General features: G+C 39.0%; 1 protein-coding gene across 1 annotated transcript; it reads right to left on the reverse strand.

Annotated features, from left to right (window-relative positions):
• Positions 1-12,602: 12,602 nt before the first annotated feature.
• LOC111920278 (extensin-like) lies at positions 12,603-31,766 on the reverse strand. Its single transcript, XM_023915863.1, has 3 exons — positions 31,231-31,766; positions 12,987-13,043; positions 12,603-12,945 (listed from the first exon to the last, which is right to left on the reverse strand). The coding sequence occupies exons 1-3, from the start codon at positions 31,764-31,766 to the stop codon at positions 12,603-12,605; spliced, it is 936 nt and encodes a 311-aa protein (XP_023771631.1).
• Between the last annotated feature and the right edge of the window lie 40,323 nt (positions 31,767-72,089).

A 72,089-nucleotide genomic window follows, 5' to 3' on the forward strand; every position in this document is an offset into this window, starting at 1 on the left:
TCTGATTTGCAGGGACTAAGAAGAAGTGAGAATGTGGAGCAAGGAAGAATAAACTTGATCATGGGAAATAGGAAAGCTTCACCTGTCACCAAGATTGGAGTTTATACTTTATCACTAAGTAGTGGGTTTAGTTTAGATTTGAATAAATGTTATTATTCGCCAGAAATGGCAAGAAATATTATTTCCTTTCATGCATTGTATAAACAAGGTTTTACCTTTTCATTTGATAATGAAGTTGGTTCGATTAATTCTTTCTTTAATAATATTCTTTATTTTAAAGCATTACCTTGTGATGTTGTGTATGAAATTGTATCTGTGATTGATAACTTAGGAAATAATGTTTTGTGTATTGATTCTCTTATTAATAATAACTTGGATAAACCATCATTATGGCATTGTCGTCTTGGACATATAAGCAATAAACGCATAGGCCAACTCCAAAAGGATGGAGTCTTGGAGTCATTTGACCTAAAGTCAGATGACAGTTGCGATTCATGCTTACTTGGAAAAATGAAAAAGTCACCCTTCACAGGTTCTTGTGAGTGGGGTGAAGGTTTGTTGGATCCTGTACACACGGATGTGTGTGGACCCTTCAAACATGCCACAAGGGATGCTAATCGTTATTATTTGACTTTTACTGATGATTATAGTAGATATGGGTATGTCTACTTAATCAAGCATAAGTCAGAGACTTTCGAAAGGTTTAAGGAATTTAAACATGAAGTCGATAATCAATTGGGCAGGAACATTAAGATGCTTCAATCCGATCGAGGCGGTTAGTATCTTAGTTCAGAGTTCCTCGACTATCTTAGGGAATGTGGGATTGTCTCACAATTGACACCTCCCAGGACACCGCAGTTGAATGGTGTAGCTGAGAGGCGTAATCAAACCTTGTTGGATATGGTTCGTTCCATGATGAGTCGAGCTTCGCTACCAATCTCATTCGTGGGGTATGCCTTAGAGACTGCCGCCCATATCCTTAATCTAGTCCCTACAAAGAAAGTTGCCAAAACTCCTCACGGGATTTGGGCTGGTAAAGTACCCAAACTAGACCACATCAAGATTTGGGGTTGCGAGGCTTTTGTGAGGCGCGAGTCTCATGATAAGCTAGAACCCCGAAGCGAGAGGTGTATTTTCATCGGCTACCCACAAAGATCCTTTGATTACCTCTTCTACAGACCTAGTGATAATGTGGTTTTTGTAGCAAGAAGAGGAGTCTTGAGAGAGAGAGAGAGGGTTTATAAGCCAAGGAGACAGTGAGAGGAAAATTGACCTTGAAGAACTTCAAGAGTCAAGTGGTGAAGGAACTTCAAACCCTAGCCCTCAACTTGAGGAGGAAACTCCTATTGAGCCAATTGACGAGTATGTACCTCTAAGGCGTTCGACGAGAGTTAGGAATGCACCTGAGCATTACTATGTTTTCCATATTACTGCAGAAGGTGAGACACATATTAGTGATGAGACACTAGTAGGTCTGGATAAACCTAAAAATTACGCGGAAGCCATGGCAGGACCTGAGTCTGCTAAATGGAAAGAGGCTATGGATAGCGAGATACAATCCATGTATGCAAATCAAGTTTGGAACTTGGTTGAGAATGTACCAGGTTGTAAGACTGTAGGGTGCAAATGGATCTTCAAGAAGAAGACCGACGTGGATGGTAATGTACACACTTATGAGGCTCGACAGGTTGCAAAGAGCTTCTCACAAACTCCTGGAGTGGATTATGATGAGACTTTTTCTCCAATAGCCAAGATTAAGTCTATTAGGGTTATGTTAGCTATAGCTGCATTTCATGACTATGAAATATGGCAAATGGATGTCAAAACCGCTTTCCTTAAGGAAAAGTTGACTGAAGATGTTTACATGAGTCAGCCAGAAGGTTTTGTTAGTAACGAGTACCCTAATAGAGTGTGTAAGCTTGAGAAATCCATTTATGGATTAAAGCAAGCACCTCGTAGATGGAATCTTTGCTTTGATGAGAAAATCAAGGAATTTGGCTTTTCTAGGAGTGAAGATGAATCTTGTGTGTATGTCAAGGCTAGTGGGAGTATAGTTAGCTTTTTGATATTATATGTGGATGACATAATACTCATAAGAAATGACATCCCAGCTCTGCAGGAAGTTAAGTCCTGGCTTGGGAAGTGTTTCTCTATGAAGGACCTAAGAGAAGCTGCCTATATTCTAGGGATAAGGATTTTGAGAGACTGGAGTAAAAGACTAATTGGACTTAGTCAAAGTACCTACTTGGACAAGGTGTTGAAGAGATTCAGCATGCAGAACTCCAAGAAAAGAGAGATACCCATCCAGAGTAACGCCAGATTGAGTAAGACACAAAGCCCTAGTACTGAGGTTGAGATAGTAGAAATGAGTCAAATACCTTATGCTTCGGCTTTAGGATCGATCATGTATGCTATGGCTTGTACTCGACCTGATGTAGCCTTTGCCTTGAGCATGGTTAGCAGGTATCAGGGGAACCCTGGCAAGGCTCATTGGACTGTAGTAAAGAATATTCTCAAGTATCCGCGGAGGACTAAGCACTGCGTCCTTACCGTCGGTGGGAGTGATGACTTGAGAGTTGTAGGGTATTGTGATGTTGGCTTCCCGACTGATAGGGATAATTTCCGCTCTCAGTTGGGCTGGGTCTTCACCCTAAATGGAGGAGCAATCACTTGGAAGAGTTCCAAGAAGGAGACAGTAGCTGATTCCACTTGTGAATCAGAGTATATATCAGCGAGCGAGGCAGCAAAGGAGGCTATATGGCTGAAGAGCTTCATTGGAGAGCTTGGAGTAGTACCAGCTATAAAGGAGCCCATGGAAATTTTCTGTGATAGTGAAAGTGTTGTTGCCTTAGCCAAGGAACCAAGGGATCACAGGAGATCCATACACATCGACACAAAATATCATTTTATCAGACATCGCATAGAAGAAGGAATCCTCGTGGAAAAGAGGGTATCATCGGATGAGAACCCATCATATCCCCTCACGAAGGGACTGAGTAGGGTTAAGCATCTCCAGCATGCTCGGAGCATAGGGCAGAAGGATGATATATGTTTTAGTAGTTAGATAAATTATGAAATTTGTAAAGTGTAATTGACATTTGATGATGAATAAAAGTTGTGTTTATTTATGAGTAAAGTGTTACTATCTTTTTTCAATCGTTTACTATAATTTCTTTTGCATGTTTTGACTTCCAGAATAGTATGTCGTGGTTTTACATATTATTCAAATTTTCCACAGTCAGTCATATGTTGGAAGTAGATATGAAGTAATACTGTCATGAAGTTGATTGTAGGTGTCAGGATATAAGACAACACTTCATGAGTGCTCATAAGTTCTGAGTATTGGAATCAACCCACGCTCACTGGAATCACTTCAGAGAATTTTATCTTGAGTGATCGTGAGACGGTAATATCATATAAGTCTTAAAACCTAGAGATATGATTTGTTGCCTATGAATTGATTATGCATTGATTGTACGAAAATGCATTGGTAACTTGATGTTATATAACGTGCTTTTGTGTATAATTCAACTAGTAGTAGAAAAAACATATGAATCGAAGTTTATCTGTTCCTTCTTGGATTAGAAGCTGATATCTAGGCCCCTCGATGATTTTGTTTTGACCTATGTACCGGGCTCGGTCAGAATTAAGTTGATGTGTTCAATTAAGTTCTTTGTCAAACAAATCGGAAATCGGGAAACAAACTGCTGGACAATAAGTAAGACATTGTTCCATGTAATTGTCCGGCTGGTATCTAGAATAGAGGATTATATGATCACTTATCTTAAATGGCGTATCAACATCTTCTCAGTTCCGATAGGCCTTGAAAGAGCTATGATTGCCGATTAGTTCCTGAAGTATTGCAGTTATAGTTATTAGGCTTATCCAAGTGGGGGACTGTTGGATAAGGTGTCTAAGTCCATAACTATTTCTGGTAAGTACTTGACCCGACCTGACATGGTCCCTTTGGGTTGCATGGCACCATGCAATTGAATAAACTAAATGAGAGAAATAACACATATGGTTTATTAATATATTATAAGTTCTAATATATTAATAATATTATTTAATTAGTTTTGATCAAGAATTAATTTAGAGTTAATTAAGTGATCAAAAGATAACTAAATAGATATATAGGTAGATTAAGTAAATCCTCCATAACTTATATAGTGCACTAAGATGCTCCATGGATTATCAAGTTGAGTTTCACCCATAGGATGCTCCATGGAGTTAACCCTGTTGGGTTTTGAGCAATCTAACACTTCCTAAGTGTGCATGCAACCCTAATAAACCTTGGATCTATGTTTGTCTAAATACATGCAAAATAATAATTTTCCAAGGTTTATAACCTATCTAACATGGCATGGGGAACATTTCAACATAAAAAGTTAGAAGAGATTACATACCTTTTTGATGAGTTTGGTTCTTGAGGAGTTTGAGGGCCAAGCACCAATAGTGTGAATGCCTCAAATGGAATCACAAAACACCACAAACTCTTGGAAAACTTTGAGAGAGTATACACACTTGTATATTTTCGGCCACACTCAAGCACACACACACACACTAGTTCACTAGTTTCCATTTCATGCACCATAAGCATGCTTATATAGTGTACATGGTTAGGGTGAAACCCTAATAACCCATGACTTTTCCTTTCCAAGGATCCATGGGTTAAAAGCTCCATGGATCATCCATGGACTTCCATCAAAGCCTAGCCCATTAACAAATGAGTGTTAGCCCACACCATATAAAATCAATAGCCCATAATCTAATTAGTCTTCCTTTTAATCTCTAAATTAATTCATAATTAATTTAAGACTAAGACTAATTAAATAACATAACCTCATATTAATATATTATAACTTATAATATATTAATAAACATATGTGTATAACTCTCATAAAATTATCCATAAATAGTTTGGATGAGATGCAACCCAAATGGACCATGCCGGTCGGGTCAAGTATATACCAAATAAGTTATGGACTTAGACACCTTATCCAACATACTCCCACTTGGATAAGTATAATAACTCTATTTGCCTATATAACTTCAGGAACCAACCAGCAATCGTAGCTCTCGAAAACTCTGTTGAACTATTAAGCGCCATTTTAAGACAAGTGATCATTTAATCCTCTGTTCTCATGATATCAGCCGGACAAACACATGGAATTATGTCTTGCTTATTGTCTGGCAGTTGTTTCTCGATTTCCGATTTGTTTGAAAAAGAACTTTACTGAACACATCAGTTTAGTTCTGACCGGGCCCGGTACATGGGTCAACACAAAATCATCGAGGGGCCCAAATATCGCTTCTATTTCTAGAAGGAACAGATAAACTTCGACTCATATGCTTGTTTTACTACTTGTTGAATTGTACACAAAGGCATGTTTTATAACATCAAGTTACTAATGCGTTTTTCGTGCAATCAATGCACAACCAACTTATAGGTAACAACTCATATCTCTAGGTTTGAAGACTTATATGATATTATCGTCTCACGATCACTCGAGATAAATTCCATGAAGTGATACAAGTGAGCGTGGGTTTATACCAATACTCATAACTTATGAGTACTCATGAATGTTGCAGCAACCATTGCCATGTCGAAACACCTTTAGCCATCTACAAACCCAATTCATGACAATCTTGATTCATACCTACTTCCGACGTATGACCGATTGTGGAGGTTTGAATAAATTAATTATTCTGGAAGTCAAAACATGCAAAACTGAAACAATAGTAAATAATTGACAATGATAGTAACATTTTACTCATAAATAAATCACAAATTTTATTCATCATCAAAACGTCGATTACATTTTACAAGTTTCAGGAAAACTATCTAATCTGTAAAACTAATATCGTCCCTCAGCCCAATGCGCCTCGCATGCTAAAAATGCTTATCCCTCGTCAGTCCCTTCGTAAGGGGATCTGCAGGATTTTCATCCGACGATATCCTCCTTGCCACGAGGAGTCCTTCTTCAATCTTGTGTCTTATGAAGTGATATTTTCTGTCAATGTGTCGGGATCTGCCATGATCTCTTGGTTCCTTGGCTAAGGCAACCGCACTATTGTTGTCACAGAAAATCTCCATAGGTTCTTTAATAGCTGGTACAACTCCAAGGTCTCCGATGAAGTTCTTTAGCCATATCGCCTCCTTTGCTGCTTCACTCACTACTATATACTCTGATTCACAAGTCGAATCAGCCACCGTCTCCTGCTTGGAACTCTTCCAAGAAATTGCCCCTCAATTTAAGGTAAAGATCCAGCCCGACTGAGAGCAGAAGTTATCCCTATCAGTCTGAAAACCAGCATCACTATACCCTAATACTCTCAAGTCATCACTCCCACCAAGGGTAAGGATCCAATCCTTAGTCCTCCGCAGATACTCGAGAATGTTCTTTACCGCGGTCCAATGAGCCTTGCCAGGGTTCCCCTAATACCTACTGACCATGCTCAAAGCAAATGCCACATCAGGGCGGGTACAAGTCATAGCATACATGATCGAGCCAACAGCGGAAGCATACGGTAGTTGGCTCATCATAGCTATCTCTCCCACTGTACTCGGACTCTGAGTCTTACTTAGTTTGGCATTGATTTGGATCGGTAAATCTCCTTTCTTGGAATTCTGCATGTTGAACCTTTTCAACACCTTATCCAAGTAGGTACTCTGACTAAGTCCAATTAGTCTTTTACTCCTTTCTCTTAATATCCTTATCCCTAGGATATAGGTAGCCTCCCCTAGGTCCTTCATAGCAAAGCACTTCCCAAGCCAGGACTTAACCTCCTGCAAGGTTGGGATGTCATTTCCTATAAGTAGTATGTCATCCACATACAGTACCAAGAAGCTAACTATACTCCCACTAGCTCTGACATACACGCAAGACTCATCTTCACTTCTCGAGAAACCAAACTCTTTGACCTTCTTATCAAAACAAAGATTCCAGCTACGAGATGCTTGTTTTAATCCATAAATGGATTTCTCAAGCTTGCATACTCTATTAGGGTACTCTGCACTGACAAAACCCTCTGGCTGATTCATGTACACATCCTCAGCCAACTTTCCATTAAGGAAAGCGGTTTTGACATCCATTTTCCATATTTCATAATCATGAAATGCAGCAATGGCTAACATAACCCTAATAGACTTAATCTTGGCTACCGGCGAAAACGTTTCATCATAATCAATACCTTGAGTTTGAGTAAAACCCTTCGCAACCAGTCGAGCCTTATAAGTATGCACTTTTCCTTCCATTTCGTTCTTCTTCTTGAAGATCCATTTGCACCCAACTGTTTTACGGCCTGGTACATTGTCAACCAAGTTCCAAACTTGATTGTCATACATGGACTGTATCTCGCTGTCCATAGCGTCCTTCCATTTAGTAGACTCCGGGCCTGCCATGGCTTCCTTAACACTGCTAGGTTCATCCAAGTGTACTATCGCTGATAAACGTATCACCTTCCGTAGTAATATGAAAGCCATAATAAAACGAAGGTGTGTTCCTAACCCGTGTGGAACGCCTCGGAGGTATAGACATGTCAGCTTGCTCAACAGGAGTTTCCTCCGCAGGTTGACTGCTAGTGTCTGAGGTTCCTTCACCAATTGCTTCTTGAATTTCTTCAAGATCAATTTGCCTCCCACTGTCTCCTTGGCTTATAAATTCTCTCTCACGAAAGACCCCTCTTCTTGCTACAAAGACCACATTCTCACTAGGTCTGTAGAAGAGGTAACCGAAGGATTTCTGTGGGTAGCCGATGAAAATACACCTTTCACTTCGGGGTTCGAGCTTATCATGAGTCTCACGCCTCACGAAAGCCTCGCAACCCCAAATCTTGATGTGGTTCAAATTGGGAACCTTCCCAGTCCACATCTCATGAGGTGTTTTGGTAACCTTCTTTGTAGGGACTAGATTAAGGATATGGGCGGCTGTCTCTAAGGCATACCCCCAAAAAGAGATTGGTAGCGAAACTCGACTCATCATAGAGAGAACCATGTCTAGCAAGGTTCGATTATGCCTCTCGGCTACACCATTCAGCTGTGGTGTCCTGGGAGGAGTCAATTGTGAGACAATCCCACACTCCTTAAGATAGTCAAGGAACTCGGTACTAAGATACTCACCGCCTTGATCGGATCGAAGCATCTTAATGTTCCTGCCCAAGTGATTTTCTACTTCCTGTTTGAATTCCTTAAACCTTTCAAAGGTTTCTGACTTATGTTTGATTAAGTAGACATACCCATATCTACTAAAATCATCAATAAAAGTCACATAATACCGATTAGCATCCCTTGTGGCGGTTTTGAAAGGCCCACATACATCAGTATGTATTAGGTCCAACAAACCCTCACCCCTTTCACAAGTTCTAGTGAAGGGTGATTTTTTCATCTTTCCAAGTAGACAAGATTCACAATTATCATCCGATTTAAGATCCAATGATTCCAAAACTCCACTCTTTTGGAGTTGGCCTATGCGTTTCTTGTTTACATGTCCAAGACGACAATGCCACAATGATGCTTTATCTAGGCTAGTAGAAGAATCAATATACAACACATTATTTCCTAAGTTGTCTACAATCGACACAGTTTCATACACACCATCACAAGGTAACGCTTTAAAATAAAACACATTTTTAAAGAAAGCATTAATACCACCACATTCATTATCAAACGAAAAGTTAAAACCTTGTTTGTACAAAGCATGAAAAGAAATAATATTTCTCGCCATTTCAGACGAGTACACACATTTATTCAAATCTAATTTTAACCCATTATTAAGCAACAAAGTATAAACTCCAATCTTGGAAACAGGTGAAGCCTTCCTATTCCCTATGATCAAGTTTATTTTCCCGTGCTCCACATCCTCACTTCTTCTTAGGCCCTGCATATCAGAACATATGTGAATACCACATCCTGTATCAAGCACCCAAGAGTTAGAATATGATGAGTAATTAGACAATATAGTGTAAATACCTGCATGGGTGGGTTTCACTTTCCCATCCTTTAGATCCTGCAAGTACTTAGGGCAGTTTCGCTTCCAGTGTGCCTTTTCATGGCAATAAAAGCATTCAGCATCCTTGGGAATGGCAAAAGGAGTGACAGAACCGCTCTTGGTCTTCGATGAGGAGCCTTCAAGAGACTTTCCCTAGGTACCCTTCAAAGGGTGCTTCCTCTTTTTCCCTTTACCTTGCCCAATAGCTAAAACAGGGGTAGATGTTGGAGTAGGAGTAGGAGAGGTAACAACTGCCTTGCCCTTAAGACCGGTTTCCACGGTCTTCAAGAGTCCTTGAAGCTTGCTGAGGGTAACTTCCTCCTTGTTCATATGATATGTCATACGAAAATGCTCATATCAAGAAGGTAAGGAGTGCAAAATGATGTCAATTGCCAACTCCTCAGGGACGTTCACATTCAGCTTCAGCAAACGGTCCACATACCTTTGCATCTTTTGCATATGAGCCGTGACGGAATCACCGTCATTCATGCGGGTAGTTATTATGGAGGAGATTATTTCATACCGCTCCTGACGAGCACTCTGATGGTACCTTTCCATCAGGTCTTGGTGCATCTCAAAAGGGTAGAAGTCTTCATATGATTTTTGGAGCTCGGCTGTCATCATGGCCATCATGATACATGCCACCTTAGTAGCATCTCTCTCATGTGTCCTGAATTCAACGATCTCCTCAGGAGTAGCAGTAGACTCATCAAGCTCTTTTAACTCCTTATCGAGGACATATTCCTTATCCTCATAACGAGTAACCATCCTGATGTTCCTAATCCAATCCATGAAGTTGGAACCATGAAAGATGACCCTCCCACAAAGATTCATGAGAGAGAAAGAACCAGTTGGGTTAGAGCCTGAAGCATTAGTGTTGGAAGACATCTGAAGGAAGAAAGCAAGTTTAGATTAGATATATAGAATCCTTAATAAGACACCCAAATGTAATATTAAGGCTAGGACCCAATCACAATATATTATACTTAGAAGAGGGATGTTGTAATCTAAGTAATAATATATTCGAAAGGTAGGTGAATGACGATTCACCAATTTCCACCATGAAAAACAAAATGAATTATTAGGTTTTAATTAGATTTGAAATTCCTAGATTCTTTTGAGATTCATTGAACTTTTCAATGGCATGTTTTAATCTCGATTGTGCCCTTCAAGTTTTATGACTGGGATGCCGAGGATCACAAAACAAGGTGTGAATAACCATGCTAATTCACTTGGTACCCTTAATATTATCACCTAATCAATGTTCCGGTTAACCACACACGCTCCATTAATCTATGACAAACATTAAGTCACCCTTCGTGATCCTTACTAGTCCAAGTTAGTGTGCCGGTTAACCACACACGCTCCACCAACGACTTGGTAAGGTAGAAAGTGTGAATTCCATGGACTAGCACCATGTTCACATTTTTCCTAAAATAACTAAGATTGGGAATTAAAAAGGTTTAGTTACTTTATAATAATCATTATACTTTTAATGAGGATTTAAAGTCATTGTCCTACCCGTTCGGCTAACGACCCTCCACCAGTCAAGCAAGCGGTGGGTAAGAGTGGACACCCATTAAGTCGCCATTTTATAGGCAACAACCTTATACCCACCTTATAGACCGGCTTCGTGAATGAGGCCTACTAACGGTAGAACGACTTATTCTTATACATATATATATATATATATATATATATATATATATATATATAATAATTAACCATTAATGTTATAAATAGTATAAGGGTTGAATTTTAACTATTAAAACTCTAAGGGTTGGAATTAAAGTTTATTAAAGTGTGTGAAACTTTACAAATTCCAAAACTTGAGGACAAGTTTGGTAACTATCCAAAACTTTTCATTTCATAACATATGAATTAAAGGTTCATAAAAATGAAGACTCTTCACTTTCATGTAACTTATGTGTTTAAATGTGTGTGTTAAAGAAAGTGACCTTTGGATATCCATAACTTGAGGACAAATTATGGACTCCATTAAAACACATAAATGATCAAGAATTAATTCTAAACAATTCAGCAAATAATTCCTATCATCTTCTAAATTCATAAGAACATGAACATGATCATCAAAATTTCAAGAATTATATGAACACATAAAATCATGGAATTTTGATATATGCTATTGTAAATGGATTAGAACTACCATTACACCAACTAAAACAAGTTTTAAAACACCAAAACAGTTTAGGGTAATGTTTCTAGTCCATTTCCAGCAGCAAAAGTCAAAAATTTGCACTCTGTCGCTCCTACTCGTCGAGTGCATGAACCTACTCGGCGAGTAGGTTGAAGATACACATGGACTCGGCGAGTCCCCCCATGGACTCGGCGAGTTCATCAGTCAGACAACAAGTTTTTCGACTTTTTTCAACTATTTTGCATCAAGTATCAAACAAGCAAGCCTAGGCTCTGATACCACTGTTGGGTTTTGAGCAATCTAACACTTCCTAAGTGTGCATGCAACCCTAATAAACCTTGGATCTATGTTTGTCTAAATACATGCAAAATAATAATTTTCCAAGGTTTATAACCTATCTAAGATGGCATGGGGAACATTTCAACATAAAAAGTTAGAAGAGATTACATACCTTTTTGATGATTTTGGTTCTTGAGGAGTTTGAGGGCCAAGCACCAATAGTGTGAATGCCTCAAATGGAATCACAAAGCAACACAAACTCTTGGAAAACTTTGAGAGAGTATACACATTTGTATATTTTCGGCCACACTCAAGCACACACACACTAGTTCACTAGTTGCCATTTCATGCACCATAAGCATGCTTATATAGTGTACATGGTTAGGGTGAAACCCTAATAACCCATGACTTTTCCTTTCCAAGGATCCATGGGTTAAAAGCTCCATGGATCATCCATGGACTTCCATCAAAGCCTAGCCCATTAACAAATGAGTGTTAGCCCACACCATAGAAAATCAATAGCCCATAATCTAATTAGTCTTCCTTTTAATCTCTAAATTAATTCATAATTAATTTAAGACTAAAACTATTTAAATAACATAACCTCATATTAATATATTATAACTTATAATATATTAATAAAGATATGTGTATAACTCTCATAAAATTATCCATAAATAGTTTGGATGAGATGCAACCCAAATGGACCATGCCGGTCGGGTCAAGTATATACCAAATAAGTTATGGACTTAGACACCTTATCCAACAAACCCATGGATCAAGAAATGACGAGTCATGGTACATTAGGGTTTACCTAATGCAACACACTATATAAGCAATGTAACTCTCCCCAAAATCGGATACACTAAGAAACAAGAGGGCTTGGCCGATTTTGCATGTGTTAGAGTATTCTCTCAAGTTTATTCTTTGCATTTGGTGTTCTGTGAAGCATTTGATGCATCACACTTGAGGTGCTAGGCTCACAAGGTTTCAAGGAACACTTTCAGCAACAAGGTATGTAGTTCTATCTTTTATACAAAGAAAATTGTTCCCCATGTATGCTAGATAGGTTCATAACCTTGGAAAACAACTTTGCATGATTATTAGACAAACATAGATCCAAGGTTATTAGGGTTGTATATACACTTAGGAAGTGTTAGAATGCTCAAAACCCATCACTTAGGAGGTTCCTCTTCCTCTCCTTCATCTTCGAGGGCGTTAACCTTGTGATGATCTGGTTTAGAATAATGCTTTGATTTGTAGGATCTTGGAGCCGATGATTCGGCCTTCCTATTGGGATTCTCGTATTGACTTGAAGGGTTGCTCTTCTTTTGGACTTCTTTATCCTCTTCAATCTTTATGAACCTCAATGCTCGACACTTAACTTCGTCCAATCTCTTGAAAGGAGTCATCATGAGATCCTCATAAAAGGCTGATTCCTTCCTTAGACCCATTTTGAAGGCCGCTAGAGCAGTAGCCATGTCAATGTTGGGGATGCTCAGAGCTTCCCTGTTAAACCTGTTAACAAAATCCGTAAGTCGTTCTTTTGGATCTTGAACCACTGATAGAGATCAATAGTGATCTTCTCGATGGTTTTGCTACAAGAAAATCGGTTACTGAAAATATTGATTAAATGTGTAAATGAAGTAATAGAATAGGGACACACATTTAGCAGCCATTTAAGAGCTGATCCCGTGAGGGTTGAACTAAATCCTTTGCGTAGGCAAGCTTCCTTCAAGGGCACTGGGATGGAAATGACCTCCATCCTTTCTCGGTATTGTGATATGTGCTTTTCAGGATTCGTAGTTCCATTGTAAGGCTTCACACTAGGAGTCTAGAGGTGCTTAGGAATTTCGGTATCGATTATCGCAGGAGCAAATCTCAAGATCTTGTGACTTGTTGGAAATGCTTCTAGTATTGATTGTACTACCACGGGAATTCTTGAGATCATCTGTCTCAACTGCTAAAGTTCCCTAGCCATGTTTGGACTTATTCCTGCATCAACAATCATACAGTTAGTATTGATAATATTGCTATTTAAGAAGTTACTAGAATCAAGGTTTCTTGGAGTATTGAAAGGCTCATCGAGATCACTGATCATAGATGCTCGATTATTTGTAGTCGTCCCCCAGGGTGATGTAGCAGTAGCAGGAGCCGTGTTCCTTTGTTGATTTCCTGAGGATCCTACATTGTCGAAGTTCTGTGCGCATCGTTTCCTAGAATCTTTGAAATTCTGCCTTCATCCTCTCCACTTTTCTTAGTAGATCTCTATTGTTGTCTTGATTCCGAGTTATCCATTGCGTCATTTTCCTTATCATAGCGAAAAGTTGAGCAGTAGTGGCCAGAGCAGTCAGATCCTAGAGTCCTGAAGATCCCAAACTTCCTTGGTTAGTGACTAGAGGGGTGTTTCTCTAGGAAGTATTAGGCACATTCCTCTGACCAGGGGGTCTACTTGGAGGAGGTGGTAGGTTTTTGGTTAGAATGGAAGGAGAGGATGAAGATAGGATCGGTTTTGTAGACATGATCTTTCGAGGATTTTGAACACGACGGCCCCACCGTGGGCGCCAAATTGTTTTGGTAAAAAATTACACAAGTATAAATCAACCAAATTGAATGTGAGGCTATGATGTTCGAATTGTGAAATATAGAAAGGTAAAGAGATTGACACGATTGTTTACAAGGAAAGCCCTTGATCCTTGCTAGGATCTCCAACACAAAACCTTGCGAGGTGAAAATGATCACCTGCCTTGATGATTTTATTAATGTAAAATGACGATTACAGAGAGTATTTCAGTAAGAACAAGTGAAAAAGTTCATAGACTAAGCTAATAGTAGGTAGAGTGTGTTGTGTGCGAGATACATGTATCAATTTATAGTCTAAACTAGCTAACAATATGTCCGATATTCCCAGGATCCTCTATGACCAGCTTCGTATACGTTGTTTGACTTGGTATTCTAGGTCTTTAGAATAGTTGAGATGACTCTTTGTTGAGAATAAGCCTTCTCTTGACTATTTCTGCTTAAGTGTTAATTAAGAACAAAATATAACCGTTATAAATGTTAGTGAATAATTATAACGGCAATAGTCGGGATCTTGAGATAGTTGAGGATCCTGAATGCTTTGAGGATCCTAGCCCTATGAATATATATATATATATATATATATATGTATGTATGTATATATATATGTATGTATATATATATATATATATATATGTATATATATATATATATATATATGTATATATATATATATATATATATATATATATATATATATATATATATATATGTATGTATATATATATATATATATGTGTGTATATATATATATATATATATATATATATATATATATATATATATATAAGATCATATTATATATATTTCGTTTATTTGGAAACCATTGATACTCTTTTGAGTCGTATAAAACACTTTTCACCTCTTCTTCTTTATAATTGAACTCAAAACTCTCTGGTATTTGGCTTGTGTTTTTGTGCCTAGATACGGCAGTGTCCCTTTAGATTATACTAGAATTGATTTCGTGTAACCCAGGTATCAGGTTGAAATGTAAGTTAGGAAGGTGAACTTACATGATTCATCAGGAATCTGGTTCACCACCATCACCGTACTTACTTTTCCTAATAAACGAAATGATATTATCCTTTAATGGAGATGGAAGAACCAATCCGTGAATTAGCCATGAAGTTCACAAAATTAGACAACCATGAAGGCAACAATTTTAGGAGTTGGCAGAAGTAGATGTTGGTCATGCTGACCATGCTGAAGGTTATGTATGTGTTGTGTACTTTAAGGCTAGAAGTGGTGGAGAATGAGAAGTTGGAAGATACCATGAAGAGGAACAATTGGGAGAATGGTGACTACATCTATAGAGGTCACATTTAGAATGGTATGGATGATTCTTTATTAAGTAAAAAGTCTAAAGGAGTTATGGGACACTCTTGAATTAAAATACATGGATGGGGATGCGTTTAGCAAGAAGTTGGTTAGTAGTTTTAATAATTATAAAATGGTGGATTCAAGATCTAGTATATGGAACAACCCAACAAAATCCTTCGCATTTTGGGTCAATTCAAACAACACAAAACAACCTTTTCAAAACTACAAAAAATAATCTTTTGATTCAAGATCTATTTTTGAACTTGAATGCAGTGATTTGTATGATTTCCACTCTACTCCATCATTGGGAAATAAAAATTATATGGTCACACTCATTGATGACTGTACTTGGTTTTTCTAGTGTATTTGCTTAATGCTAAAAAAAAGCATTGGAAAATTTCAAAATATACAAAATCGAGTTGAATTACGATTGGGAATCTGGTTAAATTTCTTATATCTGACCGGGGAGTTGAATATATGGATCTCATATACTTCCAATTAGTGGGTATTAATCATAAAAACCACAACACTATACTCGCCCCAACAAAATGTAAACTCAATGCTTTCTTACTCAAGATTGAGTAAATGATTTGGGGGAGAAGCCATGTTAATGGCCAGCTATTTTTCAAATAGGGTTCCAAATAATAGGAATAAAACTGTCTTATATGAACTTTTCTTGAAGACAAAGTCAAATTTAAGCTATTTTCGTGTTTAGGGATGTCGGCCAGTTATAAAACTCACTAAGCCCAAAAGAAAATTTTAGGAGAACATAGAATAGATTGCATATTCATTTGGTAGGTTGAACATTCCAACATATATAGGTTCCATGTAATAGAACCTAATGATTTTGTACTGATTAACATCGTTATCGAGTCACGGGATGCAATAGTTGATGGTATGTATTTTTCATCAAGTCAAATGCCTAAAGATATGACTTTTGGAACTAATGAAGTGTAAAATATAGAAATTCAAGATGTTTTTTGCTATACTAGAAACACAAGAGCTTTGCAGGAGCAAAAGAAGCATAATTACAAAAGATTCTGGTTCTGACTTCCAACTATATTTAGTGGAAAGTTCAAGGGATGAACCTGGTATTCAACAATTTTATTGTTGTAGTATTGAGGATGATCTGAAGACATATCAAGAGGATATGGAGTATCGTGATGTTGTCTTTTGGAAGGAAGCAATTGATGATAAAATCTAATCAATTCTTGAGAACAACACTTAGGTGTTGTTTGATTTTCCTGCAACTTCTAAAATACTTGGTTGCAAATTCATTTTCAAAAAGAAAATGAACGTGAATGGGACTATTGACAATAACAAGTTCAAAGCCTGGTTGGCTATTCACGATTTTAGGCGGAAACCCGATGTTGACTATTTTAATATGTACACTCTGGTTGCACGTGTTTCTATTATAAGATTGTTGATTTCCTTGGTAAGTATCCACAATCTAATTATTGTAACATCCCAAAGCTTAAGACTAAAAATTTTAATTTTTATAATAATAAAACCATCATCCAAAATGTTTTTATAAAACCATAAAAAAAATTAGAGTATGTCAAAATCATCAAAATACATCTTGTTCAAATAAAATACGAAACAATATGGTGTGTGCAATGTGATCATACTGAGTTATTACCCTGCGATATGAAGCACCTGAAACATAAACTGAAAACCGTAAGCATGAAGCTTAGAGACTTCCCCAAAACACCGCATACCATACATATCTACCAGCTCAAGGTTGTGTCATGTCTATTTCACTCCTGGGTCTATTTCATCACCAAGTCTATTTTAACTCATGTGTCGGCCAAAACCATACCATGTCTATTTCACCCCCGAGTCTATTTAAACTCTTATGTCAGCACAAGGCTGTATCGGGTCTATTTCACCCTACATAAATATAGCAAATAGGAAGACATGCATATAACACATACAACAGGAGTCACAAAGACTACAAGCATATAACATAACCTAGTTTCCTATAGTATAGTGAGAAAACTTACATCATCCTGCTGACAGTCAAACAAATGACCGGGATGCTGAATCGGAAATCCCCACTAAATCACAAGAAAATGAACCCTAATTAGAAATTAGGTCCATAATCGAGCCCGAGAGTCCAAACCCTATAGCCGGGCCTTAAGGGAAAAAGTTACTTATTCCTTGCCTTATTGGGCCTATCCCATCAACGTGTAACACCTAGAATCAGAAAGACCAAGAAAAGAAAGGAAAAGCTATAAGTCAAGGAGTCAACTCGTCGAGTCCATAGGTGAACTCGTCAACTCGGAGCGAGATCCGGGTTATGGAATAAGTGACCGACTCGGCGAGTTGGAAAGTAGACTCGATGAGTGTGGTCTGGATGAGAAAAGCCCTAATCTTAGGGTTTGTACCATATTTAAAGGACCTTATGTCCTTTCCTTAGTCCCCCTTGTCGGCCAGAAGCTGCTATACACGATTCCAAACCCTAAGTTGAGTGAGCGAAGGAAGAAAGTGAGTTTGGGGCTTTTGCAAGAGGAAGATTTGGAGGATTTGATCACTAAGGAGCTGGAGGATCCAACCCTTTTGTTGTGAGTATTAGTTTGAAGCTCAGGAAGCTAGTGGAGCAGCGGTTCAGAGAATTTTCGGTCAGTGGTCAGAGGGCTTTAGCAAAAGTTCAGCAGTACATGTGAGTTTCCCTTTGTGTGAATGGGTCTACGGCCACAATGTCGGCCCATGTAGTTATGAGTAGGAAGACCCGGGGGTTTGCCATAGGAACTTTTTTCTTGTATGATATTCAGGACCAAGGTCCAATGTCGGGCGGGTGCCCAAGGAATGGTTTGCATGATAGAGTATACTTGTTGTCTGTGTAATGCATGTATGTGCCTGGTAGGGAGGTGAGTGTGGGCGAGGTCCCGTATATCACCAATAGAAGAGTATGAAAAGTGCTCCATATATCATTAGTAGCTGATCAGGGGGAAGGCCCGAGATAGGTATGGAGTGAGTGTGGGCGGGGACTCATATCTCACTTACAGTAGGAGCTTGGACAAGGTTCCATGACTCTCTAGTAACAGGATAGGGGCGAGGCCCAAGACAAGCGAGGCCTTAGGATAGGAATACAGTAGGGTATGTTTAGTAATGCGTTATATGCTATTTTGTATTATGTGGTTAGCGGGTGGGGCCTAGAGTCAAGCGGGGCCTAAAAGAAACAGATTTGTATCCGAGCGGGGCTCGAAGCCAGGCAGGGCCATTGTAGCGGGCGAGGCCCAGAATAGCGGGTGTGGCCCAGTACGTGCAGTATGTGTTTATGCAGGGTATGTGGTAGGTTGGGGGAACTCACTAAGCTTCATGATTATGGTTTCAGTTTTGGTTTCAGGTACTTCCGGTAGCGGAGGGAAGAGCTCGGGGTGATCGCATGACACACACCATTGATTAGTCAGCCTGGGATGTTTTACTCTGATAATGAAAATATGTTTTGGAAACGATACTCTAAATTTATGTATGACTTATGATATGTTTTTATGAATATGGCTTTGGTAATGATTTAATGAAAATTTTTTGGTACGGATTTTCGGGACATTGCAAGTTGGTATCAGAGCCTTGGTTTGAGGTATTCAGACATACTCTCGGGTGTGTCTGAACTCAAACTAAGGGATTGGTATAAAAGTTTCCAAAATGAAAAGACAAGTTTTGTAAAAAGAGTTTTGATTTCGAAAACAGTTTTAGAAAACCAAAAAGAATTCAGAAAGAAAAGAAATTTGATAAGAGAAAAGGGTGTGCTGCATGCAATCAGTTGAGCTCAAGTAAGTGTTGGATTAATGTCTAAGTCCATAACTATATTTGGTATGTACTTGACCCGACTCGGCATGGTCCATTTGGGTTGCACTTCACCGACACAATTTATATGGATAATCTTTTGAGAATAGTATGTTTATAATTAATATTAATATATTATAAGTTCTAATATATTAAAATGGAATCATATTATTTAATTAGTATTGATCAAGAATTAATTTATAGTTAATTAAGTGATCAAAAGGAACTAGTTAAATATGGACTCTTATATATATGGAATGGGCCAAGTTCATTTAGGTTGGGCTAAGCTTTCATGGATAGTCCATGGAGTGTTTAACCCATGGATCCTAGGAAATGAAAGGTCATGGGTATTAGGGTTTAACCCTAATCTTCCACACTATATAAAGATGTCCTTGGTTGGTGAAATTGTCACTAGTGTGGTACACTAAGAAGGGCTAGCCAATTTCACTAGAGAGAACCAAGTATCCATATTCTCTAAAGTCTTCCAAGGTGTTTTGGTGATTTGTGGTTCCATTTGAGGCTTCCACACTATTGGGGCTAAGCTCTTAAAGCTTGAAGACATCAAGCTACATCAAAAGGTATGTCATCTAACTAGTACTTTGTAGTATAAGAACTTCATTATATGCTAGTTAGGATTAAAGCCTTGGAAAGTTCTTATTTGCATGTATTATAGAGAAAACATAGATCCAAGGTTTATAGGGTTGCATGTACACCATAGGAGTGTTAGAATGCTCAAAACCGAACAGTGGTATCAGCGACTAGTTTGTTTTCTTGTTATACTTGCAAAAGAAGTTGAAAAATCGAGTTTTGATGCTGTCTGCCCAGCAGACTCGCCGAGTCTAAGTCAAAAAGCATCCAACTCGCCGAGTTTGTTCATGCACTCGACGAGTTGGAACCCCAGACAACATAAATTCGAATTTTTTGGCTGGAATTGGAGTAGGAACATTACCCTAAGATGTTTTTGGACTTATCAACTTGTTTTTTTGATGTGGTAATGTTCATGCTAATCCAATTTCAAGGATAATTATCAATAGATTCATGTTTTGTATTAGTTTAAGGTTTAGACTAATCACATGAAAAAGTTTGATTTGAACTATCTTGTTCTTATGAGTTGCTTAGATTAATAGAAAAGTTGAGTGAAATAGTTGTTTTCAATCCAAATTAATCTAAGAGTTGATTCTAAAATGTGTTTTTGTAACTTGTCCTCAAGTTATATGAAAAGTCACATTTAAGTCTCATAAAACTCATAAAAGTTGGCAAAGGTTACAAAAATGAAGAGTCTAGTTCTAATTAAATGGTTTTATGTCTCCATAACTTGTCCTCAAGTTATGGAGGACCAAGAGTCTCTTAATTAAATAATAAATAAATAAATAAAAAGTGTAACCTTAATTAATTCCATAATTTATAAAATAAAGAAAAGTTAATTCTTTTATTAGTTTAAAGTCTTCCATAACTTGTCCTCAAGTTATGGAACTTGAAGAGTTTTTGGATTAAAACTACTTTAAACACATAAGTTATGGAATTAATTAGGTGTCATATTAAGGACTTTAAATCAACTATCTTGAATATCTCCCAAGGCTTTAATCCTAACTAGCATATAATGAAGTTCTTATACTACAAAGTACTAGTTAGATGACATACCTTTTGATGTAGCTTGATGTCTTCAAACTTTAAGAGCTTAGCCCCAATAGTGTGGAAGCCTCAAATGGAACCACAAATCACCAAAACACCTTGGAAGACTTTAGAGAATATGGATACTTGGTTCTCTCTAGTGAAATTGGCTAGCCCTTCTTAGTGTACCACACTAGTGCAATTTCACCAACCAAGGACATCTTTATATAGTGTGGAGGATTAGGGTTAAACCCTAATACCCATGACCTTTCATTTCCTAGGATCCGTGGGTTAAACACTCCATGGACTATCCATGAAAGCTTAGCCCAACCTAAATGAACTTGGCCCATTCCATATATATAAGAGTCCATATTTAATTAGTTCCTTTTGATCACTTAATTAACTATAAATTAATTCTTGATCAATACTAATTAAATAATATGATTCCATATGAATATATTAGAACTTATAATATATTACTATTAATCATAAACATACTATTCTCAAAAGATTATCCATATAAATTGTGTCGGTGAAGTGCAACCCAAATGGACCATGTCGGGTTGGGTCAAGTACATACCCAATATAGTTATGGTCATAGACATTAATCCAACAGTCTCCCACTTGGATAAGTCTAAAACTATTATTGCGTATGACTTCAAACCTAACTGGCAATCGTAGCTCTTAAAGTCGCTGTCGAACTCTGATCTTGTCAACGAACTTGTCCATTACATAAGGGATCATATATTCCTCCATTCTAGATATCATATGGACTGAGACATGGATTATAATCATTCTCTCTGTCCATTTGTTGTTTCCCGATTTCCGATTTATGACGACTGACTAATTGAACAAATCAAATCAGTCCTGGCCCGGCCGAGCACTTCCATTTTTCATCATCAAATCATCGAGGGGCCCACAGATATCGCTTTTATCCCGAAGTTAAAAGGAATGGAAAAACTTCGACTCATATGGCTTGTTCTACTATTTGTTGAATCATACACAAAGGCCCGTTTTATAGCACCGAGTTACCAAATGCGTTTTCGTGCAATCAATGTACAACCAACTCATAGTAACAACTCATATCTCTAGGTTTGAAGAATATAAGATATTATCGTCTCATGATCACTCGTGATAAAATCCATGAAGTGATTCCAATGAGCGCGGGTTGAATCCAATACTCAGAACTTATGAGCACTCATCAATGTTGTAGCCCTTTGTCCAACACCTTAGACCTCTACAAGCCAACCCATGAAAGTCTTAATTCATATCTACTTCCAACATATGACCGACTGTGGATGGTTTGAATAACTTATTCATTCCGGAAGAATGACCTAGCTTATTCTGGAAGTCAAAACATGCAAATTGAAACACAAGAATAATTGAATCCAATATGGTATCAAAACCTATGAACATAAATAAAACACCTTTTATTTATCACCATATGATTACACATTATTCATTGTATACTGTTTCAGCTATCAACTTTATTCTTGAATTTAAAACAATAGTTGTCCCATGCTCCAAGCATGTACACTATGTTTTCTAAACTCTAGTCATGCCACACACCAAGTATGCATACTATGTTTGTCTATGGTCTTTACTTTGTGAACTAGATCAATTGAACATAACTTCAATGACTCTCTATTCACACTCCCAAATCCTTACTGCAATTGCAAGAATTCCAAATTCATGCCATTTACTGAAATCTGTTAGATTCTAAACTTATATGCATTGATCCTCTTGTAATGATTATGCACAAAGTCAGAAAGACTTGACAACAATCATTACAGAGTATTCCAAAGGAGATCAGCTCCTTGGAAAGATCCTTCTTGCATTAAGTTTCCTAATCTTAAACAGATTGAAAATTCTAACTTTGAAACATTTCCAGATTCCATTTTGACTATCACTTCTGAACAAGAGTTGCCTCCTTACAGACTATGTCACTATGGTCCTTCCAGAATTATCACTATACTTCCAACTGTCCTTGAGCATCCAATCTTTGGTAAACTTTAGATTGTCCTCGACAATTGTTTAATCATTTTAGTCATATCCAGTTCTAAACCTGTTCCCTTCTTAATGCCCCAGGCATTTGGAAAATTTTAGAAAGGATGAATATAGAACATGTAATCGATCCTATATCCAAAGCATATGGGACACGATTCATGATGTCTCACATAAAGATTAAACCAGTCTTTTGCTATAACATTTCCATTTCAATTTGCCAAGTTCTCATAATTCAGATTATGAAAAGGGATGCCGCAATCATAATCGAATTTTAGAACGCAAATAATGGACTCATATACAAAATTTCCTTGTGTTGAGCCATTCCAACATGAAATTCATATATATCCTTAACTAAATGATTAAAACCTCACGATCTAAGCTTATAGATTTGAGATGAAGTATAATTTCCTCTCCCTTAATTATAGCAAAACAACTCTTTCCCAATTGAAACTTTTGTTTTCTATAATTAACATTGCTAGCTTGCAATACTTATCATATATATCATGCTCCCACTAACATGATGATTATTAGCATAACACTTATGCTCCCACTAGCTTTGACATGTACTCAGAAATCAACTGACTTTCTTAGCAAAGTTCAGATTTCTGATACTAGATTGTTTTGATTAAACTTTATCAAAATCATACACCTTCCCTTAGATAGCACACTTGTGTGTCTAAACAATTATGAAGAGGGATGTCGTAATCATAATGGTTAGACATTTATCAAAATCATACACCTTCCCTTAGATAGAACACTTAAGAGTTGTTCTTGAGACTCGGCGAGTTGAGTCATGGTAGCCCCGCGATTCATGCCAGGTGGAACTCGTCGAGTCAGGGGAGTACTTGACGTGTCAAAAGGGAATCCTAGAGAGTTGGTGAAAATGCTTAGACTCGCCGAGTCGCCCTAGTGCACTCGCCGAGGCCGGTCACCGTTGACCGTTGACTGTTGACCAGTGTTGACTTGATAGGGGTAGTCAACCTTAGTGGAAAAAGTGTTAATTAAGAGACATATGATGGTATAGGAGGAGTATAGCTCGGAGGATCGAGCACGAGTGATTTCCAGGATTCGCGAGTTATCGAGATACACGAGGTGAGTCTTCTCACTATACTTTACCTTGAGTAGGTAATCAGAGTTATGTGTCAGAGTATCTGTATGTTATGTGTATGCTATGTGTTTTACTGCATGATGTCTATGTGATTTATGTTGTGCATGTTTATAGAGTTGGAACCGGAAGGTTCCCAGAGTTAGAACCTGAGGGTTCACAGAGTTTGGGTGCACGGACCCACAGAGTTATAGCCTCGAGTGGCTTATATGTGTTATATGTGGTATTTTGGGGAACTCACTAAGCTTTGTGCTTACAGTGTTAGTGTTGTTGTTTCAGGTACTAGCGATGACCGTGGGAAGGCGCCGGCTTGATTTGTACACACGCATGGGATTTTGATATACATATGATCTTGGGATTTTGTATGATGTGATTTGGGATTTTAAAACTTAATGTTTTTTATGAAAATTAAATGAGAAGTGTTTTTATAATTTGTGAAAAAATTATTTTGAAATTCAGGGTGTTACAAGTTGGTATCAGAGCCTTGGTTTGAGGGATTCGAGTACACCTTCGGGCGTATTTGAACTCAAACTGAGGATTTGAGAAGTATTTTGAAAAAGAATAAAAGATTTTTGAAAACGCAGAGCAGAGTTGTGTGTACGATCAGTCCGCGCCCGAACGGTGATTTCCCAAAATACCCTTATGTTATGTGATATTGATACTGATATGATGTATTCGCAAGCTAGAGTAGGCTAAGTATTCCTATTAGGACTAGAGTGGCCTGATTTGTGATGTCTTAGCCTTGGAAGAGGTGAGCTGCTATGAGATGCTTGAGAGTGAGTAGGTAGCAGCGAGGGGCTTATGAGAGATCTATTAGAGAGTGGTCTATGCAAGATAGAGTACTTGGAATTTGGGATCCGAAGAGGAGGACTTGGGGTGTATTCTGATACGGTGCGGACAGTAGTATTGGGCCCGTACTACTGAAAGCACCGGAGCGGTGTACAGCCCAAGTAAGAATCTTTGGAATACCAAGGATCAAGGAGGAAAGAGTTGACGAGTGTGAGTATGCTCGTATGGGTTCTAATTTATCGTATGTTTTATTTCAGAGGAAGATCATGGTGAGGACTCGCTTGATGCCTGAGAGCAGTGGTACCAGTGATGAGGAGATCCGCCGTATCATCCATGAGGAGGTGGCTGCAGCCATCAGGGCAGAGATACCGGAGATTTTTGGGTCTATAAAGACCACGCTGATTGAGACCTTTGACGAGCGTTATGCTGCTCTTTCTGAGGCTGCTGGTGCAGCGGCCACCGCAACGATTGCTGCCGCGAGGCTGCAAGGTGGTGATGCATTACTGTTCCGGGAGTTCAGCAACACAAAACCACCAGAGTTTGATGGTACCCCGGATCCGGTGGCAGCTATGAGGTGGATATCTGATATAGAGGGATGCTTCTTCACTTGCTCATCTCCTGAGCATTTGAAGGTTCGGTTCGCGCTGAACCAGCTTCGCTTGGGAGCGAAGGACTGGTGGAAGTTTGTGACGGCGCATTTTACGCCTGCTGAGCTTGCGGCAATGACCTGGGAGAGGTTCACTGCCATGTTTCGAGATGAGTACGTTCCCCAGGTGGAGAGGGAGCGTTTGGCCCAGGAGTTTCTGACCCTCAAGCAGGGTACTGTGTCTGTTACGGTGATTACCAGGATGTTCCATGAGAAGGCGATGTTCTGCCCTGAGCACGTGTCTACGGAGCAGGCACGTATGAGTCGTTATTTGAGCATTTTGAGGCGGGATATTCGGGAGTTCGCGGCGAACTCCTCGTGCCGGACATTTGCTGAGCTTCAGGAAAATGCCCGGAAGAGGGAGATTGAGCTAGAGACTCAGGCCAGGGAGAAGGCGGAGTCTCAGGGGAGGGATTGGCGACCGACACAGTCTCAGCCGGCAGCCAAGCGGGCCAAGCCCGCTGATCCCAAACCAGGGAGCCAGAAGGGCCGCACTTGTGGGAAGTGTGGCAAGGGTCATGATGGAGTCTGCGGAGCGGGATTGCTACAAGTGTGGCAAGGAGGGGCATATGGCCAAGGACTGCCCCAAGGGGTTTGCGGTGTGTTTTCACTGCAACCAGACCGGACACCGGAAGGAGGAGTGTCCGCAGTTGCGGGGATCAGCTCAGGGAGCACCTCAGGGATCCGCCCCTGCCGCCATCAGATCTACAGAGAGTCGGCCGGTGAAGGCCGAGGCATCGAGGGCACGAGGGAGAGCTTTTCAGCTGACCGCGGAGGAGGTCCGTGCAGCGCCCGATGTCGTGGCTGGTATGTATTCTTTCATGTATTTATTTTGATGTTGAGATATTATGCTTATGTTATGTTATGCATAGGTACTTTCCTTGTGAATTCTGTACCTTCCTTGGTGTTATTTGACTCGGGTGCGAGTCGGTCTTTTGTATCTCTGGCTTTCAGTCAGCATATTAGTGTTAATCGTGAGGCGTTGAGTCGGCCTCTGACAGTTTCCATAGCTGATGAGAGAGTGATATATGCCACGGAGGTTCTTCGAGGTTGCGTAGTCGAGATTTTCGGTGTTGAGTTCCCAATTCATTTGGTTCCTATTCCGATGGGTGATGTCTGTATCATTGTGGGCATGGACTGGTTGAGCAGATTCGGTGCGGTTATCGACTGCGAGCGTCAGCTGGTGACCATACAAGACCCTAGTGGGGGAGTTCTTTCGGTATACGGCAAGGGTACAAGTTCAGGATCAGCGTTTTGTTCGGCCGCTAGGGTGAGGCAGTGTCTACAGCAGGGCTGTAAGGGTTTTGTGGCGCATGTGATGGATACACGGGTGGTTTCCGAGAGGCCGAGTTCAGTTGAGGAGGTTCCGGTGGTGCGTGAGTTCCCGGATGTTTTTCCCGGGGAGTTGTCGGGTGTGCCTCCTGTGAGGCAAGTGGAGTTCGGTATCGATTTGGTTCCGGGGGCTGCACCTATCGCTAAGGTGCCTTATCGCCTTGCACCTCCAAAGATGCAAGAGTTATCCTCACAGCTCCAGGAGCTGTTGGGGAAGGGGTTTATTCGGCCGAGCAGCTCGCCGTGGGGAGCGCCTATCCTGTTCGTCAAGAAAAAGGATGGTTCACACCGGATGTGCATTGATTACCGGGAGTTGAACAACCTGACGGTCAAGAACCGTTACCCGTTGCCGAGGATCCACGATTTGTTCGATCAGTTGGAGGGAGCATCATGGTTCTCCAAGATTGATTTGAGGTCTGGATATCATCAGGTGAGGGTGCGGGATGTGGACGTCCAGAAGACAGCGTTCAGGACGCGTTATGGGCATTATGAGTTTGTGGTGATGCCTTTTGGGCTCACCAATGCCCCGGCGGTGTTCATGGATCTCATGAACCGAGTGTGTAGGCCGATGCTGGATCGGTCGGTGATTGTGTTTATCGACGACATTCTGGTATATTCGAGATCTAGAGAGCATCATGAGGAGCATCTGAGAGAGGTTCTCGGAGGTCTGAGATCGGAGAGGCTTTATGCCAAATTCTCCAAGTGTGATTTCTGGTTGCGGGAGGTCCAGTTCTTAGGACATCTCGTTAACCAGGAAGGGATATTGGTCGATCCGGCGAAGGTTGAGGCGGTGATGAGTTGGGAGGTGCTGAAGTCACCCTTCGAGATCAGGAGTTTCCTAGGGTTGGCAGGGTATTATCGGAGGTTTATCAGGGATTTCTCTAAGATCGCAGTGCCACTCACCAAATTGACCCGGAAGGGTGTTGCTTTTTCATGGGGCCCCGAGCAGCAGGCCTCCTTTGAGACACGTCACCAAAGGTTGTGCGAAGCCCCGGTATTAGCTCTCCCGGAAGGGATGGAGGACTTTGTGGTATATTGTGATGCATCGATTTTGGGACTGGGAGCGGTGCTGATGCAGAGAGGGCATGTGATAACATATGCATCGACGCAGCTAAAGCCTCATGAGGCGAGATATCCCACCCATGATCTAGAGTTGGGGGCAGTGGTGTTCTCCCTCAAGATTTGGCGTCACTACTTGTATGGGGTTCGGTGTACGATATACACGGACCATAAGGGTTTGAAGTATTTGATGGATCAGCCCAACCTAAATATGCGACAGAGAAGGTGGTTGGATGTGGTCAAAGATTATGATTGTGAGATCCTATACCACCTAGGCAAGGATAATGTGGTAGTCGATGCGTTGAGCTGCAGGGCGGAGAGCACTCCACTGCGGGATGTATGTTTGAGATTGACCGTGATAGCTCCGGTATTGGACGCCATTCGTGGGGCACATGCCGAGGCTGTGTAACCTGAGATGCAGAAGAGGGAACGGGTTGTTGGTTTGGTTTCAGAGTTCGTTACCGATGGTCGGGGGCTTATGACTTTCCAGGGGCGTATCTGGGTGCCATTTGTGGGAGGAACGCGTACCATTTTGATGGAGGAGGCTCATCGGTCAAAATTTTCGATCCATCTGGGGGCCACTAAGATGTATTTGGATTTGAGAAAGGAGTATTGGTGGCCCTGTATGAAGAGGGATGTTGCGTGGTTTGTTGAGAGGTGCTTGACCTGCCGTAGAGTTAAGGCCGAGCACTAGAGGCCGCATGGCAAGTTGCAGCCATTGGAGGTTCCCAAGTAGAAGTGGGAACAGATCACTATGGATTTCATCACCAGATTGCCGAGGACTGCCAGAGGAGTTGATGCCATTTGGGTGATTGTGGACAGGTTGACGAAGAGCGCTCACTTCCTTGCCATCAGTGAGAGTTCTTCAGCAGAGAAATTGCCGGAGGTGTATGTGAGGGACGTGGTATCTCGGCATGGGGTGCCGATCTCGATTGTTTCAGACCGTGATGTGCGCTTCACTTCCAGATTCTGGAAGAAATTTCATGAGGAGCTGGGTACTAGACTGCATTTTAGTACCGCATATCATCCCCAGACAGACGGTCAGAGTGAGCGGACGATTCAGACGCTTGAGGACATGCTCCGAGCATGTGTGTTGGATTTCGGGGGTAGCTGGGATACGTATTTACCCTTGGTAGAGTTTTCCTACAACAACAACCATCATTCGAGCATTGGTATGCCGCCCTTTGAGCTGTTGTATAGGAGGAGGTGTCGGACCCCCATTTGTTGGAGAGAGGTTGGGCAGAGGGTGATGGGCAGTACAAAGATCGTACTTCAGACGACATAGTAGATTCAGCAGGTCAGGCAGAGGTTGTTGACCGCTCAGAGCCGACATAAGAGTTATGCAAACAGACGCCGGTCCGAGCTTGAGTTTCAAGTCGGCGACTTTGTTCTCCTGAAGGTCTCTCCTTGGAAAGGAGTGATTCGATTCAGGAAGAGGGGCAAGTTGGGGCCCAGGTATATTGGTCCATTCCGTGTGATCGCGAGGGTAGGTCGGGTAGCCTATCGTTTGGATTTGCCAGCAGAGTTGGGGCAGATTCATGACACTTTTCATGTGTCGCAGCTGAGGAAGTGTATAGCCGATGAGTCGCCAGTGGTTCCATTAGAGGATATTCAGGTGGATGCGAGCCTGAATTATGCTGAGAGACCAGTGACTATCAGAGATCGGAAAATCAAGGTTCTGAGGAACAAGGAGGTACCCCTGGTGTTGGTTCAGTGCCAACACAGGAAGGGATCAGAGATGACCTGGGAGCCGGAGCGTGAGATGCGTGAGCAGCATCCGGAGCTATTTTCAGAGCGAGAATTCGAGGGCGAAGTCTAGTTCTAGTGGGGGAGAGTTGTAACAGCGCGGATTTCTAGGTATCTTTTATGCTTATGTTTTTGGTGATTTGTGAGGGGCATTGGCGAGTTGGAGCTCAAACTCGCCGAGTAGGATCGCGGTTCTGGATGCGGGTTCGCGCCTGGACTCGGCGAGTCCAAGGTATGGACTCGGCGAGTCCGCGCTGTTTAATGAAACCCTAATTTCTCGGGTTTGGGACCTATTTAAAGGGCCTTAAGGCCGTCATTCGTGCTCACCAGACCCCTGAGTGAAACCCTAGCGAGTTTGAGCGTTTGGAACAAAGCAAGGAGCCATTATTGACCTTGGAGGTGTTATATTGCAAGGGAAATGAAGCAATAGCTAAGGGGCAATCAAGAGGAGCCACTTCCTGAAGATTTGAGGTCCAGAATATCACATTTTAGGTACTACCTTCGAGCTATTCTCTGTCATGTTGATGTTTATATTGATTTAGGGCTTATTGAGCCCTTTTGTGGCTAGATCTTGTGCTCCCTTGGTCCCTAAAGCGAGTTAGGTTCTAGATCTGGACCTTTGGAGGTCCAGAGTGTCCCTTTGCCCAAGCTTTTTATGAATCCATAGGGGTTTTGGATTGGGGTCTTTATGCTTAAGGTCAAAACACCAATTATGAGTCATGGGGTGTGTTATGAGCACCAAGATATGGACTTTACGTGATGAATAAGGTCAGGAGGGCCAGATCTATGAGTTGTTGGAGCAGATCTGACCTCAGAAGCAAGTTTGGGTCGATGCATGGCATGGACTCGCCGAGTCTGAAGAACAGACTCGACGAGTAGCATGAAGATTGTCCTTAACCACTCAGTGAGTGGTCCAGCCGAGTTATGAGTTGACTCGGTGAGTCAGGGAGAGTTAGAAAGGGTTGACAGGTGGATTGAGTCGAACTGGAACTCGCCGAGTTGTTCTTGAGACTCAGCGAGTTGAGTCGTGGTAGCCCCGCGATTCATGCCAGGTGGAACTCGTCGAGTCAGGGGAGTACTTGACGTGCCAAAAGGGAATCCTAGAGAGTTGGTGAAAACGCTTAGACTCGCCGAGTCGCCCTAGTGCACTCGCCGAGTCCGGTCACCGTTGACCGTTGACCGTTGACCAGAGTTGACCAGTGTTGACTTGATAGGGGTAGTCAACCTTAGTGGTAAAAGTATTAATTAAGAGACATATGATGTTATAGGAGGAGTATAGCTCGGAGGATCGAGCACGAGTGATTTCCAGGATTCGCGAGTTATCGAGATACACGAGGTGAGTCTTCTCACTATACTTTACCTTGAGTAGGTAATCAGAGTTATGTGTCAGAGTATGTGTATGTTATGTGTATGCTATGTGTTTTACTACATGATGTCTATGTGATTTATGATGTGCATATTTATAGAGTTGGAACCGGAAGGTTCCCAGAGTTAGAACCTGAGGGTTCACAGAGTTTGGGTGCACGGACCCACAGAGTTATAGCCTCGAGTGGCTTATATGTGTTATATGTGGTATTTTGGGGAACTCACTAAGCATTGTGCTTACAGTGTTAGTGTTGTTGTTTCAGATGCTAGCGATGACCGTGGGAAGGCGCCGGCTTGATCTGTACACACGCATGGGATTTTAATATACATATGATCTTCGGATTTTGTATGATGTGATTTGGGATTTTAAAACATAATGTTTTTATGAAAATTAAATGAGAAATGTTTTTATAATTTGTGAAAAAATAATTTTGAAATTCTGGGTGTTACATACTCATCATTGTCGCCTTCAAGAGTAGCATTGGAACCGGTTGATTGGGTTGGCAAGGGAGGTATAGTGATGACAGGGGTGCCGGGTACAGTAGGTGCCCCCGTATTAGATACCTTGACCCTTGCTGTTTGTTCAGGGATTGTAGTGGTTGTGACTGGGGTAATGATTGGAGTAGATAAAGGTGTTGTGGAAATAGAAACAGAAGATACTGGTGGAGGTGGTAGAGAAGTTTCGGTTGTAGAAGTGGGAACAACCGAAACTGGAACTTTCGGTGTCGCTGTTGGAGTTGGCTGTTTCGGTGGTGTTATTTTTGGGGTTGTTTGTTTTGGTGAAGGGGGTGGAGTTGGAATTTTAACATCTTCTGGTTTAGGAGGGGATTGTTTAGGTGATGGAGGTGGAGTTGGAATGTTGACTTCTTGAGTTGGGGAAGGAGATCTATGTGGAGTATTACCTCTTGGAGACACATGTGGAGACGTGGCTTCTTCATCATCTTGGTTTTCAGATTGTGAAGGAGATGGGTCCTTAGGTTTTTGTGCCATTCGTTTGATCTTCTTTGGCTTAGAAGAACTTTCGGTCTCTTACTTTGGCTTCTTGCTTTTGGAAGGCTTAGAGGGTTTATGCTCGGTTGTCTCCTTCTTAGTAGTCACCCGTTTGCCTCGGTTACTCGGCTTGTCAAGAGCATCTAAAGTAGCTTGTTGTTCGGTAGTGAGAACTCTCAACTTTGTGGGATGAAGCTTGTTGTAGTCGGCCATCACCTTACTATGTGGGGTAACACTTCGGTACATTGTCTCCGGAATCGAACCATTGTGATGAAACTTGACTGGGTCAGAGATGATGATCTTCTTTATATGGAAGGTTGAAATTGACGCAATTAGAGCATCCTTCATCACCGGAATTTCCAAAGTGTCAATGGCTCTTTGAGTAATAATGGTCCAAAATCGTCCACAAGAGATTTCAAAATGACGAGTGGATGTGTTCAGAATTTGCACAACCTGAGACCATATGATTGACCCATAGTCCAGGTTCAACCCATTATACAAACCGTAGAGAATGGCCAGAAACCCCTTGCTAGTGCCATCGGATCCAGCACTTCGTTCTACCAACCCTTTTATCAGCAAAGTGAGAAGACCATTCCACTGAGATGGTAGTCAGGACTTCTTGACTTTGGCAATGGTTGTCAAGACATCAGTGTAGCCCATCTCATACATCATTGAGAAGAGTTGTGCGATGGTGATAAAATCAGGAGAAACCACCGAAGAATCAACTGCGAGATGATGCAACGAACAAAACCTCCCTTTGGAAATAGAGGCCTTCTTGTTGTGGATTTGAAAATATATTCGTTCCTTGTTCTTGTCATATGATGCAGAAGAGTAAACTTGAGATAACAATGACATTGGAACTGCCTCGAACTGGGTTAGGGCAACAACTAGCAGGGAATACTTCAAACACTCCACAACGTGCAGCATGTAGGAATCATACACGAAAGGAGTGAGTTCAATAATCATATTTTGATTAGGCTTGATGGTAAGAAAGGCAGATGAAGCAGTTTGATCTTGTGCAGAAGAAGACCGAGGGTTGGAAGAAGTACTTGTGAGACCGATGTGGTCTGTTGAACAAGTAGGCAGGTGGTAGTTTGTGATGACAAAAGAATGTATAGAAATTTGAAAAAAAAAATTAAAATTGGATCTTTATGGGAAGAATAGTCTTGGTATTAGACATATTCATAAAAGACCTCGCAAAAAAAAGATTTCATTCGGTACCAAGTAAGAGCTTGAGTATAGAAATTCACCGTTAATTCATTATGGGTGTTGAATTTTGGGTTTCACTCAGCACGTGGTATATGTATCTAAGATCATAAACACAGATGTTGTGCAACCATAAACCTCAGTGGTAAAAACCAAGAATCTCTAGGGTTACAATAGTGAACCGATAGTAGATGGAGAATGGTTTGAGGATGGTGAAAGAAATGAAGGTACCTTCTGCTATTTAAGAGGACAAAGCAGAGAAACTCTTAACTCATGTGAGAACAGTAAGATAGCTCTAGAACGAGTAAATAAGAATGGCCTATTTGGGAAGAAACGATAGGTTGGATCGAATCATGAAGGCCTTGCTCTAGGTCGTAGAGGCTTGAGTCAACATGCATCAGCATGCTTCTAGGGACCCTTAACTAGTTCATAAAATACACGTAGTAGCTGTACCAGCTCCATTTTCTGCTCTTCGTGTATCCTTGAGACCGAAATGAGACAAAAACTAACAAATATACCACACAAAAAAAAAATATTTTTGAGTTTTTAAATTTTTCTGAAAAAGAATAAAAATAGAAAAAGAAAATATTTTTGAATTTTTGTGGTTTTCTGAAAAAGAATAAAAACAGAAAAAGAAAATATTTTTGGATTTTGGAGGTTTTCTGAAAAAGAATAAAAACAGAAAAAGAAATTTTTTTTGGATTTTTGAGATTTTCTGAAAAAGAATAAAAACAGAAAAAGAAACGTAAACAATTTACAACCGAAACCTTATCTTAGTTGAATGAAGCGAAATAGACCGAGCAGTCGGTTCATTTCGGTTCTCAAAAAAAAATTGGTATCAGAGTAGGAGTTTGTGTGATCAATACGCATTCCTTCTGTATTCAGAATTCCTTAGGGTTTCCGCTTTTATCGTATAAATAACAAGTTGCCTTCTTTCTTTCGAAGGCAACTTTGTTTTAGATAAAACCCTAATCTCGAGTTTAAAAGTATGATTCTAAAAACTCAACAGGTCTCATGATGATTCGCAAACAAATCCCATTAACATCTCAAACAGCATTGGATCTACAACTAGGATACCCATACTCTATACTCAAGACTATGAAGTATGGGCACTTCACTTTGAAGACTACGTGATCGGTTCTGAAGATCATGGCTATCTCATCTGGGAAGCCATCACTCTTGGACCGTTTGTTCATTCGGGAACGAACACAACTATCAAGACTCAGCAGGAGTACAACAAGCTGGTGGCAGATGAACAGAAGATGCCATAGGATGAGAAAGACAAATTGCTATGTAATGTGAAAGCCATGCGAATGATAAGATTCGCCTTTCAATCTGACACCTTTCGGTTAGTTAGTTCATGCACGACTGCTAAACAAATCTGGGACAGATTGAAAGAACTCTATTCAATTGATGAAGATCTGGAACACTTAACTCAAACCTTGTTGCTGTCAGAATTTGGAGCTTTCAAACAGAAACCAGAGGAGAAACTCGTACATACGTTCGATCGGTTCAATCATCTTCTCAGCAGAATGGTCAAGCATGGAATAGAAAGAAAGTTAATTGAGCAAAAGGTGACTTTCATGAACAGACTAAGAACCGAATGGATAGCTGTGGTCTCTACCGTAAAAGCGCATGAGCAGTTCAAAACTTACTCGCTTGCAAAACTTGTGGGAATCCTTAAGTCCCATGAAAGTGAAGTAACCAAAGAAGCGAAAGTGGTCTCTGGTATGGGATCACTGGCTCTTATATCAAAAGGAAAAGGTGTTACAGAAGAAGAAGAAGAGTCGGATATATCTGAATATGACCTTACAAGCGAAGAATATGCTATGATGGTCACCAATCCAAAGAATTTTGCTAGAAGAAAATTTCCTGTCAACAAGAACCGAAACTGGCAAGGAAGTTATAGTTCCGAGAAAGCGAAGGATGAAGCAAAGATCACCTCTCGAAAGACTGAAGAGAAGAATGAGAGCAAACTTGCAAGAGTCTTGGGATACAACTGCAACTACTGCCATGGCAAGAACCACTTTGCAAAGGATTGTATGTTAAGGAAATTGGCTGAGAAGAGAGACGAGGAAGATGATGAGGCATATTACATGCGAAAGCTGGAAGAGATCAAGAACAAGAAGACAACTAACGGCGCAAAAAGTACGATGAATGCTTTAATTGTGTAGGAAAAGGCTGATGAAGACGAGTTCGGTGGTGTGGAAGTGTGGTCAACCGACTTTGAGGATGAAGAAGTAAGAAAGCCCACTTACGGAAGGGCTTATGTGGCAAACGAAGCAGGTTCGGCCGGGAAGTGCTTGATGGTCACCGTTGGATCATCAACCGAAAGTTAAGTGGTAGTCTCATGCAAACTCGCTTAGCGAATTCTAACCTATCTGACCAACTCAGCAGGGTGTCCTCAAAGAGTGAGGAGAGAAGGATGTGGATCGAGTTGAAGGAGGCGGAGTTAGTTAAAGCTAGGGACGAAAGTTTTTATTTGCAAAAAGACAATTTGAAATTTTTGAAACAGAGAAATGTTTTTTGTTTAATTGCTAAGCGTTTATACACTAATATAGCTCAATTGCATTTATGCTGTGAGATAGGAAAGAAAATCCATAAGATGATTTTGCCTTTTCTTGAATTCAAGGAAGACGAAGTAATAGCAGAATGTGAATCAGTAGTATCATCAGAAGAGACGTCCATGTCATACAAAATAGGTCTGGACAAAATAGAAACCTTCATAGATTCAAAAGAACACAAGGATGCGAAGAGTTATTCTGGTCGGCTCCCATAGATAATGCAAACGAAACTGTAGGCTTAGCTGAGCAGACCTTCTGGAAAGTTGAAGGAAGATAAGTTGCCGAACCCTTAAATAAACCCTCGAGTTCTGACAAACCAAGGACGAGTGGAACCGAGGACATTCCTATAGAACAGAGAGAAGAACCGAAAGCTCAAGTCAAAACAACCGAAACCCAAAGAGAGAAGCAAAAGGCAAGCTTCAATATGCACAAATCGCAGAAGGAACTGGCTAAGAAAAAACGCTTAAGAAATCAAAGATATGTTAAGAATTTGAATGAGCGAAAGAGTTACTGGAATTCACAAAATCCCAACTATGTTCCTCCAAAGAAGATTTCAGAGGACAAAGGAAAAGAAAAAGTAACAGACAAATTCAGCCCAAGTTCTTACTATTCCAAGTCTGAGAGCTGAAAATCCACTTTCGGTCCTCAATCCAGTTTCGGTCCTAAGTCGAGTTTCGGTCCTCCTAACGGATGCAAACCCAGTTTTGGTCCTAAATCTAGTTTCGGCTACAACAAACCTTAAAGCAAAGCAACCTTCAATGGAAATGAAAAGCTAACTGCTGCTACTAGGAGCAACAATAAGTAACCATCAACTAATCCTAGGAGTCAAAAATCATCAAACAAACTAACCAATGAATTCAAATTTAAACAAGATAAAAAAAATTAAGGTGTATACAATTAAAAGAAAAGATCAAACCACATTAGTAAAAAGAACATACTTGGTTGATATTTCTACTACAATTCCTTTTTCTGTGAAAAACTCACAAGGACCCAAGAAACTTTGGGTTCCTAAATCTACTTAAATTTGCAGGTAATGAGTGACGAGCAGTTCGACGAAGAATGGTACATAGACAGTGGCTGCTCGCATCACATGACAGGGAGGAAGGAAGAACTTAGAGAATTTCATTCGCTGAAAAACGGTGGCTGTGTGAAATATGGGAATAACTCTTTTGGAACAATCAAGGGATATAGCATGATAACAAACGGTGACTTCACGATTCGAAAAGTGGCCTACGTAGAAGGTTTGCAGCACAACCTCATTAGTGTGTCACAATTAGTTGTGGGCACAAATTTGAAAGTTTCATTCGATGATGAGGGGTCTGAGATACTCGAAAAACAAACCAAGAAGGTTCTGTTGAAATCCGAACGTAAAGGAGAGATGTATCCATTAAATCTCAATCCCATACGAGGAAAACCGACAATATGCTTGCTAACAAAGGCAAATGCAATTGATAGCTGGTTGTGGCATAGACGACTATCACACCTGAACTTTAAAGAAATTAATAAGTTGGTGCTTGGTGATCTTGTTAGTGGACTTCCTCTTCTCAAATTTGACAAGGACCATCTGTGTGCAACATGTGAAATGGGGAAACAAAGCAAAAAGAGCCACCCTACACGAATCAACACAAAGATAGCTGAAGCTCTCGAACTCTTGCATATCGACTTATGTGGACCTTCGGCTATTGAAAGCTTTGGTGGAAGTAAGTATATTCTTGTAATTGTAGATGACGTTTCACGCTTCACCTGGGTATTCTTTGTTAAACAGAAATCAGATGCTACTCCCAAGCTGAAAACATTCATTAAGCAAATAAAAGTACAACTGAAGAAAACAGTGAGGAATATCAGAAGCGACAATGGTCTGGAATTCAAGAATAATGATTTTGATAGTTTTATGGCTGATAAGGGAATAACTCATAGCTTTTCAGCACCCTATACACCAAAACAGAATGGTATTGTTGAAAGACGAAACCGTTCTTTGTGTGAAGCAGCCAGAACCATGCTAAGTTTTGCTTCACTTCCATTATACTTCTGGGCTGATGTTGTTGCTACTGCGTGCTTTACTCAAAATCAGTCCCTATTGAACAAGAGATTCTCAGTTACTCCATATGCGATCCTGAACAACAGAACGCCGAATGTCAAGTTCTTACATATTTTCGGTTCAAGGTGTTTCATTTTCAGCTAGAAAGAGAACCGAAATAAGTTTAATGTCAAAGCCGATGAAGGAATATTTCTGGGATACTCACTAACATCGAAAGCATACAGAGTATTGAACAAACGCTCAAAACGAATTGAAGAAACTTACTATGTCACCTTCGATGACAACTATATGAAGAAAGTTCAAAGAAAAGAAAGTGATCTGGGAGACATTTTTCCATAATCAGGACAAGTCTCGGCTCCTATAGCCAACTTGTTTGAAGAGTACATGTGTCTGTTTGATGAACCAGAAAAGGCAGCAACCTCAGAAGCAAAAGCCACAGATAACAAAGTTGAAAATCTTCAGAAACTCATAGATGAAGCTGCTAAAGAGATGGAAAATGAACCTCCAACTGCTAAGAGTAATCCATCATTACACGGGGAAAGTTCAACTCCAATAGAAACAAACAAAGCATCTTTCGAGGGGGAGGATTCAGTTTCGTCTCCATCTCTTAAAGGCTCAGAAAAAGAGACCGAAAGTACAACTGATTAAGGCCAAGGTGATATCTCTGAAGCTAAAGTAGAAGTGAATGCCAAATTAGATCCAATATATGACCCAAATTATCCTCCATTGGTGAAATGGACCAGAGACCATCCCAAAGAACAAATAATTGGTGAAACATTTGAAAACGTTCTCATTCGGTCTCAAATAACGGCAAAACAAACTGCATTATTCTCTAAAGTTGAATTCTGTATGTTTAATTCATTTGTTTCAAATATCGAACCAAAAACGCTAAATGCTGCACTTGATCATTCAGATTGGGTCCAGGCAATGCAAGATGAACTTCATGAGTTTGAACTAAACCGAGTTTGGAGGTTGATACCTACACCAAAGGATGCCTCTGTAGTTGGACTGAAGTGGGTTTTTAGAAATAAGTTGGATAAAGAAGGGAATGTCATTCGCAACAAGGCTCAGTTGGTTGTGAAAGGATATTGTCAAGAAGAAGGGATAGATTACGAAGAAACCTTCGCTCCAATAGCTATGTTGGAATCAGTAAGGATCTTCTTGGCATATGCAGCTCATAAAAACTTCGAAGTTTTCCAAATGGATGTCAAATGTGCCTTCTTGAATGGAGAATTAGAAGAAACATTCTACGTTGAACAACCGCCTGTGTTTGTAAACGAGAAATTCCCCGATCATTGCTATGTGCTAGATAAAGCAGTGTATGGATTAAAGCAAGCACCGAGAGCCTGGTATGAAACCTTAACTCGTTTTCTAAAAATGTCAAAATTTAAGCAAGGTTCGGTTGACCCTACCTTCTTTCGAAAGAAAGAAGGCGAACATCTAATGATTGTTCAAATTTATGTTGAGGATATCATCTTCGACTCTATGAATCCTAGCTTAACAGATGAATTTAGAAAGTTGATGGAGACTAAATTTGAAATGAGCGCAATGGGTCCAATTAATTTTTTTCTTGGTTTAAACATTAGATAGGGAACAGAAGGTATATTCATCAACTAGGAGGCTTATACAAAAACCTTACTGACAAAATTCAGTATGACGGGCGACTCCAAAGTAAAGGTTCCAATGGCATTTGGCACTAAACTAACACCATCTCTGGAAAAACATGTTGTTGACATAACACAATATCGTCAAATGATAGGTTCACTTATGTATTTAACGGCTAGTAGACCAGACATTATGTTTTCTGTATGTTATTGTGCCAGGTTTCAAGCTAATCCAAGAGAAGCTCACATGGTTGTTGTGAAGAACATTTTTTGTTACCTAAAGCGAACCTCCTCTCTCGGTCTCTGGTACCCTGCAAGATCTGGATTCTTCATTCAATCTTATTCTAATGCTGACCTAGGAGGATGTGGACTGTACAGAAAGAGCACCACAGGTGGATGCCAATTTCTTGATGGAAAACTTGTTATTTGGCAGTCCAAAAAGCAAACGTGCGTGTCATTATCTACAGTCGAAGCTGAGTATATTGCTGCAGCCTCTTGCACTTCTCAAGTAATCTGGATTCAAAGTCAACTGAGAGACTATGGGCTAAGCCTGAAGAAGATACCTCTTTATTGTGACTCAAAAAGTGCGATAAGGATTTGTCACAATCCGGTGCAACATTCAAAGACTAAGCATATTGCACTCAGATACCACTTTATTAAAGATCATGTTGAAGATGGGAACGTAGAAGTACATTTTGTTCGATCTGGTGATCAACTGGCCGACATATTCACTAAGGCATTACCAGAAGCACTCGTTAACTGAATCTTACAAGGCCTGGGTATGATGGAAGCAGAGTCGGTACCGAATCCTTAATCCTCTCACTAAAAATTAGACAAGCGAAATGGAGCGACTGCTCGGTCTATTTTGGCTACTTAAATTTGGGGAACCGAAATACACCGACCGCTTGGTCTATTTCGGCTCCTCAAAATTTTGAGAACCGAAATGAACCGACCGCTCGGTCTATTTCGCTTCATTCAAATAAGATAAGGTTTCGGTTGTAAATTGTTTACGTTTCTTTTTCTGTTTTTATTCTTTTTCAGAAAACCTCAAAAATCCAAAAATATTTTCTTTTTCTATTTTTATTCTTTTTCAGAAAACCTCAAAAATCCAAAAATATTTTCTTTCTCTGTTTTTATTCTTTTTCAGAAAACCTCAAAAATCCAAACATATTTTCTTTTTCTGTTTTTATTCTTTTTCAGAAAACTTTAAAAAACTCAAAAATATATATTTTTTTGTGTGTGTGGTATATTTGTTTGTTTTTGTCTCATTTCGGTCTCAACGATACACTAAGAACAGAAAATGGAGCTGGTACAAGTATTACGTGTATTTTATGAACTAGTTAAGGGTCCCTAGAAGCATGTTGTTGCATGTTGACTCAAGCCTCTACGGCCTAGAGCAAGGCCTTCATGATTCGATCCAACCTATCGTTTCTTCCCAAATAGGTCATTCTTATTTACTCGGTCTGGAGCTACCTTAATCTTCTCACATGGGTTAAGAGTTTCTCTGCTTTGTCCTCTTAAATAGCAGAAGGTACCTTCATTTCTTTCACCATCCTCAAACCATTCTCCATCTACTATCGGTTCACTATTGTAACCCTAGAGACTCTCGGTTTTTACCACTGAGGTTTATGGTTGCACAACATCTGTGTTTATGATCTTAGATATGTATACCACGTGCTGAGTGAAACCCAAAATTCAACACCCATAATGAATTAACGATGAATTTCTATATTCAAGCTCTTACTTGATTTCTATACATTCTTTTGTCATCACAAACTACCACCTGCCTACTTGTTCAACAGACCACATCGGTCTCACAAGTACTTCTTCCGACCCTCGGTCTTATTTTAAGTATTGATGTTCGGTTGAAGATAAGCCAACATAAGCCTATGTCATGAAAAGAAACCTTTCAATGTTTATTAACAAACACTTGACCGTACTCGGGAATCCACAAAAGCACTTTCGTAATTGTGCAAACAATGTTAAGGACATGTTGACCAACATACTTGGTGCTCATGATCCGATTCTGACTCTCACCATTCACAATCATCTCACAACCAAACTGCTTCCCGCCCTTGCTGTTGTTCATGAAATGAAAGGTGTTTCGGGGCCTTTTGTTACTCCAAAACAAGGGGGAGAGGAATCTCAGGAAGCCGTTTTCACAAAAGAACTGAAGGTTAATGTAGCTTCAGGTTCTGGCCTGAAAGAAAAGCTGAAACAGATTGTACATGACAGCAATAGTGATACAGATGAGACTATTGCCGAGGCTCTGCAAAGAAAGAAAATGGATAAAGAGTTGGATGAAAATTTGAATATCACAAAAGCGAGTGAGGAAATAGAGCAACAAAACAAAGAAACCGAAGATATCTTACAATGTCAGAAAGCACTTTTTCCTGAATGGACTCGGGATGTGTTGATCAGTCAAGCCTACCCAAAAGCCCAGTGATGTGAACAAGATGACGATTGGGCAAATTGACTCAACTCACTTAACTATGATGTTTACGAAGGGTGATGCTCATAAGTTCTTGTTCGCTTTAGTAGATAAACATCTGTTTTCTACAGACTGCTTGGAGCACATCATCAATTTGATACATCGGTGCAAGCAGAACTCGGATGCTGATAAGAAAAATGTTACTGATATGCTTCGGTGGTATATCACCTTTCGGTACCATCTGTTAGCTATCATACCGAGAGTGTTCAAGACGATGAAGAAGCCCTTGGTTCCTAAATAGAGTTGAAGTCTCGGTCCCAAAGAAGCACAGGTGGAGATTGTTGGGACTTATCGTGTTGCGTCTTAGGGCTTTTTGTATATATCCGGATTGGGCTTCTCCATCCGTGATTATCTCTTAGGGTTAGACTATATATATGCATGCATGTATGCATTATGTTTTACACGTCTTATTAATTACACTTGAGTTTTGTAACCCTAAACACCTCTACAGTCGAAGTTCTTAATTGAGCTCTTCTGAGGTGCTGAAGCATTAATCATACAACGTATTCAAGTCATATTCTTGTTCACTTAACGTTCTTTCTTGTTTGCGTACTTAGAATTAATCGATCCTGACAGAACTTTGTTCTAACAGACAGGAATACAGTAGGGTATGTTTAGTTATGTGTTATATGCTATTTTGTATTATGTGGTTAGCGGGCGGGGCCTAGAGTCAGGCGGGGCCTAAAAGAAACAGATATGTGTCCGAGCGGGGCTCGAAGCCAGGCGGGGCCTGGAGCGGCGGGGTTGTTGTAGCGGGCGAGGCCCAGAATAGCGGGCATGGCCCAGTATGTGCAGTATGTGTTTATGCAGAGTATGTGGTAGTTTGGGGGAACTCACTATGCTTCGTGCTTATGGTTTTTAGCTTTGGTTTCAGGTACTTCCGGTAGCGGAGGGAAGAGCTCGGGGTGATCGCATGGCACACACCATTGATTAGTCAGCCTGGTATGTTTTACTCTGATAATGAAAATATGTTTTGGAAATGATACTCTGAATTTATGTATGACTTATGATATGTTTTTATGAATATGGCTTTGGTAATTATTTAAAGAAAAATTTTTGGTACGGATTTTCGGGACGTTACACAACGCCCAAATGCTACTAGCCACGAAACCTAACAGATAATCTACGTCAAAAATGGGCCCAATTCCCAAAGGCCGATCATAGAAAAGTTTATGGCCCAATAAGGTCCCAAAGTCCCTAAATCTTACATATGGCCCAAAACAAGCCCAAGACCCACTCTGATGAGTACACTTAAAGTATCAACTAGTAGGCCCGACATATCACAACCGTCGCATCATCAGGACTTCAGACGCGCACGTGCAAAGTACCCTAAGGTACGCCCGACGTACACTATAGCTAGCCAAAACCTCAATGACGAAACGTCCAAATTTAGATCTTGGCTATTTAAAGTGCGTTAAGCCATTAAGTTGCCAACTTTATTCTTTTGCATGTCTTAACGGGGCACATCTTTGATTAAACCAAGTTATCTTCATGAAACCACCTTCAAACCTTGCTTGATTGAACTTAATCCATTAAGATTTGATTTTTATGCTCAAGGGACGTTACAAACACTAAGATTTAACATTATGACCTTTTGGAGTAGCTCATACTCTCAAGAACACCTTAAAGGACCATTTTATGAAGAATTAATCCCTAAAGTACAAACTAACACATGGAGTTATCAAAGTAGAAGCTTTTTACCTTCATGCGACAACCCGAAAATTTTTATTTTATAAGATCAGTCAGTCAACTCAACTGAGTGTCAAACTCATTAGTATAGAGTTCTAGCCCGGTTACAGGTCATTCTAAGGAGTTTTGAGCCTAATACACTTAAGGAATAAGTGTTAGAAAGTACCCGCTAGAACCACAACCCTAACCTCATCTAAGTGAGTTCACGGCCACAAGACCATGAGTTTGTGGCCGTAAACTCATGTGGCCATAAACACAAGAGCATATATAAGGCAAATGGTCATTTTGAGTCATTTTTGTCATTTCCTAGCCATTCTCCTTGGTTCTCTCTCAACTATCATCCAACCTTATTCCTTAGATCTTCAAAAGAGTGAGTATTCTATCCCTTGATTAGTTGATACATCTTATTAACTAGCTTCTTACATTGATTTCATCCATAAAAATCATGTTTGTTTAGATACTCAAGAAACACTAAGAACACACACTAGTCTTCTTTGCCAAATCGACTAGTTCAAGCTCCTATATCGTAAGCACTCTTCTTCTAACTTGTTGTACACTAGGTTACACATGTTTAGACCTTAGAATCATCAAGAAACAAGGGTTAGAAGAGAGTTCACGGCCAAGGATGTTCTTAGGCCGTGAACTCCCTTTTATGGTGTAAAGATGCCCCAAATTCCTTCCTTAAGCCTAGAGACTAGCCTAGCACTTTACCTTGATGTGTTTAGGACTCAAAGCAATCAAAATACCATCACCCATAAGTGATTACGGCCGCAAACACATGCCAAAATGGTCTATGGGCCAAAAATTCAATCTAGGGGTGTTTTGATGCTACAAACACTTCCTAAGGCTTAGACTTGAAATTAGGATGCTTCATTATGACTTTTAGGATGCTAAACAACCCTCATAAACATAAATGGCCATTAGTTTACGGTTGTAAACTCATTAGGGCCGTGAACACCCCCAAAAGCTTCAAAGAAAGTGGTCTTCCTCATCCTAGGGTAGAGCTAAGGTCCATAAATCATCCCTAGCCTTCAAACTTCCACTTACACATGAGTAGCCATGAGTTTACGACCGTAAAATCCCTTGGGCCATAAACGCATGGTAGTAAACTCATGTGAGTGCCATTCTACCTTCCTTTTTTGAATCACATGTGATTCCAACACTTGGTCAAGGTCTTTCCTAGTCCCGGAAGGTGTTTCCTTTCATATAGGTTTTTATAAACACTATATTCATGTCAATATGTGTCTTTATATATCGTTTAGGACTTTGTGTCCCGAGACTTCATTCGTGGAACTTCTCATCCTTACATGCATACCCGTTTGAATCACCCACATCAGGTGAGTTCATACCCCAAAATGAATCTTTAACTATTTTAACTGTTTTAAGGGGGGAATACAGGTTGAACACAATGATAATTATGTAAATGTTTGTTGTTAAACATCTTTGAAAATCTTACTTGTGTTATTTATAAGTTGCCAAAACGTTTCAAAACTCGTTTAAAGTTATGTTACTTTATAGTTATACAAAACTCCGTTATTAAAGTAAAAGCATAACTTAGTAGAGAAATGAGTCATTTCAGTAACAGTCCAAGTAGAGCACTATTAAACAATTATAGGTATAGTTTAGGAGAATGCTATTCATTACTTCTAGTACAATGAAGCACCCAAAGAATCAATACTATATCAGAACAAACAGTGAAGAGAATCAAGCAATACCAGAATAGAACATAACAAACATGTTAAGTTGCTTAGCATGAGAACACACAAAAATGATAAAATTATACTAATGAATCACTAACGAATTAGTGATAGTTATATTGGGTATACATGATCATATAACTTTAATGTGAATTACACGTCTTGTAAGAAATTGTTGGGTTCGCGTTTGGTTCCCTAAATCTCTTTACATTGAGAGCGTTTAGTAGGGGTTCTAGTGTTTTAGGTTATTAGTATATCTGCATGTCATTACAAACGACATCTGTGTACTTACTTTTCCCATTACTTTTATAAAGTGTCGGTACCACTTGAAAGTTGATCTATTTTTTAGTCAAGATAGTTATAAACTAGGGAGAATATACTTGTACATTTGACAAAGAACAGTCAGGTTTAACACAGAACAGAAGATGCCTTGGTAGAAGGCTACGATTAAAGGTTAGGATCATAATGCTAGCTTTATGATTCCTTAATGTATACACTATAAGATACATATATGCTAATAGATTTCGACAGCTAATAGGATGTGTGCTCTTCACTTCACTTCCTGTTCCCGTTGGATGTGGGCTTGGAATGAGGTCACCCAATCTATTATCTACCCGAATATATATATATATATATATATATATATATATATATATATATATATATATATATATATATATATATATATATATATATATATATATATATATGCTTAGTATACATTAAGTCATCATAAGGGTACCAGGTATGGATCAGGTCATAGGACATAGAGTCAACACACAATTTTTCTAGTATGAAACTTACTTTTCAAAGTCAGTACTTTTGGTATACAAAACTAGAGATTTCCCAGGAAAGGGCTTAATCCATTTTATTAAGCCAGTATAGTTTTAGAGACTTCAGGTGAGTAACTCTATAACACCTTAGTTTATACACCATGTTTATATATAAAACTAATATCTAATAGATAGTTAAATGTGTGTTTTTCTCCTTACTTCTTGTTCCCGTTAGATTGTGGGCTTAGGGTAGATTCACCCAGTTAACTTTCTACCCGATATTAGATTATATTAGCAGTATAAACAAAGCTATTATAAAAGTAGTCACCGTAGTCATTATTTTACTATAAGGAATATAGGTTTTCCTAAAAGAACTCTTCATTAGATATAAAGGAACCATTACAAATAACTCCATGAGTAACTAGTGAATACACTAGGGTTATATATGACAACGATCTAACAACCAATGCAATGTGTGCTATCCGCCTTACTTTCTGTTCCCCGTTGGGTTGTGAGTTTAGGGCAGATGCGCACAATCGATTGTTTATTTACTCTGAGTATATATAACTTGTACCCACTTAGTACGCATAGAAAGGCTTGTAGTGTCATTTTACGTAACTTCCATTCAAGTAGGAAATATAGGATTTTCTAGAGGAACAGGCGAACATTTCAAAACAGAACTTACAGCTTACATCACTTGTGTATATACATTTTCAACCACATTTTACAGCTTACTCACATCACTAAAATCTTATGAACTCACCAACTAAATTGCTGATCAACTCTTTCAAATAACTTGTATTCTCAGGAGACTATTAGACAGGTGCTCGTGCTGGGACTTCAGAAGACGGAGCATTATATCTTCAAGTCTTGTTTTGTTATTTGTTTATGACTTCTATGTTTTGTGAACACACACATTGTAAACACTTTCTTTCTAAATGAAATGGTTGTTCATTACTTGCTTACCATATACATATCCCGTGATACTTGACATGACGTCCTCCACCCCGAACGTTTCCGCCGTTCCGGTTTTGGGGTGTGACAGATTGGTATCAGAGCATTGTTTATAATGAACTAGGTATATCAACCGATAAAAGATATATGTCTATAAATACAATGGGGATTAAGTGCTCTGGATAATGATATATTTTAGAGTATAACTACAAGTTATGAAAATATACCTACTTGCTCATACATGTACATAATAGAACTAGGGTCACGAGGAGAACATAACTAAAAGTCTTTAAAGGTTGGGCATTGTCGTCAACCCGAACAGTTATGTAATCATAGCTAGGATCAATATAGCCTGATCAACTATATTCATTCGAGATGTGACCAACATGTGTTTGGGAATGATGTGGTGTTGGAACAGGGTTAAAACTTACCGGAACACCAGTCAAGAGAACGGCAGAACAAGTACTGTTAGAGTTAGAGTACTATGGGAGTATTCTATGATACGATAGCGCGTTAACAAGTTTAGAACATACCAAGTACATTACGTTAGAATACTATAGGAGTATTTTGGTCCAGATAAATAACTTATGTGATAACTTAAAAGACCCTTGCGGATAGGTCAATAATCTTATAGAGTATATTCATAAAGTTTTATATATAATCAAGATGTTATAGACATAGAATCTGTGACCGACGCTTCGCTATCCATTCCTCTTAAGGAAGTAGTGTTGAGGTGGGATCAATTATTCGAAGGTCTATTTGATCTTCAATTATATACAATATAAACTTGTGTACCTTGTATAATTATAGGAGGATTCCGTAAGGATCACCCCATAAAGTTACCATAAAAGCTCATAGGTTCTTTAGTCACTTTCATTCTCGCACGACAAACCCAGATAAATGTAACCACTTCCTCATAGTAGACAACAGAGGAGTTCAGGAGGAACAAGGACAAATTCATGAGAATATTTCAAGGAAAGATCAGCCGAAGTAACCAAAACGTCTTACGCATCACACTAATAAATATTAATTAGGTTAATTTATCGAGTGAGTGGAAACACTGCTCACATTTCATGTGTTAGAATTATTTTCTTACATGCAGCTGGTAACAGTTATTCAGTAAACATATATTCATTCGAGGATAGTTATTTCAAATTCATAGAGTTTATTTGGTATAGAATCATTTATGAATTGTTCCTAGAACCTTGTGGAAGTCAGGACCCGATACATCCAGAACTAGGATAACCATGTCTTTTCAGCTTTCGCCTTGTGTCCGTTGCTAAAGACTTATTCCATCTCGTCTTTGTTTTCTTTTAGCAAAGATGCCTCCTCGGAGATCACCTAGACACGCAACTCCGATAACTCCCATACCTTATCCACAAATCGATGCAGCAACTCTAAACGCTGCAGTGGCCACGGCTATGGCAACAACCATGACACAATATCATCCAACCAGTACAGGTGGAGGTGAAACGCCTGTCGATTCTACTCAAGGTGAGGTACTTGTGCGCCCGAGAGAGTTCTCCTACAAGGACTTCACCAGATGCCAACCATTGTCCTGTAAGGGGGCTGAAGGATTCATTGCCCTCATGCAATGGTTCGAGAAAACAGAGTCGATTTTCAAAATCTGTTGATGCCCAGAAGGAAGCAAAGTGAAGTTTGTTACCTGCACCTTCTCTGGCAAGGCCCTAACATGGTGGAACAGCCATGTTAATTCACTGACTCTATCAGTGGCAAACTCAATAGGTTGGGAAAACCTAAAAGAGTTAATGCGGGAGGAATACTGCCCGTTAGGTGAGATTCAAAAGCTGGAACAAGAGCTGTGGGATCTCACTATGGTCGGCTCATACATAGTGACCTACACTGACCGGTTCATCGAACTAGCAGCTCTATGCCCCGAGATGGTTACCTCAGAGAGCAAGAAGATAGAAAGATACATTTGGGGTCTAACTGCTCCGACCCAAGGAAATGTGATGTTTTCTAACCCAGCCACGTTCGATAGTGCTAAACGCTTGGCTCAGCGACGCATCAATCATGCAGTCTGCCGCAGCGTAAAAGTCCCTATTCCTGAGTCATCGAGGGAAGAGGACTATAATCACAAGTCGAAGAACAAGAGAAAGAAGAAGCGAACAACACAAGACACCCCGCAAGAGCAACAAGCGAGTACTATGTACGCCGCAACGATGCCTACTGCTTCAGCACCTACCACTAGATATGCTGGAAACCTTCCAAAGTGTGGAGAGTGCAACTTTCACCACACCAGAGTATGCCGGGAAATGCAGTGTCTGAACTGCCACAGAAGGGGACACACAATCCGTTACTGTAGGGCACCGGCTCAACCGATCTCCCAAGTCCTCGGAGCTGAAGAAAACCAAGCCTGCTATGGCTATGGTGAGTCGGGACACCGACAGAGGGACTGCCCAATAATCAGGAACTCAGGCGCGGATGGACGTATTCTGATGGTCGCCGTAGGAGAATCTACCCCGGAGTCGTCGACGAGTAGTGGTACGTTTTCAAAATAGTACTTACTTTTAAAATTAATTTATATTCATATAAGATTAAAATTTGGGGATGACACTTAAAAGTAACTATAACAACTCACATGTTGAAATAGGTCACAATATTCAAGAGAACTAAAAGATCCCTTAGAGAAGTTATTATTGTTGGGTTTTGAGCATTCTAACACTTCCTAAGTGTACATGCAACCCTAAATACCTTGGTTCTATGTTTTCTCTATTATACATGCAAATAAGAACATCCAAGGTATTATCCTAATCTAGCATACAAAAACTATGAATGTAACAAGATAGAATACATACCTCTTGATGTAGCTTGATGTCTTCAAGCTTTAAGAGCTTAGCCCCAATAGTGTGGAAGCCTCAAGTGGAATCACAAATCACCAAGACACCTTGGAATACTTTAGAGAATATGATTACTTGGTTCTCTCTAGTGAAATTGGCTAGCCCTTCTTTAGTGTATCCACACTAGTCCCTATTTCACCAACCAAAGACATCTTTATATAGTATGGAGGATTAGGGTTAAACCCTAATACCCATGACCTTTCATTTCCTAGGATCCATGGGTTAAACACTCCATGGACTATCCATGAAAGCTTAGCCCAACCTAAATGAACTTGGCCCATTCCATATATATAAGAGTCCATATTTAATTAGTTCCTTTTGATCACTTAATTAATTATAAATTAATTCTTGATCAATACTAATTAAATAATATGATTCCATATTAATATATTAGAACTTATAACATATTAATATTAATCATAAACATACTATTCTCAAAAGATTATCCATATAAATTGTGTCGGTGAAGTGCAACCCAAATGGACCATGCCGGGTCGGGTCAAGTACATACCAAATATAGTTATGGACTTAGACATTAATCCAACAGTCTCCCACTTGGATAAGTCTAAAACTATTATTGCGTATGACTTCAAACCTAACTGGCAATCGTAGCTCTTAAAGCTGCTGTCGAACTCTGATCTTGTCAACGAACTTGTCCATTAGATAAGGGATCATATATTCCTCCATTCTAGATATCGTATGGACTGAGACATGGATTATAATCATTCTCTCTGTCCATTTGTTGTTTCCCGATTTTCGATTTATGACGACTGACTAATTGAACAAATCAAATCAGTCCTGGCCCGGCCGAGCACTTCCATTTGTCATCATCAAATCATCGAGGGGCCCACAGATATCGCTTTTATCCCGAAGGTAAAAGGAATGGATAAACTTCGACTCATATGGCTTGTTCTACTACTTGTTGAATCATACACAAAGGCACGTTTTATAGCACCGAGTTACCAAATGCGTTTTCGTGCAATCAATGTACAACCAACTCATAGTAACAACTCATATCTCTAGGTTTGAAGAATATAAGATATTATCGTCTCATGATCACTCGTGATAAAATCCATGAAGTGATTCCAATGAGCGCGGGTTGAATCCAATACTCAGAACTTATGAGCACTCATGAGTGTTGTAGCCCTTTGTCCAACACCTTAGACCTCTACAAGCCAACCCATGACAGTCTTAATTCATATCTACTTCCAACATATGACCGACTGTGGATGTTTGAATAGCTTAGTCATTCAGGAAGAATAACCCAGTTTATTCGGGAAGTCAAAACATGCAAAATAAAACACAATAATAATTGAATCCAATATGGTATCAACCCTTTGAACATAAATAAAACACCTTTTATTTATCACCATATGATTACACATTATTCATTGTATACTGTTTCAGCTATCAACTTTATTCTTGAATTTAAAACAATAGTTGTCCCATGCTCCAAGCATGTACACTATGTTTTCTTAAACACTAGTCATGCCACACACCAAGTATGCATACTATGTTTGTCTATGATCTTTACTTTGTGAACTAGATCAATTGAACATAACTTCAATGATTCTCTTTTCACACTCTCAAATCCTTACTGCAAATGCAAGAATTCCAAATTCATGCCATTTACAGAAATTTGTTAGATTCTAAACTTATATGCATTGATCCTCTTGTAACGATTATGCACAAAGTCACAAAGACTTGGCAACAATCATTACAGAGTATTCCAAAGGGGATCAACTCCTTGGAAACATCCTTCTTGCATTAAGTTTCCTTAATCTTACACAGATTGAAAATTCTAACTTTGAAACATTTCCAGATTCCATTTTGACTATCACTTCTGAACAAGAGTTGCCTCCTTACAGATTATGTCAATATGGTCCTTCCAGAATTATCACTATACTTCCAATTGTCCTTGAGTAACCAATATTTGGTAAACCTTAGATTGTCCTCGACAATTGTTTAATCATTTTAGTCATATCCAGTTCTAAACCTTTTCCCTTCTTAATGCCCCAGGCATTTGGAAAATTTTAGAACGGATGATTATAGCACATGTAATCGATCCTATATCCGAAGCATATGGGACACGATTCATGATGTCTCACATAAAGACTAAACCAGTCTTTTGCTATAACATTTCCATTTCAATTTGCCAAGTTCTCATAATTCAGATTATGAAAAGGGATGCCGTAATCATAATCGAATTTTAGAACGCAAATAATGGACCCATATACAAAATTTCCTTATGTTGAGCCATACCAACATGAAATTCATATATATCCTTGACTAAATGATTAAAACCTCACGATCTAAGCTTATAGATTTGAGATGAAGCATAATTTCCTCTCCCTTAATTATAGCAAAACAACTTTTCCCAATTGAAACCTTTTGTTTTCTATAATTAACATTGCTAACTTGCAATATTTATCATAATTATCATGCTCCCACTAACATGATGATTATTAGCATAAAACTTATGCTCCCACTAGCTTTGACATGTACTCAGAAATCAGCTGGACAGTCTGAAATTTAGATTCATACACCCTTTCCGTAGATAGCTCACCTGTGTGTCTAAGCAATTTCAAGAACCATGAAAAGGGATACCGTAATCATGGTCTCAATTGCTTAGGCATTTGCCATTTCTCACAAGTCCATGTTAGTGTGCCGGTTAACCACACGCGCTCCACTAACGACTTTTGAAAATGCAAATAACACAATTGATATCTTCGTAAAATCTACTTAGTGAAAGCGTTTCCTCACCATCATTTTCATGAATCGGAGAGAAACCTTATGACACTTAGATTTATATGGTGTATGAGTTCCTACCCATATGAATTTGTCAAACCATAATCACAAGACAAAGATAATGACAAATCCAAAACCATATGGATTGAACTCAATCTTAACTTCTTGCCACCTGGCAGCTCAAGGGCCTGCCATTACTTCCAAGTTGTTATGCAACAAACTGAGAACTCTAAGAACTCATATGCAAAGCCAACTTTAACTGGAATGGGCACAGATATGTCAACACGATAGGTTATAAACCTCAAGTCGTGTGCTAGTGAAGAACTTGAGGTTTTATTCTTGATTATTTCTTGAGACTTTCAAGAGCTTTAAGACTCCCACTGTCCTCTTGACATATAAGACTCCCTTGTCAAACATCCAAGAGATAGTGCGGATTCTAATCAAGAAAAACACTTTATCCAATTGGCCTAAGTTGGTCTTTGTTTTATCCAAAACATCACAACTTACCAATTTCAAATGTACAAGAGTAGAAAACTTTTACTCTTACATTTGACAAGTGTTTTAAACCTTCTTTAAGACATGTCACTCAAATGACAATCTTGGAGTATGACTCTAAGACTTGTATTGGAACGAAGTATGACTCATCATTAAGATGATCACAAAACTGATACTAAGCACTCTCCCATCTTTTCAGATTTGAGAAACTTTTATCCTTCTGCCTAATTTGATTCTTCTTATTCGCTCTGCCTTACTTTGGAACCTTTTTTCCAATGTCTCAGAGTTACACTTAAGCTTGTAAGTATAATCATATTTACTGAGCTTTAGTAAACTATGACGAATAGTCTTATCAAACTTTTGTGGTGGACTAAATCAGTGAACAAGACTATGTACTCGATCCCTTAGTCCATTACTTGACTCACACATCCATGTGAATAAGTAATTAATCTTAATTTTTTCCAAAACTTGAAAGTTCTCATTCATCATGCTATACAACTTGCATGATTCCAAGTTCCGGTCCACTTGAAACTTGGGTGATGAGAATCTTTCCTTATTTGGTAAATTTAGACATTACCACAAATGAAAGAATCAATTTCATATTTCCACTCTTGCTCTTAATGGAATCGTATAAGCAACAATTTTTCCTCAAATGCCATTGTAAGGATATTTTAAAATAAATAAAATAAAAAATTTTCTTTTATTTTAAAACTTTGCGGAAAAACTTATCCTTACAATCCATATGAAAACTTGTTGTTATCTATTCCTTAAGCAATATCTCATAACTCCTAAGAAGTAGCTCAAGAATCCGATCTTCAAACTACGCGGTAGAAATCCATCTACGCCATCAGATTTAGCATATTCTTTCTTTAAGTTTCTTCACTTTTCTTTGATTCTTAAAACATCACCATGTGACCCAGTCACATCATGTATTAAGAATCTCAAAATAGAAACTTAACAGAGTTAGATAGTGGTCTTTACCTGAAGTAGAGTCAAACTTATTGACTTTAACATCCTTAGGTAAATTTGGCAGCTTCGCAACCAATGCCCCTTCCCTTGGCAATATAAACATATGGACCCTTTGATAAAGACACACAGGACTATCACAGACTTAGCTTTTCTCTTTACCATTTGGTCAACGGAATTGACTATGGCCGATCCCTTTCCATTGGGAAGAGAATGCTTTACTGGATTTCCTGTGTCACTATTGTCAATGTCCATCAAGTATTAAGGAAGTTGATCTTAACAAATAGATAAGATCATTAAGGGTCTTGTCATAGTCTGTTTCATAGGTGTCCCAAAGGAACTCACTATGTGACTTAGAAAGTGATTGAACCACCAACTTTCTCAAGACTTTGACACCCAACTCTCCCGGCTTGTCAATATGTGACTACATCTCCAAGATGTGCTCACACCTAGACCTTGCCTTGCCAATAGGGCTTGAGTGACCTTAAACTTTTCAAGAACTTGTGGGTTAGGGAGAATAATTGGAGGAGGAGAAAGAAGTATGATATCCATGGGACATCATCTTCATTAGGAAACCTTGTTTCAAGAGATTTGGGAAGATCATAAGTGTCTAAACCAGACATCTTTTGGGAGATATTCAAGATAGTTGATTTAAAGTCCTTAATATGACACCCAATATGAAATATTAAGGCTAGGACCCAACAAACTATTTTATAACTTAGAAGAGGTATGCCGTAATCCAAGCTATAAAATATTTGAAGGTAGGTGAATGACGATTCACCAATTTCCACCAAGATAAACGAAATGTATAATTAGGTTTTAATTGGTTTTGAAACTCCTAGATCTTTGAGATTCATTGAACTTTTCAAAGGCATGTTTCAATCTCGAGTGTGCCCTTCAGGTTTTGTGACTGGGATGCCGAGGATCACAAAACAAGGTGTGAAGTAACCATGCAAATCACTTGGTACCCTTAATAAATTACCCCTCAATCGATGTGCCGGTTAACCACACACGCTCCATCGATACTATGATAAATATTAAGTCACCCTTTACCTACCTTGTTAAGTCCAAGTTAGTGTGCCGGTTAACCACACACGCTCCACTAACGACTTAGACAAAGTGTAAAGTGTAATTTCATGGGTTAGCACCTTATTCACATTTTTCCTAAGTAACTAAGATTGGGTATTATTAAGAGTTTAGTTACTTAGTATTATCATTAATACTTTTAATGAAGGGAGAATTCTAGTCCTGTCAAACCCGTTCGGCTAACGACCCTCCACCAGTCAAGCAAGCGGTGGGTGAGAATGGACACCCATTAAGTTGCCATTTTATAGGCAACAACCTTATACCCACCTTATAGACCGGCTTCGTGAATGAGGCGTACTAGCGGTAAGACTGACTTTACTCTTATACATATATATATTATTAACTTATAATATTATAAAGTATAAGGGTTGAATTTTAACTTTTAAAATTCTAAGGGCTAACTTGGAATTAAAGTATTCATAAGTGAAAACTTTACAAATTCCAAAACTTGAGGGCAAGTTTTGAAACTATTCAAAACTAATTAATTCCATAACTTATGTGTTTAAAGTAGTTTTAATCCAAAAACTCTTCAAGTTCCATAACTTGAGGACAAGTTATGGAAGACTTTAAACTAATAAAAGAATTAACTTTTCTTTATTCTATAACTTATGGAATTAATTAAGGTTACAACTTTTTTTTTATTTTATTTTATTTTATTAAATGAAGAGACTCTTGGTCCTCCATAACTTGAGGACAAGTTATGGAGTCATAAAACTATTTAATTAGAACTAGAGTCTTCATTTTTGTAACCTTTGCCAATTTTTATGAGTTTTATGATTCTTAAATGTGACTTTTCATATAACTTGAGGACAAGTTACAAAAAACACATTTTAGAATTAATTTGGATTAAAACCAACTATCACATATTTTATTCATTAATCTAAATTCACTCATAAAACAAGGTAACACAAAAAACTTTTGGTGATCCATAACTTATTCTTAAGTTATGGAATCCTTTAAAACATTAACACCAAATTTTGTAACTCCAAAAAAACTTTGAATCAATTTTTTTTTAAAACCTTTTCATATCCATAACTTATGGAGGTTTCAAAAAATAAAACTCTTTAGATCAAACTTTTAAAACTAATAAAATAATCATATTATTTTATCTTTTATTAAATTTGACCTAATTCAACTCATAAAGCAAATTATTCAAATTTTACAAATAATTAGTTTTCCACAAGAACAAGTAATTATCTTAAAATTTGACAAACTTCATGTTTTTTTTTTCTTTTCAACTTTGAAAATAAAATATTTGCATCAATATAACAAAAAACAACCCGTGGCTCTGATACCACTGTTGGGTTTTGAGCATTCTAACACTTCCTAAGTGTACATGCAACCCTAAATACCTTGGTTCTATGTTTTCTCTATTATACATGCAAATAAGAACATCCAAGGTATTATCCTAATCTAGCATACAAAAACTATGAATGTAACAAGATAGAATACATACCTCTTGATGTAGCTTGATGTCTTCAAGCTTTAAGAGCTTAGCCCCAATAGTGTGGAAGCCTCAAGTGGAATCACAAATCACCAAGACACCTTGGAATACTTTAGAGAATATGATTACTTGGTTCTCTCTAGTGAAATTGGCTAGCCCTTCTTTAGTGTATCCACACTAGTCCCTATTTCACCAACCAAAGACATCTTTATATAGTATGGAGGATTAGGGTTAAACCCTAATACCCATGACCTTTCATTTCCTAGGATCCATGGGTTAAACACTCCATGGACTATCCATGAAAGCTTAGCCCAACCTAAATGAACTTGGCCCATTCCATATATATAAGAGTCCATATTTAATTAGTTCCTTTTGATCACTTAATTAATTATAAATTAATTCTTGATCAATACTAATTAAATAATATGATTCCATATTAATATATTAGAACTTATAACATATTAATATTAATCATAAACATACTATTCTCAAAAGATTATCCATATAAATTGTGTCGGTGAAGTGCAACCCAAATGGACCATGCCGGGTCGGGTCAAGTACATACCAAATATAGTTATGGACTTAGACATTAATCCAACAATTATGACTCACCATATACATCAGGGTTGTGCGCAACTAAGATGTTGCAGACTTAAAGTGAGTGACTCTGCTTAGGTCCCCTTTCCTTAATTGGTTGAGGGTTTGAGGCAGAGATGCTCAGTCGACTGCCTGACTCATCTTAAGTATTCATAACTTGTATATGACGGGCGATGGTAGTGGTACCATGGGGGATCATGGTATAAAATTATCCCTTTAGTTAGTAAAGCACTTCTATTTGTATGTATGCGCACATAGCGGTACGATACATAGGAGTGTTAACTTCGAATAAAAGGCAGGAAGCACGAGAACTGTTACAAGGAGTACATTGATGATCATACTAGGAGTACAATACCAAGCGTACCAGGGATACATCGTCGTTTATCAGACGTTTCTTTCATTTGACCCTAACTTTGGTCAGTATAGAGTCTATTGTTTTCTTTCTTCATGAGTTGGTGTGGTCCTCACCATACTGAGTTCATATGTTTCTATCGCCTTGATCGGCAAGTTCTCGAAACTTTCATCTTTTGTATCGAAAGTCCGACCTGAATCAAAAATTTTATCTTTCGCATTCTAAACCCCCGAAGTACTCGTGCAAAGAGTACTTTGTCCTCCGAAACCTTAACGTCAGATGTCTATAGACCGTCATGAAATACCACTCGTCCAGCAGACCAAGTTCGAGTACAAAGGCTATGGACGAATACAACCCACCTAGTATTATTTAGTGTATACGCAAGGGTGGTATAAGATTATGATTACACAGATCTAGTATGTGTGTTTCCGCCTTATCTCCTGTCCTTATTGGATTGTGGACCTGAGGCAGAGTCGTACATCCGAGCGTCTAACTAACCCTAATTATATACAACTTGTGTAAATGAGGTAATGATAGATAGACCAAGTATGAATCCTATCATGAATGGAAGGGCAAAGTTGCCAAGTCAACGAGTGGGTATTCTGCCAATCAGAAGAGCGCAACCCCAGTAGTAATGCTATGAGAGCTAATTTCGGGACGAAATTCCCTCTAACAGGGGGATGATGTGGCAACCCGAAAATTTTTATTTTATAAGCTTAGTCAGTTAACTCAACTGAGTGTCAAAATCATTAGTACAAAGTTCTAGCCAGGTTACAGGTCATTCTAAGGGGTTTCGAGCCTAATACACTTAAGGAATAAGTGTTAGAAAGTACCCGCTAGAACTATAGTGTAGCGAATCGAACGCTAACCTCATCTGAGTGAGTTCACGGCCACAAGACCATGAGTTTACGGCCGTAAACACATGTGGCCGTAAACTCAAGAGCATTTATAAGGCAAATGGTCATTTTGAGTCATTTCTCGCATTTCCTGGCCAATTCTCCTTGGATCTCTCTCAACTATCATCCAACCTTCTTCCTTAGATCTTCAAAATAGTGAGTATTCTATCCCTTGATTAGTTGATACATCTTATTAACTAGCTTCTTACATTGATTTCATCCATGAAAATCATGTTTGTTTAGATACTCAAGAGACACCAAGAACACACACTAGTCTTCTTAGCCAAATCGACTATTTCAAGCTCCTATATCATAAGCACTCTTCTTCTAACTTGTTGTACACTAGTTTATACATGTTTAGACCTTAGAATCATCAAGAAACAAGGGTTAGAAGAGAGTTCACGGCCAAGGATGTTCTTGGGCCGTGAACTCCCTTTTATGGTGTAAAGATGCCCCAAATTCCTTCCTTAAGCCTAGAGACTAGCCTAGCACTTTACCTTAATGTGTTTAGGACTCAAAGCAATCAAAATACCATCACCCATAGGTGATTACGGATGCAAACACATGCCAAAATGGTCTATGGGCCGAAAACTCAATCTAGGGGTGTTTTGATACCACAAACACTTCCTAAGGCTTAGACTTGAAATTAGGATGCTTCATTATGACTTTTAGGACCCTAAACAACTGTAACGCCCGTAGATCCGGGCTAGTCAATTTAGAGGAAATTGGGGTCGAAAACGACTTTTTGACAAAAGATCATTTAGAATAAATAATCTTAACCAAGTTGTAGAATATGTCACAAGGTTTCCGTACATATAAAGAACGCCGAAATCCGATTTATAACGAAGAAGTTCTGACCCGTCGAAGTTTCGCATCGGAACCGGCACGGCACCAGGAAGCGTAAATAGTGAATTTACGATAGAGCGAGATTTAGCGTTAGCGCTCTAAATGAAAGTCGTAGAATATGTTAAACTAAGAACATCGATAAAAAGAACGCCCAAATCTGACTTCGTATGAAGAAGTTATGATTTTTCGAAGTTTCAGACTACCAATGTACACCCAGAAATTCGAATATTAGATCGAGTGATTTTTAGCCAACACGACCTGAACGAGAATCGAAGATCTCGTTAAGAGTAGCATAACGAGAGAAAGATGGGCGAAAAAGGACATCGGATGAAGAAGTTATGAGAATTTAACGGACCAATCCTGTCCCAGCCTGTTAATAATATAAAATTTAAAATTATTCAAAATTGGCCAACAAAGTCTAAACGAAAGTTGTAGAATACGTTCCCACCTTCGCGTGGATATAAAGAACGTCAAAAACGGAGCTCGTATGCGAAAGTTATGATTTTTAGAAGTCGTGAATGCAATTTGCGAAATCTGTTGCTTGACCGATGACGTGGCTTAATCCTGACCGTCGCTTGCTGATCACGACTTGCTTCGGATGAAGGACATGTCGCCCTCGCTTACACATAGATATGTGTGACAACCCGATATTTCAACTCCTTGTAACGACCAAAATGGGTCAAGTATTGTAACCACTTCTGAATAATAATAATTTACTTTCATAATAAAATGTACAAATAAGTCCTATTTAATTTCCTTCTATGATTAAATGTCTTTGAACCATGATCGTACGTGAAAAGAACGCCCAAATCCGACTTCATATAGCGAAGTTATGATTTTTCCAAGTTCGGCTTAGCAACAGACAGCTAAAAACTCGAATCGGAGATCGAGCGACTTTTGGCTGGAATGACCTAAACGAGAATCGAAGGTCTCGTCAATGGTATTCCAGCAGTAAAAAGTCTGGCAAAAACCGACATCAGATAAAGAAGTTATGAATTTTCTAAGAAATTCCTTAAACGCGATGGATTTTTAATAAATAATAATAAAATAATTTCGGAATTTGCCGACGGAGTCTAAACGAAAGTTGTAGAGCGTAGTCTCACCTACGCGAGGATATAAAGACCATCGAAAACGGAGTTCGTATGAAGAAGATATGAATTTTTGAAGTTTATTAAATAAATTAATTATTTATTTAAATCAAAATTCGGATATTATCCGAAGGGGAGTCAGCATCCTCCTCCGAGGTACGCGCTGTGTACCCCTGTACGCCCCGCGTAACCGAGGGGATTGGCCTCTGATCGTCCACGTCGCGCTATCTGAAGAAACCAACCCATCCGACCCGTCCGAAGCCCCGACCCGTCCGACCCGACGTCCCATCCGACCCGGCGTCCCATCCGACCCGCGTACCCAGCAACCCGTCCCATCCGAACCGAGGCAGTCGAGGCTTCGGTCATGCATGACGTACGCGTACGCGCTGCGTACGGGCGTACGCCCCGCGTACCAAGGCAGACCAGCCTTTCTATAAATAGGATGCGAGGGTTTCCAAAGAAAGGGTTCATTTCTCTTCTCTCTCTCTCAACATTTCCTCGTTTTCCGTGTCCGTTCAAACCCGAAGCTCTGGTCTTTTTGGCTCAAGTCCCGAAGGTCGATTTTGCTCCCGAGATTCCCGAGAATCCCGAGGAAAATCCGTTTCCCGAGACGAAACTTTGCCCGGTTTTCCATCTCGCTATCTCCAAAACTTTCAAGTGAGTTTCATACCCCTTAATCAACCGTTTTAATTATTCTAAATACTTTTATATGCTTTCAAGGGGGGGATTACAAGTAAAACACACGGGTATTATCGTGTGTTACATAAAGAAACTCTTTTATATACTGTTATATATTCAAATCACATGCGATTTATAAACATTTAAAGGAACTTTTATATATATATATATATATATATATATATATATATATATATATATATATATATATATATATATATATATATATATATATATAACATATGTCACAATAGCATTTTACCTTTTAAAATATAATGTTGTTGTAATGCATGTATAAACTAAACTGTTCTTAGATTTTTCTTGTCTATCCTAGACTCTACACCAAAAATCTATACTTTCATAAACAAGTGATTCCTTTTCTCAATATTTCTAAACAAACAAGACACGCTTTTTGGAAACTATAATAGGTATAGTTTTACGAATAGATTTCTAACTCTTATGTACTAGAAACACATATTTCAAGAAGTTTACTTTCGTATACAAGAACAAACGTAACATTTTAACAAGTAGATCTGTTTTTATACCACGGATTTGTGAGACACTAACTTCATGTACGTTCGAGTACACATTTCAAGTCCTGTATTATATACCAGAATCCCTTGGAGGGGGAGCGTGGTGTTTGTGTATAGATCTATACGGGCTTGACAAACCCGCGCCCTGACTATTAGCTGCAGTCCACCGTTTGGGGTGACAAACGTCATAACATTCCAACGCCTGAAGAACGTTGTGTATAGGCATTCAGAGTCAATAGTATGGTTATAAAACTCACAAGGGGTATTAAAATGCATTGATTTACAAGGTTTTCAAACTCATTGGTTATTTTACATTTTCATACATTTTGGAAACAAACATTGGTCTTGAGTGAAGGCTACTTTTATACTAGTAGAAAATATAGGATTTTCTAACCACAAACAAACAAAGATAAAACATTTCATTTCATTCAAACATTGTCACTTAAATACTTATGAAATTCACCAGCTTAAATGCTGATCTACTCTTTCAAAATTACTTCTATGTCCCAGGAAATCAGTAATTTCAGTTATTCATTTCGCTTTTGATGAAGGGATGCTGCGGCGCCAGTTTAATCTCGTATTTTGACATCATATTGTAATTGAGTTTTGAACATGTAACTTTTGACAAATGTAAACTTTCAATTATATATATGATGGTTGTATTGCTTTCTTTACTATGTATTCATTTGTTACGCTACCACATGAAGTCATCCGCCCCCGAACGTTTCCGCCGTTCAGGTTTGGGGGTGTGACAATATGAAGTATTTTATATAAACTACGTGCTATGTGTGCATATTATCTGAATACTTGCTGTCTATGCTGGATGAACGTTTTATATATGTTTGAAAGGATCTAAACTGTATACGTATTTTATATATACGAATATGTTAGGTATGAGATGGGTAGATGAATGATGAGAGATAGAAGATGATGTGAGTATACATTGGCAGCTATAGACTTAGTGCCTATGGGACGAACACCGGTATCTATGGACTTAGTACTTGTTAGACGTTGGTAGCTATGGATTTAGTAACTGTTAGGAATTGGTAGCTATGGACTTAGTACCTATTAGTTAGATGCTGGTAGCTATGGATTTAGTACCTGTTAGGAATTGGTAGCTATGGACATAGTACCTATTAGATAAACATTGGCAGCTATGGATTTAGTACCTGATGAATAAACTATAGCAGCTATGGAATTAGTGCTTTACGAACGAGCATTGGCAGCTATGGAACTGGTAGCTATGGATTTAGTACCCGATGAGTAGAATATAGCAGCTATGGAATTAGTGCTTTACGAACGAACATTGGCAGCTATGGATTTAGTGCCAGTCCTATAACCCTAGAAGTAAAGGACTTCGGAATAAACGAATGCAGGATAGATGACTCTTAGGTTAAATCTTTAAGAGTAAAGAAGATAATGGGGATGGGTAATTGGGTGGATTGTTTGATTGTTTAACATAATAATTATATTATTGTGGGTTGAAAACCATATGTACTCACCAGGTTTCCCAACCTGACCCACTCAGTTTATTTATATCACAGGTGTTGATATGAAGTCACTTTACACTGAGATATTTAAAGAGATGTAGATCACTAGTATAAACAAATGTAAGTTCTGTTTATGCTTATGTTTCTGTATTAACGATGACATCCCAAACGTTTTAAGGTGAATAAAATACGTTTCTTCGAAAATGTTTTAATAACGTATTTATCGTGTTTTTCTGGGAACAAATTCCGCAACACTTTCATTAAAAGAAGTACTCTGATTTTTACAAAGCATAAACAAACTGGTCTTTTCTGGCCGTAAAAATGGGGATGTCACAGTTGGTATCAGAGCATTAGTTTAAGCGAACTAGGAATATGGATTTATTTCAAGACTTAAACTTAGAATGATAAGCGATGATTGTGAGGTGTGAGCACTAGATTATTTTAGGAATTATGCCTAAAATGCTTTATGTGCTAAATGCTTTGTGCCTGATATGCTATTATTTGTTCGGATCTATGGTCTGTTGCCGACCGGATCTGGAAACCTTATGAGTTATGGATGCTAAACGTACGACTACGATATTAGAACTAGCATGTAAACATTTCGGGGTGAAAAGGACGATTTGAACATCAGTCCTAAGTAAAGATCTAAATTCACCTTATTCGGTGTATAGATCAAGATGGCAACGACCCGTAGCGGAAACGTGAATGCAAATGGGAACAGAAACCAACCCCCAGTGATTGAGCAAATACCGGAGATGGAAGCCGCTGCTGAGCCAGTCACAATGGCCAGAGTGCAAGCGATGTTGGATCGTCAAATGGAGGAAACTAGACGTTTGCTCCAGCAAAATCGGAGGAAGCCACTATTCAGATCGAACAGCCCGAGTTGAAAGAAGGGCAAACTGAGGAAGGAGACTACAGTGGAACTGTTGGTCAAGTCAACCCACCAATAGTTCAACAAAATAACCAAGATGACGGATTCGAGAGAAATGGATGCAAGTACAAGGATTTTCAGACTTGCAAGCCATCGACTTTCACGGGAAAGGAAGATCCAATCGGGGTCATGGATTGGATCTCGGAAATGGAGTTAGCTTTCATGACATGCAGTTGCAGAGGGAAGCTACAGACCACATTTGCAGTGCGTCAGTTTTGAGGAGGCGTTGTACGTTGGTGGAACACCTTGGGCAAGACTCTGAGCCCCAACTAGCCCTTGTAACTGACATGGGCAGAATTTCTGGTGCAATTGAAACGAAAGTACTGCTCAGCTCAAAACCTGCTCAAGCTAGAGAACCAGTTTCTAACCCTGAACAAGGGGAGCATGTCAATCGATGAATACACGAACAACTTCACAGAAAAGATGGAATTTGCCTTGCGTCTTGTTCCAGATGAGCTGACGGAAATTGATAAGTACGCAAAGGGATTGCCATGGGAGTACGCGGTGCCAATGCGTCAGGCACCTACCTTGTTGGCAGCTATCTGGGCTGCCAAGTCTGTGGAGGATATGATCAAGGGAATAGCCGCCAACAAGACCGAGGTTGGTGAAAAGAGGAAGTTTGAGGGGTCTGCAAAGCCCGATGAGAGAAGCAAGACCAAGAAGTTTAGAGGAGGGAGTGAAGAAAGATGATGCGAGAAGTGCAAAAAGAAACACTCTGGAAAATGCGGTGAGGAGGTGACTTGTTTCAAGTGTGGGAAGCATGGGCATTATGCCAATGAGTGCAAATTCAACAAAAGGGTGTGTTATGAATGTAATGAGGAAGGGCACTTCAAGCAAGACTACCCAAAGAGAGAGGGGCTACAAAGCGAAATGCGCCGCCAAAACCAAAGGCAAGAGCATTTCAAATGATCCTTGATGAATCAAATGACAATGCGAGGATTCAGGAGTGAAGGCTTGACATCCGAAGGTCGAGTTATGAAGTAGCCATAGAATCATATGATGTAGCCTGTTAGAGGCATAGTCTAGGGTGAACTTGAACACCTATGTAATAGTTTCAAGGAATAATAAAAAAAACCTTCGTCTTGATATTTGATGTGTTAAGCTGGTATGTGATTTTATTGTGTGGTGACTTGGAAAACTACGGGACAATACTTGGGACGAGTATGAGTAGGTGTGAATGGTAGTAGAGGCCTATACTACCGGAAGCACATGACTCACACTTGGATCATGGAAAGTCACAAGGTTACCAAGAAGCTAGTAATTGATTTCGTTTTATTCAAGTATGTCGATACCATTGTTTCGGTAATGACTAAGAAGATTGTTGTTATCCCGACCCTAGTGGTCATATCCCATTGAGTCCGACTACGATGAGTAGGTTACGTGGTTCAGAGAACCAAGTTTGATGTAGCGTCCGACTTAAACCAAACGATTGAAATCAAAGCGATCAATAGAAGTATCACGCTCATTGTTAAAGAAGTTGGTAGCCAGAAATGCCTAATGTTAGAAGTTGGTAGCCAGAAATGCCTAATGTTAAAGTGTGATTATATCATATTAGAACATGAAGGAAGGCATAGTCTGTTTTAGAAGTTAACTCTAAAAGACCTGAGTTTAAGCAATGCAACATACGATAATAGGTCATTAATATATGACACATCAATCTATAGTAGTAATAAAAGAACTCATCTCAAGTTCGTATCCAGTAAGGATCGAGATTGTGACTTAAAGCTCATAATTAGTCTAACCTGAGGTAGAGTGCAGGTGTACGATCGAGTACTGCTTACAGTCAATGAGTCTAAAAGATAGACTTGAAGGAATATAGAAGTTATAATTATTACCTAGGATGAAGAGATGACGTATGGGGTCATTATACGAGCTCTGTTTCATTGATGATTCCGAGACGTAATCATCCTAAGGGGGAGATAATTGTAACGCCCGTAGATCCGGGCTAGTCAATTTAGAGGCAATAGGGGTCGAAAACAACTTTACGACAAAAGATTATTTATAATAAATAATCTTAAACAAGTTGTAGAATATGTCACAAGGTTTCCGTACATATAAAGAACACCAAAATCCGAGTTATAACGAAGAAGTTATGACCCGTCGAAGTTTCGCGTCGGAACCGGCACGACACCGGGAAGCGTAAATAGTGAATTTACAATAGAGCGAGATTTAGCCTTATTGCTCTAAATTAAATTCGTAGAATATGTTAAACTAAGAACATCGATAAAAAGAACGCCCAAATCTGACTTCGTATGAAGAAGTTATGATTTTTCGAAGTTTCGGACTAGCAGTGTACTACCCGAAATTTGAATATTAGATCGAGTGATTTTTAGCCGACACGACCTGAACGAGAATCAAAGATCTCATTAAGAGTAGCGTAACGAGAAAAAGATTGGCGAAAACGGACATCGGATGAAGAAGTTATGAGAATTTAACGGACCAATCCTGTCCCAGCCTGTTAATAATATAAAATTTAAAATCGAGTCAAAATTGGCCAACGGAGTCTAAACGAAAGTTGTAGAATACATTCCCACCTTCGCGTGGATATAAAGAACATCAAAAACGGAGCTCGTATGCGAAAGTTATGATTTTTAGAAGTCGAGAATGCAATTTGTGAAATCTATTGCTTGACCAATGACGTGGCTTAATCCTGACCGTCGCTTGCTGATCACGGCTCGCTTCGGATGAAGGACACGTCGCCCTCGCTTACGCCCCGCGTCCGAAGTCAGTACGCCCTGCGTACCCTCTCCCTTATCTCTTCCGGAGTGCAACACAGCTAGTCCGAGGTGGCGCCCTTATCCGAGCCATTACGCCCAGCGTAGGACCGAGGTACGCCCAGCGTACCGAGGCCTCGCAGGCTATAAAAGGGGGCCGAGAGTTCTGACTTTTTCACACCAAAATGACTTCTCTCTCTAACTTCTTTCTCTCTCTACAACCCCAAACCACCCCTAAACCCTAGGGAACCTCCCTAGCACCCGAGGGAAACCCCGAGGCTCCCGGAGTCCCGAGAAAAAGAGCCTTTCGGTTTCGAAACGCCGCTCCAATTAAGTTCCGGATTTCGATAAAATTCGCTGTAAGTGTGCTACGCTTACGCAATTTTTAATATAGCTTTCAAATAATTATAGGAATGTTATTAGGTCCTTAAAATAATTATTTGGGCTATTATTATGAGATATATTGAGTGTTATTAACGCTTATTAACGCTTAATAATAGTCAGACTAATTAATTTGTCGCGGTTATCGCTAGACTAAACCCTAGTGGTATTGGCACTAGGTTTTATCGAAGGAAAATCGTTTTGAGAGTATTGAAGCATTGTTCGAGTGCTGAGTCACCACCTACTCAGGTGAGTGCATAGTCCCTTTCATCTTACACATAGATATGAAGTATTTTATATAAACTAGATGCTATGTGTGCATATTATCTGAGTACTTGTTGTCTATGCTGGATGAACATTTTATACATGTTTTAAAGGATTTAAACTGTATACGTATTTTATATATACGAATATGTTGGGTATGAGATGGGTAGATGAATGATGAGAGATAGAAGATGATGTGAGTATACATTGGCAGCTATAGACTTAGTGCTTATGGGACGAACACCGGTAGCTATGGACTTACTACCTGTTAGACGTTGGTAGCTATGGATTTAGTACCTATTAGGAATTGGTAGCTATGGACTTAGTACCTATTAGTTAGATGCTGGTAGCTATGGATTTAGTACCTGTTAGGAATTGGTAGCTATGGACTTAGTACCTATTACATAAACATTGGTAGCTATGGATTTAGTACCTGATGAATAAACTATAACAGCTATGGAATTAGTGCTTTACGAATGAGCATTGGCAGCTATGGAACTGGTAGCTATGGATTTAGTACCCGATGAGTAGAATATAGCAGCTATGGAATTAGTGCTTTACGAACGAACATTGGCAGCTATGGATTTAGTGCCAGTCCTATAACCCTGGAAGTAAGGGACTTCGGAATAAACAAATGCAGGATAGATGACTCTTAGGTTAAATCCTTAAGAGTAAAGAAGATAATGGGGATTGGTAATTGGGTGGATTGTTTGATTGTTTAACATAATAATTATATTATTGTGGGTTGAAAACCCTATGTACTCACCAGGTTTCCCAACCTGACCCACTCAGTTTATTTATATCACAGGTGTTGATATGAAGTCACTTTACACTGAGAGATTTATAGAGATGTAGATCACTAGTATAAACAAATGTAAGTTCTGTTTATGCTTATGTTTCTGTATTAACGATGACATCCCAAACGTTTTAAGGTGAATAAAATATGTTTCTTTGAAAATGTTTTAGTAACGTATTTATCGTGTTTTTCTGGGAACAAATTCTGCAACACTTTCATTAAAAGAAGTACTCTGATTTTTACAAAGCATAAACAAACCGGTCTTTTCTGGCCATGAAAATGGGGATGTCACAACAACCCTCATTAACATAAATGGCCATGAGTTTACGGTTGTAAGCTCATTAGGGCCGTAAACACCCCAAAAGCTTCAAAGAAAGTGGTCTTCCTCATCCTAGGGTAGAGCTAAGGTCCCTAAATCATCCCTAGCCTTCAAACTTGCACTTACACATGAGTAGCCATGAGTTTACGGCCGTGAACTCCCTTGGGCCGTAAAACCATGGTAGTAAACTCATGTGAGTGCCATTCTACCTTCCTTTGTTGAATCACATGTGATTCCAACACCTTGACAAGGTCTTTTCTATTCCCGGAAGGTGTTTCCTTTCATATAGTTGTTTATAAACACTATATTCATGTCAATATGTGCCTTTATATATCATTTAGGACTTATTGTGTCCCCGGGACTTCATTCGTGGAACTTCTCATCCTTACACGCATACCCGTTTGAATCACCCACATCAGGTGAGTTCATACCCCGTAATGAATCTTTAACTATTTTAACTATTTTAAGTGGGGGAATACAGGTTGAACACAATGATAATTGTGTAAATGTTTGTTGTTAAACATCTTTCAAAATGTTACTTATGTTATTTATAAAACTCCGTTATTAAAGTAAAAGCATAACTTAGTAGAGAAATGAGTCATTTCAGTAACAGGCCAAGTAGAGCATTAGTAAACTATTATAGGTATAGTTTAGGAGAATGCTATTCATTACTTCTAGCACAATGAAGCACCCAAAGAATCAATGCTATATATCAAAACAAACAGTGAACAGAATCAAACAATACCAGAATAGAACATAACAAACAAGTTAAGTTGCTTTAGCATGAGAACACACAAACAGGATCTAATTATACTAATGAATCACTAACGCATTAGTGATAGTTATATTGGGTATACATGATCATATAACTTTAATGTGAATTACACGGCTTATAAGAAATTGTTGGGTTCGCATTTGGTTCCCTAAATTTCTTTACATTGAGAGCGTTTAGTAGGGGTTCTAGCTTTCACATTATGACCATAATAAAACAAATATGTTTTTAGGTTATTAGTACATTCGCATGTCATTATGAACGACATCTGTGTACTTACTTTTCCCATTACTTTCATAAAGTTTCGGTACCACTTGAAAGTTGATCTATTTTCTAGTCAAGATAGTTATATAAACAAGGGAGAATATACTTGTACATTTGACAAAGGAACAGTCGGGTTTAACACAGAACAGAAGATGCCTTGGTAGAAGGCTATGATTAAAGGTTAGGATCATAATGCTAGCTTTATGATTCCTTAATGTATACACTATAGGATACATATATGCTAATAGATTCCGACATCTAACAGGATGTGTGCTCTTCGCTTCACTTCCTATTCCCATTGGATGTGGGCTTGGAATGAGGTCACCCAATCTATTATCTACCCGAATCTATATATATCTATGCTTAGTATACATTAAGTCATCATAAGGGTACCAGGTATGGATAAGGTCATAGGACACAGAGTCAACACACAAATTTTCTAGTACAAAACTTACTTTTCAAAGTCAGTACTTTTGGTATACAAAACTAGAGATTTCCCAGAAAAGGGCTTAATCCATTTTATTAAGCCAGTACAGTTTTAGAGACTTTAGGTGAGTAACTCTATAACACCTTAGTTTATACACCATGTTTATATATAAAACTAATATCCAATAGATAGTTAAATGTGTATTTTCCGCCTTACTTCTTGTTCCCGTTGGATTGTGGGCTTATGGCAGATTCACCCAGTTAACTTTCTACCCGATATCAGATTATATATAGCAGTATAAACAAAGCTATTATAAAAGTAGTCACCGTAGTCATTATTTTACTATAAGGAATATAGGTTTTCTTAAAAGAACTCTTCATTAGATATAAAGGAACCATTACAAATAACTCCATGAGTAACAAGTGAATACACCAGGGTTATATATGACAACGATCTAACAACTAATGGAATGTGTGCTATCCGCCTTACTTTCTGTTCCCCGTTGGGTTGTGAGTTTAGGGCAGATGCGCACAATCGATTGTTTATTTACTTTGAGTATATATAACTTGTACCCACTTAGTACGCATAGAAAGGCTTGTAGTGTCATTTTACTTAACTTCCATTCAAGTAGGAAATATAAGATTTTCTAGAGGAAAGGGCGAACATTTCAAAACAGAACTTATAGCTTACATCACTTGTGCATATACATTTTCAACCACATTTTACAGCTTACTCACATCACTAAAATCTTATGAACTCACCAGCTAAATTGCTGATCAACTTTTTCAAATAACTTGTATTCTCAGGAGACTATTAGACAGGTGCTCGTGTTGGGACTTCAGAAGACGAAGCATTATAGCTTAAAGTCTTGTTTTGTTATTTGTTTATGACTTCTATGTTTTGTGAACACGCACATTGTAAACACTTTCTTTCTCAATGAACTGGTTGTTCATTAGTTTCTTACCATATACATATCCTGTGATACTTGACATGACGTCCTCCACCCCCGAATGTTTCCACCGTTCCGGTTTTGGGGTGTGACACTTCAATAAGTTAGAAATGATGAGAAACCATTGGATCTACTAGGTCTTTCTAATCCAATGCTTCTTCACAACTCTTCTTCTTCTTCTTCTCCAAGCAACAAACACACAAAACACACACACACAAGCTCAAACTTTAGGGAAACAAGATTAGGGTTTCGAGATATTACTTAGGAGTCAATGGAGGCTGATAAGGTGGTGAACTTGAAGGATTTAATGACCTTAAATAAGGTATAATCCCAAAAAATTAGGGTTTACCTTTGGCTTGAGTAGGCCCTACGTACGCATGGCTACGCCCAGCGTATGTAGGGTTTACCCCGATGCCCACATGCATAGGAGTAAGCCATGCATACCTAGTGTACGTTCAACATACTCATGGTATAGTCCTTGATTTTAACTGAAATAATGGCTAAACTCTATACCTGGTGACTCGACGTTACAATTATCCATCAAATAGTTGTTAAATCAGCCTTTTTAACCGGTGAACTTGATGCAGAAGTTTACATGATATTCGGTAAAGAGCATATGGTATGTAAACTGGTAAACTCTTTGTATGGGTTGAAACAAGCACCCAAGCAATGGCATCGAAAGTTTGATGAGGTTATTATGTCACTTGGCTTCATGTTAAACAAATTTGTTTATAGTATATTTAATAATGCTACTAGTGCTGGAGTGATCATTTGCTTGTATGTAGATAAAATGTTGATTTTTGGTACCAACCAAGATCAAATAGATGAAGCAAAATAATTGTTGTAATCTAAATTCTCCATGGAAGACATAGGAAAGGCTTATGTAATTCTTAGCATAAGGATTAAGAGGGTGAACAAGGGTTTAGTACTGACTCAGAGTCATTACATTGAGAAAATTCTCAAATGGTTCAATTTCAGTATTGTTCTTTTGTGAGCACTCCTATGGATTCAATTATGAAAGTAATGCCTAACACTACCAATCCTATAAAACAATTAAAATAACCTAAGGAAATTGGAAGCTTGATATATGTAATAACTAGTACCAGGTTAACAGATTGTTTAAGTATCTGAAGGGAACCATGGATTATGGGTTGAGTTACGGTTATAGAAGGTCATTTAGATGCAAGTTGGATAACCAACATGGAGGACATTCCCCAAAAACTAGTTGAGTGTTCTTGCTTGGGGAAGGTGTTATTCCCGTGCTTCTAAGAAGAAATCTTGCATTAAAATCTCAACAATGGAATGTGAGTATGTTGTGTTAGCAGCTGCTGGTAAAGAAGTAGAATGCCTAAGGAATTTAGTCTATGAGATTCCTTTGTCGTCAAAACCAATAGAACCAATAATTATACG

Source organism: Lactuca sativa, chromosome 9 (genome assembly GCF_002870075.4).
Source record: "Lactuca sativa cultivar Salinas chromosome 9, Lsat_Salinas_v11, whole genome shotgun sequence".
NCBI lineage: Eukaryota > Viridiplantae > Streptophyta > Magnoliopsida > Asterales > Asteraceae > Lactuca > Lactuca sativa.

Bases quoted from the DNA above. Each gene is read 5' to 3' on its own strand.
- LOC111920278 (XM_023915863.1), bottom strand. From the start codon at position 31,766: ATGGCACAAAAACCTAAGGACCCATCTCCTTCACAATCTGAAAACCAA. The intron at 13,044-31,230 runs GTATGTAACACC...CAATATTTTCAG, and splicing joins CTTGAAGGCGACAATGATGA to TAACCGATTTTCTTGTAGCA. The intron at 12,946-12,986 runs GTTCAAGATCCA...TTTTGTTAACAG, and splicing joins ACTATTGATCTCTATCAGTG to GTTTAACAGGGAAGCTCTGA.